Source organism: Saccopteryx bilineata, chromosome 11, assembly GCF_036850765.1.
Source record: "Saccopteryx bilineata isolate mSacBil1 chromosome 11, mSacBil1_pri_phased_curated, whole genome shotgun sequence".
In the NCBI taxonomy this organism is placed as follows: Eukaryota; Metazoa; Chordata; class Mammalia; order Chiroptera; family Emballonuridae; genus Saccopteryx; species Saccopteryx bilineata.
The window spans coordinates 7310248-7382336 of record NC_089500.1 but is presented as its reverse complement, the minus strand read 5'-3'; the positions used below and the strand labels follow the sequence as shown (position 1 = coordinate 7382336).

At 39.1% G+C, this 72089-nt stretch overlaps 1 protein-coding gene across 2 annotated transcripts; it reads right to left on the bottom strand.

The window, feature by feature from the left end:
- Positions 1-45994: 45994 nt before the first annotated feature.
- DSEL (dermatan sulfate epimerase like) lies at positions 45995-52217 on the bottom strand. Of its 2 annotated transcripts, none has more exons than XM_066246818.1 (2): positions 52073-52217; positions 45995-51056 (listed from the first exon to the last, which is right to left on the bottom strand). In XM_066246818.1, exon 2 carries the CDS (start codon positions 50145-50147, stop codon positions 46521-46523), a length of 3627 nt encoding a protein of 1208 aa, XP_066102915.1. In that variant the 5' UTR covers positions 50148-51056; positions 52073-52217; the 3' UTR covers positions 45995-46520. The 2 variants fall into 2 exon arrangements, with proteins under 2 accessions (XP_066102915.1, XP_066102916.1); XM_066246819.1 differs by having other exon boundaries at positions 45995-51052; positions 52073-52191.
- Positions 52218-72089: the final 19872 nt, after the last annotated feature.

The window sequence follows — 72089 nt, the reverse complement described above, 5'->3', positions numbered from 1 at the left end:
AGGACAGATTGCTGTTTATTTCCATATCAAAATGAGTCAATATTTTTATGGCAATTATCTTCAAACTAAAAAGAGTTGATACAGGCCTGACTCTGCATGGCTAGTCTCTTGTAGAATTGCATCCTAACCAGGAGTCAAATCGTTCAAATGGTTAAACATTGTCAATGGGCTTGTTTTCTTAGTTTCTCTTTCGGATAGTTCGATCTTGGTGCATGAATATGCCACCAGCAAGTATGGTAATGATTGCCAGAGGAGATGGAGAGTCAAGGAGGTAAAAGAGGGCAACAGGGGGTAATGGTGGCAGAAAGAGACTTGCCTTTGGGTGGTAAGTGCCCAGTGCAGTAGGCAGATGATGTGTCATAGAGTTGTGCCCTTGGAACATGTATGGTTTTATTAACCAATGTCACCCAATAAATTCATTAAAAAATAATAATAACTGGTGAAACTGATTTCTAACAATATCAATTTTACTCATCGTAATAACTGTGCAACATCAAGCATTTGAAAGGAAAAAGTGGTGCATGAATGAGTAGAAAAACTGATCATTTCTTTTACATCTGCAACCATCTCAGAGGATGAGTGGGAAAATTTGTTTCTCTAAAAATTGTTTGTACACTAAGACTCATAGACAGTGTTCCGTAAACCTGGCCTGATTTTAGAGGCTTAGGTTGTAGAAACCAGCATCACCTATCAGAGGTGGCGTCTGTAGTCAATGGGTTGCCTTGACTTCCAATTACCTCCCAATCTTTTACTAATCAGAGCCAACGGCTGGGTCCTAGAGCCTATTTGATTGGCATATGACTCTTCAAAGGAGTTAATTATTTGTCCTAAAATAGATTTTTTTGGGGGGAAATAATCATCTGGGTGAATTTTGACTTACTAAATAAAAACTTGACTTCAATATATAGCATGAAACTTTTAAATTTTGTTTTTGTGAGAAAATAAATGAAGTCGCAAGAGTGAGAACTTCACTGGAGGAAGAAGTTTTAATTACTTCTTATCTAATTCAATTACCTAAATACTTAAATATCACATGCTATTTTAAAGTGTGCTACACTTTTTTCCTGGTATATAATTTTGTGATCATTATTTTTTATGTGTGAAAAAAAGCAATGATAATAAAATACAATTTAGTTATTCTTGTGGGAGGATTTCATTGTTACTGGTTTCACAATAATTTTTCTCTAGATAGTGTTAAATTGTTCAAATAAAAAATGATTGCTAATAAGGTATAATATTCTTCTACATGTTATATAACAGGAAAGAACTTTAAAGGAACAGAACAATCACCTTTTCAATGGTATCAATTATGCATTCATGGTCATCAACACATGTTTAAGGCCAAACTGTGACATTTACTGTAGGGCTTTGTGGACATATGAGCAGTTTAGATACAGGACTTAAAAAGAGTCATCATGATTGCCTATAAAATAGAGCTAAAGAAACGTAAAAGAAATTGTGTCTCATTTTCTCCTATGGAAATTGCCTTTAAAAATCATCGACATGTTTTGCAATTTGAAATTTGCAATATGTTCCATAGTCAAAAACCTCTGGTTATTCTGGGGTCAAGTAGCATGCCAGGAGCTATTTTTTCAGAAGATGTATGACTGTCTATTGCAGATGGCATATTCTAGATTTAAAAACTTTTGTGGTCAATTCTGTGATGGATCCGTTAGGTTCTACCACTACGGCATCTACTCCCATTATTGGTGTCTTTAAAAACATGCAGACAGCCTGATCAGGCAGTGACTCAGTGGATAGAGTGTAGGACTGAGATGTGGAGGACCCAGGTTTGAGACCCTGAGGTCGCCAGCTTGAGCTTGGGCTCATCTGGTTTGAGCAAGGTTCACCAACTTGTGCCCAAGGGTGCTGGCTTGAGCAAGGGGTCACTCACTCTACTGTAACTTCCCGGTCAAGGCACATGTGAGAAATCAATCAATGAACAACTAAGGAACCGCAACAAAGAATTGATGTTTCTCACCTCTCTCCCTTTCTGTCTGTCTGTCCCTCTCTCTGATTCTCTGTCTCTGCCACCAAAAAAAAAAAAAAAAATGTAGTCAGTCATGTGATCCAAGGTTGTATGGCCCTACTGTAGAGTATATCTTGGTCTTTGCACCACTGAAAGCTGTCAACTTGTCATATCACCCACCATGAAGTTTAGGCAAAAAAAAAGGCCTTTCAAATATTGTATTTTTAGCCTTTATTGCGGGAGATTCAAGACACTGATTTGTCCTTTACTCTGCTTGGTTAAAATGGTCAAGTTAGCTATAGATTTCACCACCTACTTTCTTAATAGCAGAACTCGTGGATTCATAATGCTTTTATAGGCTTCTAAACAAATTCCCTTCTGTACTTAAAATAGTAAAATAATAACAATGTATTTAAACACTTTAAGTTTAAAAACCTATACTAGTCTCTGAATAAAGTTATAAGTACACATTTCTGCCTGGAATTAGATTAAGTTTCACCCCTTTAACCTGCGCAAAGTGAGTGTATAACTGGCAAATATTACGTGCACTAGTTCTTGCTGACGTAATAGAAAAACAAAGAGAAGTTTGAAGATAACCAAAGCCCTTTATATAGGAAGCTGAGTACAAACTCTAAAACATGAGGGATATTAAAATACTTGTATCATAAAACTAGTTTTAAAATGAGATATATAATATGCAATCAATAAGTTTTTGCATTAAACTGTGATGATAAATGGTGCAAAGTCAACTAGGTGATATTATTTCAAATTGTGTCTTTTGTGGATTAAGGTGAATTTGATTTCCTGATTTAGATCTGAAAATGATTGCCAAAACAAAATGTTTAGGTAATCTCATGTAAATTCAATAATGTATCAAATTTATTGATGGTTAATAGAAATTTGAACATTTCAAATAAAAAAGCACAATGAGAACCATTTTATTTATCAGAATGACTTGTTCCATATTGCACTTAAGAAAAATGATTAAAGCTCTTTGATTCAGTTGGCAAAAAAGATTCCAAAAGCTTTTCACATTTATTCAACTGCTTTCTAAAACCCCATAGCTACTTCCTGTAATTGCCTACTGGGACAACTAAGGAGCCACAATGAAGAATTGATGCTTCTCATCTCTCCCTTCCTGGCTGTCTGTCCCTATCTGTCCCTCTCTCTGTCTTTCCCTCTGTGTCTCTGTCACAAAAAAAGAAAGTATTATGGAGTTAAATGCAAAAATGATACAGTTATATGTGATATTATTTTCATAGTGATCGAGTAAGTGTTTAAGTAAGGATACTAAAACAATGCAAATTGAGCTGGATATATTGGGCAATGAATGGAGAGGTGTTAAGACCAGGATGAAGGAACTATGTATTGCAGGTCAGACCAGGTCAAAATGTTACACAAGGGATAACCAGGGGACTTGACCTTGGGCATGGACTTTCTGCTATTTGAACACAGCTGGCTCAAACAGATCCTGCCAAGTAAGCCATTGGAGGCTTTTATGCAATATATATATATAAAATATTGCAATATATATATAATTACTAAATCAATAATTACTAAAATTTTTTTTAAAAATGAATCATTTTGAAAAGTAAAAGATAACCACAAGTAGAATTTATAACAAAATATATACCCTTCAAGAGACTAAAGAAAAAAGATAACAAAAACAGGTAATATACATCAGAGGAAAGAAAACAAAGGAAATATAAATAAATCATCGGTGACAGAACTGAGCTCATATTTTTATAACAACAGTTGTAAATAAAATAAAACTTTTCATTTAAACAAACAAATAAATAAGAAACTCCAACTGTGATGAGGTCAAATGAAAAATCATAGATTATGCAACTTCCAAGTGACATGTCTTACTCGGAGTGACAGTCAATAGCAAAGGTATTGCAGGCAGGTTTTATCAGGCAAATGCTAATAAAATTCAAGGCAACAATCATGCAGTGGTCCAGGATTAGTCATTTCCTATAGGTACCAAGAAGTCTCAGAATATAATCAAATTTATCCTGAAACTCTTTGTGATCAATAACACTGAGTGAAATATGTCGATCCAAAACTGTTTAAGATTTAAAGAAGGTATTGCCATTAATTCCAAAGTTATGGATTTCTTTTGTGTAGGCTAACATGTCAAATAGTATAGATGCTGTAATACTAATCTTACATAGTATGGATTCTTTCTGTAATATATAACAACATATGTGTCTTAACAAAATGCATTTGTGAACTCTTATAATGAGACTAAAAGGAAATACTTGTATTACATGACCTCTAGTTTCCTTAGAGTTCTTTTCTTTTTCCTGCTGTATTCCAAAACCGATGCATCAGTGGGTAAGTTACTCCCTGGATACACATGAGTATTTTTTTTTGAACCTGCATTATGTCTTTCAGGCCACTAGGGTAATATCTGAAAAATTATCACTTCAGTGGCTCCTTGGAGAATATCTTTCGAGTCTTACTTTCTATGTTATATTCTGGGCAAATGCCAGAGAATTACAAGACACTTTTCTTGTAGTAGTTTGTCATTTTAGGCATCCAGTCTTGGCTGAGAATCCAAAAATAGAATAAGAAAAAGGTCAAATCTCTTAACATTGAAAAATGTATACAATTCCAAGTAAAAGTTAATTCCCAGAGCTCTCCTAAAAGATCAAACACAACAGTTATATCTTGATATACAGATTGTTGGTGAAATAAATTTATCCTTTTTAAGTGAGTTTAAATTTTAATTAACCAGCGAGGTTTTGTTGACCTAAAGTGTCCATTAAATAAAATGCATTAGAAGAATTATTAAAATTTTTAACAAGAATCATTTGATAAAAATGTACATTTTTATTATCTGCAAAATTGCCCTCACCACCTAATTCCCAGGTAGAATTTCTAATTTCTTAGTTTTGCATTATTGGGATGAAAGTATGCTACCACAGTGTATCCAAGTGTGACCATTACTGTGTTCCACTGTGATGATAGTGTACTCTCCTATAAGAAAATCCAGTAAAATGTCAAAGTTTATAGAGTTTTATTATGTATAATTATGGCATTGAAAATATATTCCATCGTAAGGTTAGCTTTCTCTTTTGATTTTTCCCTCTGTTTGCATCTAATTCTAAGACACTGAAAAACACATTTTAAGACTCAGTGAATGAAGAAATAACTGATATGCCAGACTTCATTAAATTAAGAACTTCTTCTGTCTAAAAGACAATGTCAAGAGAATGAGAAGGCAAGCCACACACAGGTAGAAAATGTTTGAAAAAATACCCACATCTGAGAAAACATTGTTATCCAAAATATACAAAGAACTATTAAATGCAAGAATAAGAAAATAAATAACTTAATTTATAATTAGGCTAAAGACCTTAATAGACATCTCACCAAAGATATACAGAAGGCACATAAACACATGAAAAAGTGTTCCACATCATATGTCATCAAAGAAATGCAAATGAAAAGAATGGCCAAAATCGAACACACTGACAACACTAAATGCTGACAAGGATGTGGAGCAACAGGAACCCTCAGTTCATTGCTGGTAGAAGTGCAAAATGCTAAAGTTACTTGGCAATTCTGAGGTTGTTGTTTTCCATAAAGCTAAACATGGCATTACCATATAATTTGAGTGTTAATTACATGATATTTATCAAAAGTAACTGAAAGTCTGTATCTACAGAGAAATCTGCACATAGATATTTATAGCCGCCTTATTTCTGGCTGTCAATACTTGGAAGCAATCAAGATGTCCTTCAGTAGGTGAATGGATAAATAAATCGTGGTGATGCAGACAACAGAATAGTATTCAACACTAAAAAAAATAAGCTATCAAATCACAAAAAATCCATAGTAATAGGTAAAGGGAAATTGTAAAAGCCTACATATTGTATGATTCTGACTACATGATGTTTTGGAAAAGGCAAAACTGTGGAGACAGTAAGAAGATCAGTGGTTGCTAGAATTGGGATGGGGAAGAGTGAAGAGTGGGTAGAGCACTGAGGGTTTTTAGGGCAGTGAAACTACTCTGTATTAAATCAGGGTGACGACCCATGTCATTATTCATTTGTCCAAACTCAAGGGATATACAACACCAAGATTGAGCCCTAAGGTGAACCTTGGACTGTGGGATGATAATGGTGTGTCAGTGTAGGCTCATCAACTGCAATAAATGTAACCCTGTGGTGGAGGTGTTGATAATGGGGGGTGCTTTCCATGTGTGGGCATGGGGGGTATATGGGAAATTTTTGTGCCTTCCTCATAGTTTTGTTTTTAATCTAAAAATACTCTAATAAACAGGTCTTTATAAAAATACGTTTTAATATGAGTTTAACAAATTATATTATAATGCATAAGTATTATCTAAAGTGGGCTATATTTCTTTTTTTTATTATTAAATGAGAGACAGGGAGGCAGAGACAGACTCCCACATGTGCCCCAACTGGGGTCCATGTGGCAAGCCCACTAGGGGGCGATGCTCTGATGATCTAGAGCTATATTTCTAAAGTATATCTTTTACATACATGTAGAGATTTTTTAAATCATAACAAAGAGCTGTGCAGAGTTAGAGGTGAGAATGAGAGAAAATCTAATGTACTTTGTAAACAAATAATTACTATTCCATAGAGAAATATATCAATGTCAAGAATAGGAAAGAAAATGTAGTTGAAATCAATTAAGAGTGGCTTATTCCATTTGAGACTTCTCATGACATCAAGTCTGAAAGCAGCTTCACTCTCGAATTTCTCAGCTAGCCTCCAGGTTTATTTTCATGGTGTGTTTCCTGGCTCCTGACCCAGATAGAACGTGACTCTCAGGTAAGCAGCACACCTGTAGCAGGGAGAACTAAAACCCTGGTACAAAGTGGAAAAAATGGTGGAGGAGGTCAAAGCCCAAAATTCTACCAGTTCAGAAAACAGAAAGGCCTAGAGAGCAAGATAGAAATCAATAGTTATTATGATATTTTATAATATTTAACAGATATTGGTATTTACATTGAACCCATTAATCTAAGGATTTTGAGGAACTGGTATAGTTGAATATATGGAAAGTTCTATAGTCCAGAAATTTCATGCCTATGTATATGCCTTAAAAAACCACAGAATACACAGGATGATATGTGCAATAGTACTAATCATAATATAAAAAAACAATAAAACTACAAATAATACTTGTACAGGGTTTATATATGCAGAACCTATTATTAATTGCACCATGAAATTCATTGTTTTCAAAATTATTCTATGAAATAGGAAATCAATGTGTTTCCCATTATTAATAAAGATACATGCATAAGTAGAAAGTTGAAAAAATAACTAATTAAAAGGAAATTTTTAACACAGGTCAAGATAATGGTTATATCATTAATGGCCATTGTGTGTATTTATTAGAGTAGTAGTGTAATGGGATTTCTAACATACTGAAATATTCTATTCTGTTTTTTATTCTAGACAGTAACCATATGTATTCACTATCTTATGGTTTTAAGTATATGTAACAAAAAGTTCCATTTTTGAACTTTATAGGTGGGGAGAATATGGATGTTGGTATCTCTATATATACTTATGCACTTACACATAGCAATACCAACATATAGCAATGTATATCACTGGTTTTCCTTTTTTTTTTTTTTTCTGAAGCTGGAAACAGGGAGAGACAGTCAGACAGACTCCCGCATGTGCCCAACCGGGATCCACCCGGCACGCCCACCATGGGGCGACGCTCTGCCCACAAGGGGGCGATGCTCTGCCCATCCTGGGCGTCGCCATGTTGCGACCAGAGCCACTCTAGTGCCTGAGGCAGAGGCCACAGAGCCATCCCCAGCGCCCGGGCCATCTTTGCTCCAATGGAGCCTTGGCTGCGGGAGGGGAAGAGAGAGACAGAGAGGAAAGCGCGGCGGAGGGGTGGAGAAGCAAATGGGCGCTTCTTCTGTGTGCCCTGGCTAGGAATCAAACCCGGGTCCTCCGCACGCTAGGCCGACGCTCTACCGCTGAGCCAACCGGCCAGGGCACACTGGTTTTCTTTCTATACTTTGTTTCAATTTTATCCAGTGCCATCAAGGGACTTTGAAGGATCCAAACTCTCATTTGAGCTGCGAATAACTTGAACAAATAAGTTTACTTCTTTCTATATGCCAGATTCTAGGGATAAATGGAGATATCTTTGGCTGAAAGGCAGGCATAACTCATACAGGTTAGTCTCAAGTGCTGAGAAGCATGTACAATTTGTTTTAACAGCACAAAGGAGAGAGCAGACAGCACAGCTTTCAAAAAATCAGAAATCAGGAGTGCTTCATACAGAAGATTGTGGTTGCTTCTGGATTTGGAGCAGATCTCCAGGCGGTAAAAGAGGAGAAAGAACACTTATCCCATTAACGAAGTTCAAAATAGAAAAGCAAACAAATGAACAACCTGACAAGCCCAGGTAGGATGTACAGGTAGAATCTTGACTTAGTTTCCATAAAAGAATTCATTTTTTTAAGTCAGAATTGCACTACTCCTGGTGAAATTAGTTGACATGGAAGAACTCAGCATGTATCAGGACGATAGACTGACACTTGATTTGATTAGCAGCTTTTAATTCATAGTTCCTTCATGATTATGTTGGACTGTGTTGATAAATCTATTTTCAATTACCTGACTCTCTGGTATATTGTGTCTAGTGTTTGTTCAGAGATTTTTTTACTTCCTTTTATAATTTAAAAAACCATCTGTCTAATCTTGACCATTAGCAAGCTATTGAAGCTATTTGCCTGCCTACTTGTTAGGGTTGTAACCTCTTGAGGAGTCCTTATAAAGCCATTAGTTATATTACACACACAAAAAAAGTATTAATTTTTTATAATTTCAGCAGATAGTTCTTCCCCTGTCATTTTGCTGATAATAATTCCTGAACAACAGGAAATCGCCCAGTTATCTAGACATCAGGGAGAAAGTATACAAAAGAACACACCTACTATATTAATCAGCATCAGTAGCACTGGTTACTGGAACCAACAACCCACAGACCAGTGGTTTTACTACCTCATGTCACAGACAACTGCAGGTCAGTGTCTCTCCTACAGGGGCAGAGATTCAAGGGCCTGTCTTCCTGTGGCCCTCCAAACAGCAGAGGAAAGCTGATATTGAGTAGGAGGAGGTGTACGAAGCAGTGGTCCCCACATGTGCCCTTTGTGGTTTGTTTCCTGTTGTGTGACACCAGATGGAAGGAAATTTGGAGCATCAAAGGATGCACTGCTGAAGAGTGGATGAAGATGGGAAGAATAGACCACAGGCTTCTGTGAAGCACTTGTAAATAAATATAATTGGCATAAAAAAAGTATATTCTGTGAGTGAGTCAAAACTATCCTGCTCCATGACCGTCATTGTCCTAGAGGACCATTTCCATGCTTTGAGAGACTCACCTTGAAGGAAAAAAAGAAATCAACACATATCAAAAAGAAAATATAAATATACTGCGGTACCTAAGTATGTATTTGACTGAGAACTAGAATGCTTCCTACACTAAATTATTGGACATTCAGAAATGGGGAGGCTCAATAGGAGAAATATTTGTGGAGGAGCGAGAGAAAGATTGAGTCAAGACTACATTTGGAAAAGAAGTAGGTGCTCTGTATTTGTACTTGATAATATTAAGCTTAATTTAGCATCCTTTATATTTTTACTTTCTAAGTAAATTAGAATGGTCATGCTTCATAATTTCTCAACATAAGTGTACAGAAAGGATGTCTTTTTTCCTAAAAAGACCAGTATTGGCAAAATTATGTTTTAAAAAAAACAGGTATAATAACAATTGTTGTACTGACATGCAAAGAAAGAAAAAGCAAATGCATATATTGAAAAACATAACTTACACATGGACTTTACTAAAATGAATTGTCAAAGTACATATTTTCAAATACATGGACATATATATACACTATTTAATATGTCCTTTGTATCAGTCATCCTTAAAGTAAATTGCACGGTAAATATTAGTAGTCTCATTTTATAGATTAGGAAACTATGGCCTGGAATGGTTAAGTAACGTGTTCCAAGTCATACTACAAACAAACAAACTAAGCACTCAGTTTTTAAGTAGTGAGTTTTTTCATGCTCACGGACCTCCAGGAGTGAGTTTGTTTTTTGTTTTGCTTTTCTTTTTAAAATGAAATTAGTTCCAGTTACAGTTTTACTAACTTAAAATCATGTTTGTTTGATAACCAATTTATGGAAACCAAAAGAACATACATTTGCTTTCTTTTAATGTTACCTTACACCTGTACGATCATACTCTGGATGGTCCGGAGGCACAAGGACATACATAGATGTTTGTACTACTCAAAGGGTTAAAATTAAGGATGTTGCACTCCTAAGACCCAGCTCTTACCTCTACACAGTGCTGCTCAAATATCACCCACCCCGACATGTGCTGCATGACTCATTTGCGCTAACCACAGCCTTCCTCTTTGTACTTAGAGCCATTACAGTACTATTATAACTCCCACTTTACCCACGTAACCTCCCATTAGAATGAATTTTTGTGCATTCTCTAAAATCTGCGCCCAGCATATGCATCTCCATAAATATTTCAGTGATGATTATTAAAAAGAACAAGCCCCATGTTGTAGTGGATAGGATCTTGACTTCATACCAGATCAACCTGGGCTCCCTTCCTTGCCTACAACTCATTGGCTTTATGACATGGTATAAGTATAAGTTTTTTAGACTTTCTGAGGTTCTCTCCTAACTTTTGAAAACAGAATTACAACATGTACCTCCCTTGACTCTGTGCAAAACACAACACACATCAATGTGTCATGCACATGACTTGAATGCTCTGACCCACAGAGCCAGGAAAAGGCCTGAGATTTGCAGAGCCATTTAGGCTACATGAAAATATGTATGAGAACTTTTGTCTGGCTAGACTCAAATAATATTTTATTGATATGCAATTCAATGCAATTTAATAAAGAGATTCACAAAGCAACTTAGCTGCAATGTGGATGTGTGTGGACATCTGAGAGATAGGGTATAGAATTTCTCTAACCACTGTGGGAAAAAAGAACTGGGTAAAAATAAAGCAGGTTATACTAGAAACAATGCTGGAAATGATAGTGTATTTTGTATACTGTCTGATTAGATAGCTCTACTTTACAGTTTCCTGTTCCCAGAGGCTTGTTATGTAGGTCAGTGTTCTATCAGTGTTGAAAGGCATATCATCCTGGACATAAGTTGTTCTCTGGTTCAACATTCTGGCCTCAATATTTGAACAGATAACTGTCTTCAACTTCCGAGAGATGATAAAATGGTTTCCTGGACATGCCTTTAATCCTGGAAAGCTTAATAATTAAATATAAAGAAGGTAGAAATGAATAAACCAATGGAATTTACTATTTAATGATAAGACTAGGGATGCAATTTTAATAATTGGAACAATGTGCATGCATTTGGCATTGAGAAGCTTGTAATGTTTAATAAAGTCATTCTAGATATTCTGAAAGATGACTCTTGAGATTTCAATTTTAAGATGTCTGGTTAAATAACTGATCCAAAGTTATTACGGCAAGCAGAAGGGTCTAGAGAGTATCATGTCAGGGTTCTGAAGAAGACTCACATGGTTAGAAGAACTCCTCCCTCACTGTGCTGCGATTGCTTCTCACTGGATGTACAAGATCTGTTCAAAGTGGGGGAAAGTTGTGTCTTCTGTGTCAGTATTTAAATATTTAAAAATAGAACTGAATAAACATATTATATGTAAAGATACAATTGAAAGGATCTGAAGAAGTATAATTACTAAGTTATCAGAGAAATTAGTAGAATAATGGGATTTTTGAGTTAAAGTGAAAGCTGAGCTAAAGCATTTTTTTATGATTGTCACTTTAATAAAACTGTGGTAATTTAGCGCTCAAATAACTATGTTCTTTCTGTACATAAAAGTTTCTCTCAAAGAAAAATCACACTGCTGAGAAGCCCATTGGCCAATTATTCATTGCTTTTCATTTCCTTCCTATCATACTATCCAGCTTTAATTTTTCATATTAAAATTGTTCCATCTTATTCTGTAACTGGATACATCAGCAGTCGGTATCAACAAAAATGCATGAACTGTAGAAAACAATATAAAATTAGTTTCCAAGAGAATAGAGGTTGTGTCTAACATGATTATATTTGTGTCCCCAATATCTAATTTAATTAATTCATATGCAGTGACATTAAACATTGTTCTCTCCACTGGCCCATAATGGGAAGTGGCAGTTCTGAAGTTAGCTGAATTTGTCTTTGGTTTGGCATGCTAGAGAAGGGGACTTAGAGCTTTAGGGTGCACTGGGGACAGAGGAGGCAGGAAGAAGCTATTCTACAGGGAGACAGCAGGCTGGAGGTGAACAAAAGAATCCCATATTAAACTTTCATGTCGCCTGCACCATGCTAACATTCCCCTAAAATACACCCCGAATGTTAGGAAAAGATTAGATCACGTCATGATCTTTTATTAATGGTGCATTAGAGACTTGAGAGAAGACTCTGTCCAAGCTTTTAGGACAAATGAAGCAGAGAGAAACTATCAGACTACAGGTGTGTAGATAAGATTACAATTGGTATCAAGAGATAGCAGAACAGGTGACAAATCACAACCTAGAAACAGATAAGAACCCCAGCAGAACCCTGTGAAAATCCTGGGAAACTGATCAGAAATTCTGGGAGGTCACCGAGATCAGATATCTAATACGGCATTAGCAGTCAAATGATGTACTTGTGCTTGAAAAAAATAAGTGACCCCAGAAAGCTGGCTCTCATATGAGCATCTCATTATAGGAACATTTTCATGCCCATGTCATCTAGCTTTACAAATGGAATATTTAACTATTGAACATATAGCCAGAGTTAAGAATTGGAGTCCTGGGCGCAAGTCTTGGATTTTTCCCAATTATGTAATGGGAAACAAATCTGAGCCATTATGTTTTTCTCTATGAACGTGTATTATCATAGCTTACCACATGTCAGCTGCTGTTCTAACAGGTTTACGTGTTCAACAAAACTGGCCTTTACAAGAACCTCGTGGTTCCATTATTATGACCCTTTTCCATCTTGAGGAAACTGAAGCACAATGGTGTTTAGAAACTGGGCTGCCTGACCTGTGGTGGCGCAGTGGATAAAGTGTCAACCTGGAAACACTGAGGTCGCCGGTTCGAAACCCTGGGCTAGCCTGGTCAAGGCGCATATGGGAGTTGATGCTTCCTGCTCCTCCCCCCTTCTCTCTCTCTCTCTCTCTCCTCTCTATAATGAATAAATAAAATCTAAAAAAAAAAAAAAAAAAAAAGAAACTGGGCTGACATCGTGCATGCCCTGTAGAGGCAGGATATGAGCTCAGAAAGTTTGGCTCCAGCCAGATAGAAATGGCTCCCTGCTTTGCTAGTTGTGAAGACTCATTTGTTCTTGACCTCTGCAGCCTTTTGCTGAGCTCCTGAGACATTCATGGCAATATATTTTGCAGAAGTCCCAACTCTAATCTCAAAGAACGTGTCATTACAGGAGAGAAAAATCTTCTAGCATAGACCTTATGCACAGATGCCAGACTTTATTGCAAACATAGTTTGTAATTTATAGATTCTAGTGTGAAGGAAAACGAGTATTGCTTACATATTTGTGAATATTTAGTTTTAATTGTTCCTATCATTATTTTACATAGATTAGAACAATGTTCTAATCTATTCTATTTTCTTATTCTAAAAATATGCAAAGCAGCCTTCATCAAAAAATAGCTTTGATGCCCAAAGCTATTTGCTCAAGTGGTGGGCAAATGATTTGGAAACTTAACTTGCTACAGTTCAGTCTACTGGTATATACATATATGCCAGGCTTGTTTCCTGTGTTTCAAGATCATTACAATGCCATGTATTATTACCAAGCTTTCTACAACTTTGAATTTACAATCCAATGTAAAGGCTGATTTGTCTTTATTCACAACTGGTTTCGACATTTGGAGTGAACTGATAGATGAGTATTCCTACCGAAATGACCACTCTGTAAGACAGCAGAGGGGGAGGCTTCCCCAATCCTATGTGGTGGCTTCCATGGGCAGTGACTCCCGCTGTGCCCTGGTCACTCCCTGACTCAGACTCCTCCCTGGGGGCTTGAAGTGATCTCACTGGAATCTGAGAAGGGACAGGCAGTTACCCACCCTCAGGTGCCCCCAGAGTCAGTGCTGTGAGCTGTTCCTCCATGCCCACAGGACTCTAAGGGCAGGTTCCCCTACAGGGTCCAGCACCACTTGAGATTGGAGGGAACACTCCCTGTATCTGGTCAGAAGTGTTAGGAAGCCACTTGGGCCCAGTCGTCCATCCTAGGCATTCTTGTTGACAAAGCTGTCTCTTCAACCTCTTGCTCCCTATTCCTCTGTGTTCTCTCTGTTTCTCTCAGTTGACTCTAAACTTAAGCAGAGAAGTAGAAGTTTAATGCATTTCCCTCCTTGAATAAAATTGCCTCCGTCTGGATTGAACCTTAGCGTTTCCAATGTGCTTTATAAACACAGGTACATATATGTACATACGTCATCTATATAGGCACATGGATAAAATATATACATAACTGTGATGTGAAGTCATTAAACAAGCCGCAAATTGTGCTACCTATCAGAACAAAATGATGGAAGAGTCCCTGCTCTCCAATCTAATAGTCCATTGGCAATGGCAATAACGATATCACTGCCTTACAGTCAAGGTGAAATGCACGACGACAGGGACCATAATTCCCCTCTAAGTTGTTCCTGTACTGACTCCACAACCTAGAAATACATTAGGCTCCATGGCAAAGGACAACTAAGAACTTGGCTAGAATTAATGTTGCTGATTAGCAGACTTTGAGATGAGGGGATTTTTCTGGGTGGGTCCAGTGAATCACAAGTATTCTTAAAAGCAGAAGAGACTGGCCCAAGGAGAACCAGAGAGATGCAGTTTGAGAAGGATATAGCCCAACTCTAAGGATAAAAATATGCAGATGTCAGGGATGATAGGATGAGATAAACCTGAAGGAAAGGTGGTAGGACGCTCTGGGGAGGGGGGCAAGAGAGATGTTGAGGGGAATATGGGGGAGAGGGGATGCATTCGGGGTGACCCTAGAATCTATGTAAACATACTTAGATAGATAAATAAATAAATAAATAAATAAATAAATAAATAAATGCAGGCATGAGCCCAAGAATATGAGTGGCCTCTTAGAAGCTTGAAAATGCAAAGAAATAAAATCTCCCCCTAGAAACTCTCCCAATGTCTTGATTTTAGCCTAGAAGTACCCATTTCAAACTCCTGACTTCTGTAATTAAAAAAGAATAGATTGGTTTTGTTGGAAGCCACCAAGTTCCTGGTAATTTGTTACAGCGGCAGTAATGACCATATGTATATGTATGGTCACAATTCTGTGACAGCACAGAAAAGAGACTACCTAGTTCTGCTTGGATGATTCATGAATATTGGCCAGAAATTTTCTCTCATTTTACATATGCCTTTATTCATATTTTCACAAGTATGAGCCTCATTGCTCTTGATATATTAAACGATTTATATTCAAGTGGCAACAATTTATAGCTGGGTAATTTGTATAACTCATGTATCCTCTGGTTTTTTGCATGAGATGATTTTAAGTATCAACTACATGAAACTAAAAGCAATTTGGTCACATCTTTTTAAAAATGTTTAAATAAACATTGTGATTTACAAACTCTGCCAAGAACTGTCAAAAGAAGCAAGAAACATGAATGCTTTTTAATACCAGATGTGAAGTGGTTTCTTCTAGCGTGAAGTCAAAATACATTAGTGACTCAGCCCTGTGACATCTGGCAGACTGGAGATTATCTCTTCATGCTGCAGAGACGAACGGAGGAAATTAATGATGTTTGTGTGAGAGTCAGCCTACCTGTCTGCACAGAAAATACTGGAATAATGTTTCCTAGCAGATAGTCACATTTTAAAATTTTGTAATATAATATAGTAGGAAATAATAATTTTTCCTTTGAATCTCTCATTCAGCATTGCCTACGGATAAGGGAGCCAAACATGGCTTGCCTTGGACCAAATGTTTGAATTTGTAAAAATCATCTTAATACTTCAATAAATACACACACACACACACACACACACACACACACACGTCAATGAATCTTGATTTTGCATATTTGTGAAAAATTATCACCAAATACAATTTTGATACAATAGTTTGAATTTTATTTTCCCACCAAAGCATACCAGAAAAAACAAAAAAGTCCACTTCTTTTATTAAAGTATAATGTATGTGTAATTAGATTTACAAGGTTAGTGGTTGGAACTCACTCCCGATGATGGATTAAAGATAAATTTTGAAAACACAAAAGCTTTTTCTTTAGTTTTGATAAATGCGCATTCTCTAAGGTTGCTGAAATTACCATGAATTCTTTTCTTTCAGCTTTGTCAGCATACCTCTCTGAGACTCAGCTTTCCACTCTGGGTGCTAGGAAATCAAAACATTGAGGTTTGAAAAGGCGACATTAACTGCTATGAGTGGCATTGTCATTTACCTAAAATAAATCAGATAAGTCAACCAGCACAATGGAAGTTTCTGTGTCACATTAAAAACATTATTTACATACACAAAATTGACTCAAAATGTGCATGTAGGAGTTTAGTATGGGGATTGGTACTTCACTCATAACCTTTAATTCAAGTTGGAGAACAACAGAAAGATACCATTATAATAATATTTTCTATGCTAATTACCCTATGCACAACTTCAATCAATAATGTGAACTTTTCAAAACTCAGCCTATAATTTTAGAAAAGAGAAAACATTTTTCTTTAGACAACTGTGTAGATTTGAATTAGATGTATATGGACATTGTCACTGGCAGGATGTGATTCCCAAAAATTCTAACACAGAGAGACATTCTGCAAAATATAAGGTTACCATGGGTAGCAATGTAATGCTGGCCTCGTAAAATTAGTTTGGGAGTGTTCCCTCCTCTTCTATTTCTTGGAAGATTTTGAAAAGGATTAGAGTTCATTCTTCTTTAAATGCTTGTCAGGACTCACCAGAGAAGCCATCTGGTGCTGGCTTTTCTTTGGGAGGTTGTTGATGACTGATTGATTCTGTCTTCTTACTCATTATTGGTCTGTTCAGATTTTATATTTCTACAGGATTCAGCCTTAGGAGTTTGCCTGTTACTAGAACCAGATCTGTTTCTCCTAGATCATCCAACCGGTGGTTGTAGAGTTGTTCATAGTAGTCACAGACGGTGCTTTGCATTCCTGTGGTATCAAGAGGAATTTCTCATTGTTCATTTCTGCTTTTATTTATTTGAATACTTTTTTTTTCTTGGTCAGTCCAGCTAAAGGTTTGTCAAGTTTGTTTATCTTTTCAAAGAATGAACTCTTCGCCAATCCCTTCTGTTGTTTTTCTATTTTCTATGCCATGACTTCTGTTCTAATCTTTGTTTTTGCTTCCTTCTGCAGATTTGGGCTTAATTTATTCCTCTTTATATAGTTTCTTCAGACATAATGTTGTTTATGTGACACCCTTTATTATTTTCTTAATGTCATTTGTAGCTGTAAGCTTTGCTTTTAGAACTGCTTATGGTGCGTCCCATGAATTTTTATATGTCTGTGTGATCCATTTTCATTTTTCTCAAGATAGTTTTATAGCCCTTTTGATTTCTTCATTCATCAATTGTTATTTTTGAAAGTGTGGTCTTTGATTTCCACCCACTTGTGAAATTTTCAGCTTCCCTCCTGCTCTGGGTTTCTGGGGATCTGTTTGGCTGAGCAGAGGGGCAGACCGCTGGCTGTGAGGGTGATGCTCTGGTCCAAATCTGGAGTAGATCACGGCTTGCTCTGCTCCGTCTACCTATTCCCCAGTTGGTGAGCCTCACAGATCCTTCCAATGAATTCCATGAGCAAGACAAAACTGGGAAAGCATCCCACAATGCTGGGGAAACTGAAAACCAACTTTGGGTTCCCTTTATCCCCAGAGAACCCATAGGCTTGAGTTGGGGCAGGGACTCTTGCTGTGACAATGCATACGCCTTAGAGACCATATTGCAGTCAGAGCATACCTGCTCCTCTTATCTTCCTTAAAATGCTGTCCCCAAAGTCTCTTAAGATGAGGTGTGGAGGGGATGCTTCAACCTCACCCCTGCATCCTGGGATTGTCATAATAATGCCCTGTTACTGGCTCATCCTGCGAGAGAGACAGACCTCAAGAAATAAGGTATTTTGAGGACTGGCTTATGATGGCCGGTAGCTCAGGTGCAGTACACACCCCTGGGTGGCGGGCTTCCTAGGTCAAGTGGCTTCCTGTTTTTCAGGCTGAAATTGCCCAACATAAGGAAAGGCAGAAGACAGCTCTTTTGGCTACACTAGAGCAGGAACCAGAGCCAGGACACCTGGTTCTGGTGTCAGAGCTGCCAGCAGAGGCCACCATATTCTCCCATTAACATTTAGTACAGAACCAATTTCATTCAATTAAGGGGGAAAAAAACCATGAATACTTTTGCCGCTAGTTCCAAATTTTCAATCTGGTTTTAACAGCTTCATGGTAATAGCCAAAAAGTAAGTAAAAAGTACTATAATGCCTGATAAAATAACTTTTCAGTGACTGTAGCTGATTTCATAATCACCAATAGCATGCAGCCTCAGTTAATATTTGGACAAAATATTATTGGATCAGTGATAATCTGTGCTCAGGATGGGATGCATATAGCATGAAGTTGAACTTATTTGATGTTGGAATGACTTTTAGATTACTATGATTAATTAAAAATATAAAAAAGAAATAGGAAACAAAAGTGGTGAAGTCAATGCTGAGATCTGGATTCATTCAATGTTGGAATGACTTATAGATTACTATGATTGATTAAAAATATAAAAAGGAAATAGGGAACAAAAGTAGTTAAGTCAATGCTGAGATCTGGATTCATTCTCTTCTGTCTTGCGTCCATCCAGAGTCCCTCACTGAAACTGAGACAGGACTTTCAAGGATTCAAGGATGCTTGTTTGACAGGAGTCTGTTTGAATAGCTAGATAGGTACGCATCTCCTGCTGAATAGTGCCTGGGCTGTGAATAGTTATCATTAACATATCTATATATACCTCTATAGATAGATAGATAGATAGATAGATAGATAGATAGATAGATAGATATGCATGCATATATATAAAGCCTTCCAAAGTGTTGGAAGGTACTTTTTTTTCTTTTCTCTGAAGGTTTTCTCTGGAAGAGTCCCATAAGGAGTGTGGCCTGGGTTATGAGTTTCAGTTCAAGTTGACTCAAGTATCACAGTCACGTGGAAATCTGGTGACTAATACCCTGAGGGCACTGCCAACAAGCTACCACAGTTGTTTCAAAAAACTTGAGACACAATGATAAACATTTTACATTCAGTTTGTTGTGAGGATCAAGTATATATTCTGATAGACAAAGCAACACTTTTGTACAAGTTTTACTAGAAATTGTGGATCTCGAACCTTCCACTTCACGATGAATACCTATTGTTTGGTAGTACTAAGCTAGTACATTCAGGAGATATTTTAAAAGACAGTTTTGTTGCCTAAAATAAAATAATATAAAGTATACTGAAGACCATTTAGGATGTTTGTGTGCTTTTGTTTAATGGTAAGTACTGGTGTCAATTTCAGGATGGTTTCTCATTCGCAATGTGCCCATAGGGGTGATCAAGTACAACAGTGTTAAAAGATAAACTGAAAGATTTAAGAATTTTGAGTCATTCTGAATTGGGCAGCCTTCAATCTAGCTGATAGAAGGAAGCCTGGGATGCTGAACAAAACAGAAGGCTTTTCGAGGTGGAAGGGACCAGCAACAAGGAAGTTAGACTCAGCAAAAAAAGTGCAGTGGTTATTGCAAGGTCCCTTTCCTTTAGGGGATGGCAAGGGATTGTCAGGCAGGTGACCTCACTAGTGATGATCAGGTGATTCCTGACTGACTGTTTAAAGATTCCATTTCCGGAAGAGCCAAAACTTGTCATTAAGTGAAGGCTCAGTTTGGTAATATGAGGCTTAGCATAAGTGACTCTATATAAAGCCTCTTATCTTGTGAGTGCTTTTTTTTTTAACATTGCCTAGATATTATTTTCTGCATAGCCAGACTAGGTGGTCATAAGGATTTATTTCAGCTGTAAAATGATTTCTTTTCCCTTGAACCCACCCTGTCCATTATTTACTCCTCTCTAGTAAACAGGAAACTCCTAACAAGATAAAGCTGCCTGAAGATATACTAACTGAAAAGAGTATACTGCACTAAAGAAAATAAATGGGAAAGTGAACATGCCTGCTTCTATCACCCAGATAAAGAAAGTGCACATTATTTTTTTCCCTTGGAAATTCGCCACCTGCCTCTAAGCAGGCTGGCTAGCCTTACTCAGTGTCTACAACTTAGCCGCTAAGTCTGCTCAGAAGACAGTCGTGGCTACCAAGGATGAGACAATCCATGCAGGGAAAAGCAGAGAAGAGGGCACTATGGGGAAGCAGGATGAACTTCTGTGTATAAATAAAGTTTCTGGCAGCCCCAGAAGGGAGAATGGCATGCAGCCAACTCCAGACACTCCAGGTAAGGCTCAAAGAACGGATGACTTATTTCATCGGCTGTCAACAGAAGGGGAGCAGAGTTTGAAGTTCGGATTACATTGAGTTAGCCTTCTAAAGCACAAGGATAAATAAACACTCCTGTAAACTTAATTTTAAGGAGATAGGAGGAAAAGTATATTTGAAGAATCAATGGACAAAATGTTCCTCAACTGGGTGAAAGATGTACATTTATAGATTGAAGAAGCCCTCACTCAAGCTGGTGACCTCAGGGTTTCAAATCTGGGTCCTCTGTGTCCCAGGCTGATGCTCTGTCGACTGTGTGACTGCCTGGTCAGGCTAAAAATACTTCTTAAAGACTCTATATTTCATCCTCTGAGAATACTCTTAGGTTCCTAACAATTGAGAATATTTTATTGAGTTTTCAATTTGTTTATTCTAGTGTTTTAAAACAATGATTCTAATAATGGATATAACATGAGCAAAAGAAAACAAAAGATCCCACCTTGTATTTCAATATTCAGAGAGAACCACTATTGACATTTGACCCACAATAATGCAGAATTCAGAATGGTGTGTGTATGTGTGTGTAAAATAACTGTACAAATAGAATTCATGTGTATATGGATCTAAACATTGGCTTAAACCATTTGAAATTACTGATATTGGATCACCGTTGACCCATTAAAACAACCATTTGACATAGTTCAGTCTAATAGGTAGAGATATATTTTATCCAATATAAAACTGAGGTTGTTTTATAACTGTTCTGTAATCAACTAATAGGAAAAAATTGTTACAGGGTTTTTCTAGTAAGCTACTACACATCTTCAGTGACATTTTTGGAACCCGTTGGACATCTTTATGTCTTGATATCATAAATCATGCTAAAATGAACACATTTAAATGTACATGTTTTTACATTTTTTTCTCCTTTATTGTCCTAGTGAGTAAGACATTTAAAATAAAAATTCTGGGTCAAAGGCAAACTTTGGTGGTAGAGGAAAGGATTTTTAAAATATCTGTCAAATAGCCAACTTGCTTTTAATAAAGAATACACCCTTACATTACCAAAGCTATAGCCATTTATTTACTTTTTGCTATATTCACCAATAACTGTTTTTGTTGGTTTATAAATTGAGATTATAACATTGATTTTTTTCTCTTAATTTGTATGTATAGAATTAATGATGAGATTGATAGTGTTCATTCTTTTTGGTCAATTGTATTTTTTTGACTTTTAGATGTTCCTTATGCAAAAGGTGCTTTTTACCCCCTACCATGTAGACCGAAAAATAAAGAAAAGAAACACAGTGTTAACATGATCGAAGGTTCACATAGGTTGGTACCCACTGGCTTGAGATGTCATGCTGGGCACCATGGTGACTGCTGATGTCATTACTCAGGGAGCCAAGGCCATTTGTGAAAGTGATGTGACCCGTAACCAGTTTGCCCCTCTTTTTCAGTATTTCAAAGTAGGGAAGACTTCAAGGTTGGTTCACCTGACACCAAAAACAGTATGTGTACAGAAAAGGGAGACAAATACCTGAAATAGAATTGCCTTAGGAAGGCATTTCAGGCTGCTAATTGAGGCTCCACAGAGGTGGCTACTAGTTCCTGTTCGGGGAGTGGGGATGGGTGATCTGTGCATAAGATTATCTAATATAGACAACTTTTCTAGATGTCTTAACAGTGGTTTAGTAGGTTGTGCTGTTGAGAATAAATTAAGTAACAAAAAGGTGACCTAAAATGAACTGGCCCTTTGTGTAGGGGGTCCCCAAGGTGAACTGTACAGAAACAGTATAAGTATGCGATTCTCACCCCTGTAGACAAGTGTCATTTGTTGAGTAGGGCAGAACCAGTCATCTAGAGTGACACTCTATACCAGTGAGAAGCAATGAATGTTTTGGCCACATGAGATTATCGCTCTATCTTCATTTTATGTTTGGAGGTAGTCCTAAAATCTTTTAAGTTCCATGAAATTTTAGACTTTGTATTTTTTTCCTGTATTTATTTTCCCTGCATTTATTTGTAGAGGTAGGACAGACTTTAAAGAGAAGTAATTTGAAGTTTAAGACCTGAAATATAAATAGAAGGAAAGTAATAGCATTTGTACTTTGAATTGGTAAAACAGATTATCTGTTTCATGCATGTTTTGTTGCTTTTAACTTTCCTCTCTTTTAGAGTGGTAATAGTCTTTTTTTTCTTTCTTTCTTACTGACATATAAAAATTTTCCACATTAAGAATATTAAACCTTTACTTGTTTATAGCAAAATCAGATTTTCTAACCTGATGCTTTTTTAGTGCTGGTATTGTTATTCCTTTTTTCCCCACAGAAAATATTTTAAAATATGCATGCAGTTTTTACAATCATTTCTCATCTAGTTGCTTGCTTGGGTATAATGATGACTTTGTCCTGACTTCTTTACCATCAATATTACATGAACAATTATAATAAGCCATATAAGTAAAGCTGTAAATCACAACAACAGCTAATTAGAGGAGATCAATAAAATAGAATAAAGGAAATATGTAAGATTAGGAGCCAAATTTATGCTAAAGCAAATCAACAGGAATTAGTAAGTAGGAAGAGAAAAATATTCATCTCCCTCCTTTTTTGTCAATATACACCAGCCAAGCCCACCAGAAACAAAAGAAATAAGACACACTATTCGGGATGGAAAAATGAGTGTGTTTGTGTGTGTGAATGTGTATGTGAGTGTGTGTAATTGTGTGTTGGGGAGATAGGTAAAAAGAGTAGCAGTAGAATGAATTTTGAGCAAATTTTAGTTAATAAATGTAAAAAATTTAAAAAGGACAAATTCTTTCAAAACATGACTTGCCAAAATAAGCTTCAAAATACATACACGAGCTAAATAAAATAAGCCTATAATTATCAGATTGTATACATAGTCAAATGTTCACACAAAGAAAACAGAAGTCAATTGGTTTTAAAAATGAGTTATAACAAACATTCTAGTATTAGATCACTTCAATTTTTATGCAGAGTCTTCTAGAAAATACAAAAGTAGAACATCATCAACTTATTTTATGTGAAAGGTATGTTGACTTCAAAATTAGACCAGTACAGTATGAGAAAATGACAAATGTTGATGTAAACATCTTAAATTAAGTATAACAAACTCAATCCAGCAAGATATACAAATATAATGAATAATTCTCAGGCTGGGTTTATCATAGCAAACCAAATTTGGTTTAATCTCAAAAGAAAAAATATATTTTCATGTAATACAGATAATAATATGTTCACACTAACATATAAAGGCAAATAAATATACACTTTTACAATAAATGCAGCAAACACATTGAATAAATCTTAGACATGACAAAAAGTCACTTATCAAAGTTGGACCAGAAAGGAACAACTTATCTAGATAAGGTGAGTCTACGAAATACACACAATGTCCATTGGCTCAGTGGTAGAATCCGGAAGCATTTCATTCACACTAAGAACAGTACAAGAACAGTCACTATTACCAAATACATTCAGTATTTTACAGAAGCTCCTAACAAATAGAGTAAGAACATTAACAAGTCACAAAATTAAAAGGAAGGAAATACCATAATTCTCATAAATTATAGATTACAAAACCATCTATGCATATATTTCAAAGGAATTTACAGATAAATTATTAAATTAGTAAGAGGAATTAATCAGGTCCTTGTACAATACAAATACACAAAAATCAACTGCATTTTCTATATACTAGTGACACGTAGAACATATAATTAAAAGTAAATGTCATCTTCTGTAATAAGAATATAAAGTGCTCAGACAAATCTATCAAACGATTAATAAGTATTATATAAAAGGAGAGAGATAACATGCCCATGAATAAGGACTAATTAATGTCAAGAGGTCAATTCTTCCAAAATTGATGTAATGCATTTACAATTAACATGTATTGTTCCTCATTTGTTGGCTTTGAGGAAATGTGCAAACTAAGTCTAAAACGCATATGGAAGAAGAAAGACTTAAGAACATCTAAGACAAAATAAGGAAAAATAAAAAGACTTACCTTGCCAGACTTTAAGGCTAACAAAAAGACTGGAGTAAATGAGACAGTGTGGTATTGTCAGCAGCATAATCAAATTTGCTGGCGCATAATCAAATTTACTGGTGGAATACAGTCAAGAGCTCAGAAGTCAATTCCCACAAAATAGAAGACTTGACACATTGTAGAGATAGCATCAATAGTGGGGAATAAAAGGGATTCGGTCTCTTGAGTCAAGGATAACAGGTTATTCATACAAAAAAAAAATTCAGAATCAACACAATTATTAATATAAAGTAGATGAAATACTGAAATATGAAAGACAAAAATCTATGGCAGAGAGACTCTATGAAGGACCCCCATTGTTACTCCTCCTGGTATTCATGACATCAAGTCCTCCCTTGGGCATGAGGACCTGTGACTTGCTTCCAGCCACAGCTGACTGGGTGTCACTTCCATAATTAAACTACATTGCTAACAATTTCTCTACTACTTCCCTCCCCTCCTGGCTTTCAGAAGGCAACGGCCTTATGGGAAGCTCACATGGCAATGACTGATGGTAGTCTCCAGCCAATAGTCAGAAAAGGATCAGGGCTTTTAGTCCAAGAACCCACAGGGAACTGAGTCATGCCAATTACCATGGAGCTCAGAAGCAGATGCTACTCCAGGTGAGTGTCAGAAGAGATCTCAGTGCCAGCCAGCAACTTGACTGCAGCCTTGCCAAAGACCTGGAGCATGGGACCCATTAAAGTGTGGATTCCTGACCCACAGGAACTCTGAGATAATCAATGTGTATTTTAAGCTGTTAAGTTTGTCGGAAACTTATTATACAGCAATGGACAGTCAATAAAATTATTAAAATGCTTCAAAGAAAGCAGAGGAGAATATTTTAAGTGCCAAGACATTGGGAAAGATTCTTTAATAAGACACACACAAAAATATCAATAATGAAGGAAAACACTGACATATGTGCTCACATTCAAATTAAGGGCACCTGTGTAGCAAAATACATCACAAAGTTGTAGCACAAAGATCATGAAACTAGAAGTCAGAAAGTTATTCACAGCACATACAACCAAAAAAGGACTATGGTAAAGCTCAATGAATTAATAAGAAAAAATGAACTTGATTTTAAAAATGAATAAAAGACATAAACCTGGATTTCATTTCACAAAACACAAATGGAAACCAGTGAGGACTACTGTGTATGTGCGTGCACTCATATCTGGGTGCATATAGGCTCTCTGTCATTAATAATCAGAGAGCTGCAAAAGAAACAAATGTGACACTCAGACTGGAAAATAACAAAATGTCTGAAACTGTCAAGTACAAGAGTAATCTGGAGCCACAGAAACTTTTCTATGATGGCTGAGTGTCAGTTTGTGCAGACAACCTGAGAAAATCATAATTTGGCATTGTCTAAAATAGCCAAGGATATTTTCCAGTCCCAGATATGTATACTAGGAAGGAGCTTGGGGTGGGAGTGGGTGGAAAGGTTCTGGGCATAAACAAAATATCATGACAACATTCTTGTACATGTGCATTATAGCACATATTTGAGAATATTATTATATAATGTTTGCATTTGAAAAAATTAGAGCTATTCTCCAAATCCATCAGCAGGATAAAAAATAAAATATGTTATGTTTAGAGGATGGCAGATACATATCACAGAATACAACTATGTTGAAAGCAAGTGATTACCTACAAACATCAACACACGTTAGGCAAAATTTAGGCAAAAAAAAGCAAGTTGCATAAGAATATATGCAATATGTTACTGTTTACATGAAGTTAAAAAACATGCAACAGATGGGAACCAAGATGGCAGTGGAGTAGGCAGACGCACAGACTCCCAGCTCACACCACCAAACTGGATTACAAATTAATTTAGGAACAATCAGCATGAGAAACCAACTTTAGATTAAAAGAACAGGTCTCAAAAACTAAGGAGCAAAGAAGAAGCCACATTAAGCCTGGTAGGGAGCTCTGAGCCATGGTGGGTGGTCCTCCTGCTTCCAGGAGTGAAGGTGGGGTGAGACTGAGAGCCCAGAAGGGCTCTCATTACAAGGAGAAGAGTAGAAAATATCACTCACAGCCACTTGCATGGGGACCTGGGAATGAGGTGGAATGAGGTGCTGACTTGTCTTCCAAAAGGAAAGGGGGGAGAAAGACAGATGGTAATGGATAGAGGAATGCATGGGATGACCTGAGAAGCTGACTTATGCAGTGCAGAGGTGGCCATATCTGGAGAGGGCTTGAACCCTAAACAAAGCACAAGCCTAAAGCTGTTCCGGGTGACCCACCTTCAGAAAGCTCTCCAGCTCTAATCAGAGCAACAAGACACAGATGAAAACAGGAAGTCGGGATGAGGGGCAGTAACTCAGGTCTCCATGGAGATCTGATATGCACTTCCCCCTACTGAAATAGAGAAAGCACCCCTCTCCCAGAGAGAAGCTGGCAGATTGGGCCTCAAAAGTCTCAGGTTACACCTACCGCATTCCTGGATACAGTTTCAAATAAGCCCCCTGCTGAGATCAGTAAACAAGACTACCACTGAGTTAAAAAAAAAACTGAGAAGAAAACAAACTAATCAAGACTTCAAAGAGGCTCTACTAGGTAAGGAGAGCACAGCTGGAAGAAGCTATAAGTCATAGAGAATAATGGGTAGGCAAAGAAGCATAAGTTATATGTTTCAACAAGATAAATCCTCTGATAAAGTCTTGAACAAATCAGAAGTAATCAAAGTACTGGATGCAGAGTATAAAATAATGATTTTTAGGATGCTTAAAGATCTCAAAGCTACAGTGGATGGGCTTAATGAACACTTCAATAAAAAAATTGAAAGCATCAAAAAGGACATGGAAATCATAAATAAGAACCAGACAGAAATGACAAACAAAATATCAGAAATGAAGACTAGACTGGAAAGAATTAAAAGCAGGCTGGATGAAGCAGAGGATCAAATCAACAACTTAGAGGACAAGATAAGTGAAAGCACAGAAGCAGAGCAGCAAAAAGAAAAAGACTGAAAAAATCTGAGGCCACTCTAGGAGAGCTCTGTGACAACCTAAAGAGAAAGAACAATGGTTAGAGACCTTGCTCAATGAAGTCACAGCTGAAAACTTCCCTAAATTGATGCAGGAAAAAGTCACACAAGTTCAAGAAGCACAGATAATTCCATTAAAGAGAAACCCAAAAAATCTACACCAAGATATATCATAATTAAAATACCAAACCTAAGAGGAAATATTAAGAATTGCTAGAGAAAAAAAGGTTATCACCTACAAAGGAGCCCCCATAAGGATGACATCTGAATTCTCAACAGAAACACTTGAGGCCAGAAGGGAATGGCAAGACATATTCAAAGTAATGCAGAACAAGAGCCTACAACCAAGACTTATTTATCCATCAAGGCTATCAATTAAAATTGAAGGAGAAATAAAAAGCTTCCCAGACAAAAAAACAAAACAAAACAAAAAACTCAAGGAATTCATTACAACAAAACCAATGCTGCCAGAAATGTTAAGGGGCCTGTTGTAAACAGAACAAGGGGGAAAAGAATATAGTAAAAGAGGAATATAACTTTAAAGAATAAAATGACAATAAACAACTACATATCAATAATAACCTTAAGTGTAAATGGATTAAATGCTCCAATCAAAAGACATAGGGTAACTGAATGGATAAGAAAACAAGACCCATACATATGCTGTCTACAGGAGACACACCTCAAAACAAAAGATACACATAGACTGAAAGTAAAAGGATGGAAAAAATATTTCATGCAAATGGAAATGAAAAGAAAAGCTTGGGTAGCAGTACTTATATCTGACAAAATAGATTTTGAAACAAAGACTATATAGTAGGGGATAAAGAAAGTCACTATATAATGATAAAGGCAGCAATCCATCAGGAAGAGATAACCATTATAAATATATATGCACCTAATATAGGAGCACCTAAATATATAAAGCAGACTTTAATGGACATAAAGGGAGAGATCAACAGCAGTACTATAATAGTAGGGGATTTTAATACCCCACTAACATCAATGGTTAGATCCTCAAGAAAGAAAATTAACAAAGAAACAACAGAATTAAGGGATACACTAGAACAACTGGATTTAAATACTATCTTCAGAACCTAAAGCAGCAGAATATACATTCTTTTCAAGTGCTCATGGTACATTCTCTAGGATACACCACATATTAGGGCACAAAACGAGTCTCAACAAATTTAAGAAGATTGAAACCATATCAAGCATCTTCTCTGACCACAATGGCATGAAACTAGAAATCAACTACCATAGGAAAACTGAAAAACACTTGGAAACTAAAGAACACATTATTAAACAATGAATGGGTCAACAATGAGATAAAGGAAGAAATAAAAAATTTTCTTGAAACAAATTAAAATGAACATACAATAACTCAAAATCTGTGGGACACAGCAAAAGCAGTCCTGAGAGGGAAGTTCCTAGCATTATAGGCATACCTTAAGAAGCTAGAAAAAGCTCAAATAAACAATTAATCCTGCAACTAAAAGAACTAGAAAAAGAACAGCAAGTAAAGCATAGAGGAAGTGAAAGGAAGGAAATAATAAAGATTAGAGCAGGAATAAATGACATAGAGACTGAAAAAACAGTACAGAAGATCAATAAAACCAAGAGCTGATTCTTTGAAAAAGTAAACAAGATTAATGAACCTTTAGACAGATTCACTAAGAAAAAAAGAGAAAGGGCTCAAATAAATAAAATTAGAAATGAGGGTGGAGAAGTAATAATGGACACAGCAGAAATACAAAGGATTGTAAGAAAATACTATGAAGAACTGTATGCCAAAAAATTAGACAACTTAGGTAAAATGGACGAATTCCTTGAAAAATATCTTTCAAAAATCAATCTGGAAGAATCAGAAAACCTAAATATACTGATTACAACAAATGAGATTGAAAAGTTATCAATATATTCCAACCAAACAAAAGCCCTGGGCCAGGTGGATTCACAGGCAAATTCTAACACACGTTCAAAGAAGAACTAACTCCTATCCTTCTCAAGCTATTTCAAAAAATTCAAGAGGAGTGAAAATTTCCAAGCTCCTTTTATGAGGTGAGCATAATTCTGATTCCAAGACCAGGCAAAGACAACACAAAGAAAGAAAACTATAGGTCAATATCCCTGATGAATTTAGATGCTAAAATCCTCAACAAAATATTAGCAAATCAGATCCAACAATACATGAAAAAAAATCATACACCATGATCAAGTGGGATTTATTTTTGGGAAGCAAGGCTGGTACAATTCTTGCAAATCAATCAATGTGATTCATCACATAAACAAAAGAAAGGAGAAAAACCACATGATAATCTCAATAGATGCAGAAAAAGCATTTGATAAAATCCAGCACCCATTCATAATCTAAACTCTCAGCAAAGTGGGAATACAGGGAACATACCTCAACATGATAAAGGCCATCTATGACAGGCCCACAGCCAACATTGTACTCAATGGGCAAAAGTTAAAAGCAATCCCCTTAAGATCAGAAACAAGACAGGGGTGCCCAATTTTATTCAACATAGTCCTGAAAGTCCTAGCCACCTAGCCACAGCAATCAGAAAAGAAGAAGAAATAAAAGACATCAAAATTGGAAAAGAAGAAGTAAAACTATCATTATTTGCTGATGATATGACACTGTACCTAGAAAAACTTACAGTTGCAGTAAAAAAAACTACTGGACCTGATAAATGAATTCAGCAAGGTGGCAGGATAGAAAATTAATACTCAGAAATCGGAGGCATTTTTATACACCAGCAATGATCTGTCTGAAAGAGAAATTAAGAAAACAATCCCCTTCACTATTGCAACAAAATAAATAAAATATCTAGGAGTAAATTTAACCAAGGAGGTTAAAGACTTGTACTCGGAAAATTATACAACATTGATAAAAGAAATCAAGGAAAATACAAACAAGTGGAAGCATATACCGTGTTCATGGCTAAGAAGAATAAACATCATTAATATGGCCATATTACCCAAAGCAATTTATAAATTCAATGCAATTCCTATTAAAATACCAAGGACAGAGACCTGAAGATGGCAGCAGAGTAGGGGGGCACACAGACACCCAGCTCTCACTACCAAACTGGAATACAAATCAATTTAGGAAAAATCAGCATGAAAAACCAACTCTGGACTACAAGAACAGCTCTCAAAAACCAAGGAGCAAAGAAGAAGCCACAACAAACCTGGTAGAGAGCGCCTGAATCTCCCCTGCTTACAGGAATGGGGGGGGTTGGCTGAAAGCCCAGAGGGGATCTCACCCCAGGGAAAAGAGCAAAAAATACTGCTCACAGCCATTTGCCTGGTGACCAGGGAGCGAGGTGTGTTGAAAAGACCAGCTTATCTCCCAAGTGGAAAGGAAAGAGAGAGGGTCAGACCGAGAGGGGCTAATGAATACAGGAGACAACCTAAAAAAAGCTGACTCATCCATGCTGGAGGCAGCCATAGCTGGGGGAGGGACTGATCCTTCCCCACAAAACAGTACTGAATTGCTTCCAGATCAGAGATCTCCAGACATCTCTCCAACTTCAATCAGCACAACAAGACACAGCTGAAAACAAGAAGTGGGGAGGAGGGGCAGTAACTCAGGTCTCCATGGAGATCTGAGATACACCTCCCCCTACTAAAGCTGAGAAAACACCCTGCCCCTAGAGAGATTAGTTGGTGGAAGAGGCCTTCAGAGTCTCAGGTTACGCCCATCGCATTCCTGGATACAGTTTCAAGGAAGCCCCCTGCTGAGATCAGTAAAGAAGACTATCACCTGTTAAGAAAACAAACAAATCAAGACTTCAAAGCTGCCCAAATCCAAAAGTGGATTACAAATAATAGCTGATACCAACCCAGGAAGACCTAGAAATAACACAACTGGAGGCAGACAACACCAAGCCTAGACTCAACCAACTCTACAAATAAAACACCCAAAAAAGAGGATGAGAGGACAAAGGAGTACAATCCAAATGAAACCACAAGAGATACCTTTGAGAGATGAACTGAGTGATATGGAAATAATCAAACTTCCAGATGCAGAGTTCAAAATAATGATTGTAAGGATACTTAGGGATCTTAGAACAACAATGGATGGTCAGTATGAAAACCTAAATAAAGAAATAGCAAGTATAAAAAAGAATCAGTTGGAGATGACAAATACAATATCAGAAATAAAGACCACAATGGAAGGAATTAAAAACGAGATAGATAGAGCAGAGGATCGAATCCGCGAGTTAGGGGACAACTGGAATGAAGGCATGAAAGCAGAGAAGAAAAGAGAAAAGAGACTCAAAAAGTCAGAGGAAACTCTTAGAGAGCTCTGTGACAACATGAAGAGAAATAAAATCCACATCATAGGGGTTCCTGAAGAAGAAGAAAAAGAACAAGGGATAGAGACTTTGTTCAATCATATCATAGCTAAAAACTTCCCTAAATTAATGCAAGAGAAACTCTCACAAATCCAAGAAGCACAGAGGACTCCATTAAAGAGAAACCCAAAGAAACCTACACCAAGACACATCATAATTAAAATACCAAAGCTAAGCGATAAAGAGAAAATATTAAAAGCTGCAAGAGAAAAAAAAGTTATCACCTATAAAGGAGCCCCCATAAGGATGACATCTGACTTCTTAACAGAAACACTTGAGGCCAGAAGGGAATGGCAAGAAATATTCAAAGTAATGCAGAACAAGAATCTACAACCAAGAATACTTTATCCAGCAAGTCTATCATTTAAAATCGAAAGAGAAATAAAAAGCTTTCCAGACAAAATCAACTCAAGGAATTCATTACAACCAAACCAATGCTGCAGGAGATGTTAAGGGGCCTGTTGTAAACAGATCAAAGTGGGAAAAGAATATAGCAAAAAAAAAAAAAAAAGGAATACACCTTTAAAGAAGAGAATGGCAATAAACAACTACATATCAATAATAACCTTAAATGTAAATGAATTACATGATCCAATCAAAAGACACAGGGTACCTGCGTGGATAAGAAAACAGGACCCATACATATGTTGTTTACAAGAGACACACCTTAGAACAAAAGACACACATAGATTGAAGGTAAAAGGATGGAAAAAAACGTTTCATGCAAACGGAAATGAAAAAAAAGTGGGGTAGCAATACTTATATCAGACAAATTGGACTTTAAAACAAATGATATAGTAAGAGATAAAGAAGGCCACTACATAATGATAAGGGAGTAATCCAACAGGAAGATATAACTATTATAAATATCTATGCACCTAATATAGGAGCATCTAAATATATAAAGCAGACTTTGATGGATTTAAAGGGCAAAATCAACAGCAATACTATAATAGTAGGGGATTTCAATACCCCACTAACATCACTAGATAGATCCTCAAGAAAGAAAATTAACAAAGAAACAGCAGACTTATTGGAAACACTAGATCAACTCGATTTAATAGATATCTTCAGAACCTTTCACCCTAAAGCAGCAGAATATACATTCTTTTCAAGTGTTCATGGTACATTCTCTAGGATAGACCACATGTTAGGGCACAAAAGTGCTCTCAACAAATTTAAGAAGACTGAAATCGTATCAAGCACTTTCTCTAATCACAACGGCATGAAACTAGAAATGAATCACAACAGAAAAGCTCAAAAATTCTCAAACACATGGAAACTAAATAGCAGGTTGTTAAATAATGAATGGATTAAGAATGAGATCAAAGAAGAAATAAAAAAATTCCTAGAAACAAATGACAATGAGCATACAACAACTCAAAATTTATGGGACACAGCGAAAGCAGTTCTGAGAGGGAAGTTCATAGCACTACAGGCACACTTTAAGAAGCTAGAAAAAGCTCAAATAAACAACTTAACCCTGCATCTAAAAGAATTAGAAAAAGAACAGCAAGTAAAGCCCAAATGTAGTAGAAGGAAGGAAATAATAAAGATCAGAGCAGAAATAAATGACATAGAGGCTAAAGAAACAATACAGAAGATCAATGAAACTAGGAGCTGGTTCTTTGAAAAGGTAAACAAGATTGATGAACCTTTAACTAGATTCACCAAGAAAAAGAGAGTGAGGACTCAAATAAATAAAATTAGAAATGAGAGAGGAGAAATAGCAACTGACACAACAGAAATACAAAATATTGTAAGAAAATACTATGAAGAACTGTATGCCAAAAAACTAGACAACCTAGATGAAATGGACAAATTCCTTGAAACATACAATCTTCCAAAAATCAATCTGGAAGAATCAGAAAACCTAAACAGACCGATTACAACAAAGGAGATCGAAACAGTTATCAAAAAACTCCCAACAAAGAAAAGTCCAGGACCCAATGTCTTCACAACGGAATTCTACCAAATATTCAAAGAACTAACTCCTACCTTCTCAAACTATTTCAAAAAATTCAAGAGGAAGGAAGACTTCCAAGCTCCTTTTATGAGGCGAGCATAATTTTGATTCCAAAACTAGGCAAAGACAACACACACAAAAAAATTATAGGCCAATATCTCTGATGAATATAGATGCTAAAATCTTCAACAAAATATTAGCAAGCCGGATCCAACAATATATGGAAAAAATCATACACCATAATAAAGTGGGATTTATTCTGGGGAGGCAAGGATGGTACAATATTCGTAAATCAAACAATGTGATTCATCACATAAACAAAAAGAAGAAGAAAAACCATATGATAATTTCAATAGATGCAGAAAAAGCATTTGATAAAATCCAGCACCCATTCATGATCAAAACTCTCAGCAAAGTGGGAATACAGGGAACATACCTCAACATGATAAAAGCCATCTATGACAAACCCACAGCCAACATCATACTCAATGGGCAAGAATTAAAAGCAGTCCCCTTAAGATCAGGAACAAGGCAGGGGTGCCCCCTTTCACAACTCTTATTTAACATAGTCCTGGAAGTCCTAGCCACAGCAATCAGACAAGAAGAAGAAATAAAAGGCATTCAAATTGGAAAAGAAGAAGTAAAATTATCATTATTTGTAGATGATATGATATTGTATATAGAAAACCCTAAAGTCTCAGTCAAAAAGCTACTGGACCTGATAAATGAATTCAGCAAATTGGCGGGATATAAAATCAATGCTCAGAAATCAGAGGCATTTTTATACACCAACAATAAACAGAAAGAGAAATTAAAAAAACAATCCCCTTCACTATTACAACCAAAAAAATAAAGTACCTAGGAATAAACTTAACCAAGGAGACTAAAGACTTGTACTCGGAAAATTACAAAGCATTGATAAAAGAAATCAAGGAAGATACAAACAAGTGGAAACATATACCGTGCTCATGGTTAGGAAGAATAAACATCATTAAAATGTCTATATTACCCAAAGCAATCTATAAATTCAATGCAATACCAATTAAAATACCAATGACATACTTCAAAGATATAGAACACATATTACAAGAATTTATATGGAACCAAAAGAGAACACGAATCGAATAGCCTCAGCAATCTTAAAAAAGAAGAATAAAGTGGGAGGTATCACACTTCCTGATATCAAGTTATACTACAAGGCCATTGTACTCAAAACAGCCTGGTACTGGCATAAGAACAGGCATATAGATCAATGGAACAGAACAGAGAACCCAGAAATAAACCCACAGTTCTATGGACAACTGATATTTGACAAAGGAGGCAAGGAAATACAATGGAGTAAAGACAGCCTCTTTAACAAATGGTGTTGGGAAAATTGGACAGCTACCTGCAAAAAAAATGAAACTAGATCACCAGCTTATACCACTCACAAAAATAAACTCAAAATGGATAAAAGACTTAAATGTAGGCCGTGAAACCATAAGCATCTTAGAAGAAAACAGGCAGTAAGCTCTCCAACATCTCTCGGAGCAATATATTTGCTGATTTATCTCCATGGGGAAGTGAAATAAAAGACAGGATAAACAAATGGAACTATATCAAACTAAAAAGTTTTGCACAGCTAAAGACAACAAGAACAGAATAAAAAGACAAACTACACAATGGGAGAACATATTTGACAATACGTCTGGTAAGGGGTTAATAACCAAAATTTATAAAGAACTCATATACCTCTACACCAGGAAGACAAACAATCCAATCCAAAAATGGGCAAAAGAGATGAATAGACACTTCTCCAAAGAGGACATACAGATGGCCAACAGGCATATGAAAAAATGCTCAACATCACTAATCATTAGAGAAATGCAAATTAAAACCACAATGAGATATCTCCTCACACCAGTCAGAATGGCGCTCATCAACAAAACAACACAGAATAAGTGCTGGTGAGGATGTGGAGAAAAGGGAACCCTCCTGTACTGTTGGTGGGAATGTAGACTGGTGCAGCCACTGTGGAAAACAGTATGGAGATTCCTCAAAAAACTGAAAATTGAACTGCCTTTTGACTCAGCTATCTCACTTTTAGGAATATACCCCAAGGACACTATAGAACGGCTCGAAAAGGAGAAATGCACCCCCATGTTTGTGGCAGCATTGTTCACAATAGCAAAGATCTGGAAACAGCCCAAGTGTTCGTCAGAGGACGAGTGGATTAAAAAGCTTTGGTACATATATACTATGGAGTACTACTCAGCCATAAGAAATGATGACATCGGATCCTTTACAATAACATGGATGGACCTTGATAACATTATACGGAGTGAAATAAGTAAATCAGAAAAAAAAACTAAGAACTATATGAATCCATACATAGAAGGGACATAAAAATGAGACTCAGAGACATGAACAAGAATGTGATGGCAACAGAGGTGGGGGTGGGGGGATGGGGCATGGGGTGAAGAAGGAGAGAGGGGTTGGGGGAGGGGAGGGGCACAAAGAAAACCAGATAGAAGGTGACAGAAGACAATTTAACTTTGGAGGAGGGGTATACAGCACAATCAAATGTCAAAATAATCTAGAGATGTTTTCTCTCAACATATGTACCCTGATTTATCAATGTCACTGCATTAAATTTAATAAATTTTAAAAAAAGGAGAAAAATCATATGATAATTTCAATAGATGCAGAAAAAGCATTTGATAAAATCCAGCACCCATTCATGATTAAAACTCTCAGCAAAGTGGGAATACAGGGAACATACCTCAACATGATAAAAGCCATCTATGACAAACCCACAGCCAACATCATACTCAATGGGCAAGAATTAAAAGCAATCTCCTTAAGATCAGGAACAAGGCAGGGGTGCCCCCTTTCACAACTCTTATTTAACATAGTCCTGGAAGTCCTAGCCACAGCAATCAGACAAGAAGAAGAAATAAAAGGCATTCAAGTTAGAAAAGAAGAAGTAAAACTATCATTATTTGCAGATAATATGATATTGTATACAGAAAACCCTAAAGTCTCAGTCAAAAAGCTACTGGATCTGATAAATGAATTCAGCAAAGTGGCAGGATATAAAATCAATACTTAAAAATCAAAGGCATTTTTATACGCCAACAATGAACAGTCAGAAAGAGAAATTAAAAAAACAATCCCCTTCACTATTACAACCAAAAAAATAAAGTACCTAGGAGTAAACTTAACCAAAGAGATTAAAGACTTGTACTCGGAAAATTACAAAGCATTGATAAAAGAAATCAAGGAAGATACAAACAAGTGGAAGCATATACCGTGCTCATGGTTAGGAAGAACAAACATCATTAAAATGTCTATATTATCCAAAGCAATCTATAAGTTCAATGCAATACCAATTAAAATACCAATGACATACTTCAAAGATATAGAACACATATTACAAAAATTTATATGGAACCAAAAAAGAACACGAATAACCTCAGCAATCTTAAAAAAGAAGAATAAAGTGGGAGGTATCACACTTCCTGATATCAAGTTATACTACAAGGCCATTGTACTCAAAACAGCCTGGTACTGGCATAAGAACAAGCATATAGATCAATGGAACAGAACAGAGAACCCAGAAATAAACCCACAGCTCTATGGATAACTGATATTTGACAAAGGAGGCAAGGAAATACAATGGAGTAAAGACAGCCTCTAACAAATGGTGTTGGGAAAATTGGACAGCAACCTGCAAAAAAATGAAACTAGATCACCAGCTTATACCACTCACAAAAATAAACTCAAAATGGATAAAAGACTTAAATGTAGGCCACGAAACCATCAGCATCTTAGAAGAAAACATAGGCAGTAAGCTCTCCAACATCTCTCGGAGCAATATATTTGCTGATTTATCTCCACGGCGAAGTGAAATAAAAGACAGGATAAACAAATGGGACTATATCAAACTTAAAAGCTTTTGCACAGCTAAAGACAACAAGAACAGAATAAAAAGACAAACTACATGATGGAAGAACATATTTGACAACAGGCCTGATAAGGGGTTAATAACCAAAATTTATAAAGAACTTGTAAATCTCAACATCGGGACGACAAACAATCCAATCAAAAAATGAGAAAAAAGAAATGAATAGACACTTTTCCAAAGAGGACATACAGATGGCCAATAGGCATATGAAAAAATGCTCAACATCACTAATCATTAGAGAAATGCAAATTAAAACCACAATGAGATATCACCTCACACCAGCCAGAATGGGGCTCATCAACAAAACAACACAGAATAAGTGCTGGCGAGGATGTGGAGAAAAGGGAACCCTCCTGCACTGCTGGTGGGAATGCAGACTGGTGCAGCCACTGTGGAAAACAGTATGGAGATTCCTCAAAAAACTAAAAATCGAACTGCCTTTCGATCCAGCTATCCCACTTTTAGGAACATCATAGAACTGTTCCAAAAGGAGAAATGCACCCCATGTTTGTGGCAGCATTGTTCACAGTAGCGAAGATCTGGAAACAGCCCAAGTATCCATCAGAGGATGAGTGGATTAAAAAGCTTTGGTACCTAAATACTATGGAATACTACTCAGCCATAAGAAATGATGACATCGGATCATTTACAATAACCTGGATAAACCTTGATAACATTATAAGGAGTGAAATAAGTAAATCAGAAAAAACTAAGAACTATATGAATCCATATATAGATGGGACATAAAAATGAGACTCAGAGGCATGAACAAGAATGTGATGGTAATGAGGGTGGGGGGGGTGGGGGAGGAGGATGGGGCGAGGAAGAAGAGAGGGGGTGGGAGAGGGGAGAGGCACAAAGAAAACCAGATAGAAGATGACAGAAGACAATTTGACTTTTGGTGAGGGATATACAGCACAATCAAATGTCAAAACAATCTGGAGATGTTTTCTCTCAACATATGTACCCTGATTTATCAATGTCACTACATTAAATTTTATAATAATAATAAGAAATACCAAGGACATACTTTAAAGATATAAAAAAAATATTCCAATAATTCATATGGAACCAAAAAAGAACACGAATAACCTCAGCAATCTTGAAAAAGAAGAATAAAGTTGGTGGTATCACATTTCTGGACATCAAGTTATACTACAAGGCCATTGTACTCAAAACAGCTTGGTACTGGCTTAAGAACAGGCATATAGATCAATGGAACAGAACAGAGCACCCAGAAATAAACCCGTACCTTTATGAACAATTGATATTTGACAAGGGTGATGATAGCATACAATAGAGTAAAGACAGTCTCTTTAACAAATGGTGTTGGGAAAATTGGTCATCTACTTGCAAAAAAGTGAAATTAGACCATCAACTCACACCATTCACAAAAATAAACTCAAAATGAATAAAAGACTTAAATGTAAGTCATGAAACCATAAACATCCTAGAGGAAAACATAGGGAATAAGTTCTCTGACATCACTCACAGCAATATATCTGCTGATTTATCTCCACGTGTAAGGAAAATTAAGGACAGGATAAACAAATGGGACTATATCAAACTAAAATGATTTTGCACAGCTAAAGACAATATGAACAAAATAAAAATGCAAACCACACAATGGGAGAACATATTTGACAATACGCCTGATAAGGAGTTAATAACCAAAATTTATAAAGAACTTGTAAAACTCAACACCAGGAAGATAAACAGTCCAATCAAAAAATGGGCAAAAGAAATGAATAAACACTTCTCCAAAGAGGCCGAACAGTTGGCCAATAGGGATATAAAAAAAATGCTCAACATCACTAATCATTAGAGAAATGCAAATTAAAACCACAATGAGATATCACCTCATAGCAGTAAGAATGGCGCTCATCAACAAAATAACACAGTGTAAGTGCTGGTGAGGATGTGGAGAAAAGGGAACCCTCCTGCACTGCTGGTGGGAATGCAGACTGGTGCAGTCACTGTGGAAAACTGTATGGAGATTCCTCAAAAAATTAAAAATCTAACTGCCTTTTGACCCAGCTATCCCACTTTTAGGAATATACCCAACAATACCATAGCACAGTTTAAAAAGGAGAAATGCACCCCCATGTTTATGGCAGCATTGTTTACAATAGCCAAGACCTGGAAACAGGCCAAGTGTCCATCAATGGATGATTGAATTAAAAAGCTATGGTACATATACACAATGAAATACTATGGGACCATGAAAAAGAAGGAAATATTATTTTTTGCACCAACATGAATGGAACTGGAAACTATTATGTTAAGTGAAATAAGCCAGCAGAGAAAGAAAAATATCATATGACCTCACTCATCTGAGGAATCCAACGAACAATATGAACTGAGGAGCAGAACATAGACAGAGGCGGGATCAAAGGATCCAGAAGGAAAGCGGACAGAGGGAAAGGGGATGATAGGGTAATAGGATGAGACGAGAGCAGAAAAGCAAATCCTGGAGGAAAGGGGAGAGGGTGCTATGGGGAGGGCGACAGGGGGGATGTACTGGGGAACACGGGTAACATTAGAATTTATGTAAACATGACAAATTAATAAATAAAAAAAATGCAGCAATCTACAACAAGTTGATAGGGAAAGATATGAGTAGTGGAGCCATAAAGACAAGCAAGGGAACAAAAAACACAAAATCCAGGATAAACATTGGTCTCTGGGATAGCTGGTGGGAACAGAAGACTGTGATAATGGAAGGTCAGATGGAGGGCTTACCTACTAGGATTAATCATGCATTTTTCAGAGTAGATGGTAGGTATACTCATGTTCATTTTATTAATATTTTTCAGGTCATTTATACCTGGCACCATATTATAGAATGCATAAGTATATGAAGTCTGACACTAAGTCCTACCTCTGGTCCTGGAAACTTATCAATATCATAGAGGAGAGTTTCTCATTTCCCAGATAGGGTCAACACATCTTTTCAGTGTGAACATAGTAATGGAACTTATTTAGCATATCCATAAGACCTACCACTTGATAAATGGGAGAAGTAGAGCTAGCATATGCCTGGATCACACAATGATGTTTCTAATTTACATGCAGGGTGTGAACAGTAATACCCCAGAAAAACCAATCAGAAAAGGAATCTCTCTTTTTCAAGAGTATGAAATTCAACATTAGTGTTAATATACCTAAAAAAAAAAAGTCATTTCATCTCAAAGAGAGTCAGAGCAATACAGAAATAGTTTAAATAGAGCAACTGCAATGTACAATGAAGATTTGCTCAGATTATAATTTTTATTTTTTTTCTAACTTTTAACTACACTAAAATTTCAGAGACTCTTACGCAGTTTCTACAATAATGAACACAATTATTATAGGAATGCTTTTCCTTGTGAATTTCACATTTGTTGTTCAGACCTTCCTTCCTTCTTTCCTTCCTTCCTTCTTTCCTTTCTTCCTTCATTCATTCCTTTTATTCCTCCCTCCCTTACTCCTTCCCTCCCTCCCTCTCTTCCTTCCTTCCTATATTGAAATGGTAAGAAATAGAGCATGTTTGGGTTTTTTTCCTGAGATGAGTTCTATTTGATGATTTGATTGACAGGCACAGATTTGACAAGAGTATTCATTTCTACTTGGTATAGGCTCCTTCATGCTAGGAACATTGTGAAATGCAGAATAAGAATGTGTTTTTACAGTCCCCAGTAGACTATCTGTTCCATGGAGGAAGGGCTCAATTATGTTCTGGTCACTTGTTGTGTTCCCAGTATTGATACTTGTGTCTGGTGTTGTGGATCTGGAAATACTTAGAGGGAAGGACAAGAAGATGCTATTGGCCAGCTGGAACCAGGATGAAATGCACTGAGTTATCCTACTGCCGTTACCAGCAATGACCAGTATGCACACCCCTCTGTCCACATGCTGTTCAGGACATCTCTTGCTAGAGCAGCAGTTCTCAACCTGTGGGTCATGACCCCGGTGGGGGTTGAACGACCAAAACACAGGGGTCACCTAAATCCATCGGAAATACTTAGGCGACCCCTGTGTTTTGGTCGTTCGACCTCCGCCGGGGTCACAACCCACAGGTTAAGAACCACTGTGCTAGAGGATCAGACCAAATGTCTTTGTTGGAAATGTGCTGAGGTAGTTGAGCGAGAGGCAGTAGGGGGAAGGCATGTATTTGCATTTCTCTTTCAGAAATTGATGGGACACACTATGACAACTATTGAGTCAAAACCTAATTAAGAAAAAAAAAAACAGGTCATGATTGCTATCCAAATTCACCTAAAATGTTCTCTGAGTCAATAGACTGCTCTTGCCACATAGTGATGGCTTCAGAAATAAATAAGCTTTCCGGAGCCTTTCATAGAGTGGTTCTCTACCTGGCACATCTCTCCTCTCTTCTTGATAAATGTCAACTAATTTTGAAGTCTCTAGAGTTTGCCAATTCCTCACTGGCGGGGTCAAAATCAACCAGTTTTTGTGTTCTTTCCTCATGACAATCAATACCTCGACATACCCAAATAAGTATGATAAGTGAAGCAATGAATGAATTGTAAATCTACTCAAAATTCTTTCAGGAAAGCAGATTCCCTACAGAGATAATACAGGTTTCAAATGTATCTGTAAAATAAGTATCATAGACCATTCTTGTGAGGATTGTAATGAGCCATCCAAACAACTGATAGCTCCATTTGTAGCACATATAGAGACTAATTTGTGACAGACGCTACCTCTCTTTAAAAAAAAAAGTCTCCCCTGTGCCAACCTCGGGCACCACTGACTTAGACTATCTCAGGCAACCTGCAAGAGCCTTCCTCTTTTCAGCACTATCATACTTGAAAATCTTCCCAGAGGCAGGAGGGACAGGTGGAAAGCACAAGTACATAGGACAGGGATGCTCCTGCCATGTTATAAGTCAGGACAATGTTTGTAGAGGAGTGCAAGTAAGACAGAATGTGAAATCAAACCAGGGGAGCAGAGGCCAGGGTGCCCATCACTGAACAGTCCAAGGTCAGTGGCCGGCACAGTGGGACTGCGGGTCAGTGCCCAACTTGTCCCGCATGTCCCATCTTCTGCCTTCTCAACCTCACACACCATCCTAACCATTACCCGGAGAAGAAGCTATTAGAAAGTCTCCCAACCATGGCCAAGTTGCTCTTAGCTTTTTATTTATGTAGTAAGAGTCATATTATACATATAATTCCAATAAACTATTTTATGATGAAACAGGGCAACTTAAAAATTACTGTTAATGTTTACTCACAGCTAACAGATACTTTTATGAATCAAGAATGTCTGGGGTCTACGATGATGGACCCCAAACTCTGCTGATAAATGACACCGATCACAAGTGGCAGAGAGGAGGGGTTGCATTTCCTCAGAAGAAACCAAAAATTAAAACATATTTTTGTGTGTGGAGGGTTCTCCTTTTAATATATTTGCTGGGGGCGGTGTGGCAGATCCTGTTCCATGCCTGGGAATTTGACATAAGCATCCCATTTTGTAAAGCACTTACTATCTAAAAAGTCAAATGTCTAAAATAGGGGTTTTAGGCCTAATATATATGTAGTCTAGTGTCATCTGCCTAAAACTTGTGCCTCTGCAGGTTTCTGCAAATTAAAGTGTATTCATAGATTCATCTTCTTTCTCCTGAACAGACTCTCTGCTTCCTGTCCTTCCTGGAATTTTTATCACGGTAAATTCAACCCTGGATACAGCCTATTCCAGCCACAGTGAGTAATTCACATTATTTTATTTTAGAAGAATCCCTTATTGCCACAATATTTACCTAGGTTATGTTCATCAGCAAAAGCAACACATTCTTTCAAAGTCTCAAGATTTAAATGTTTTTATTTTAATAAAAGCTTTTGGATAAAAGGCCGCTGGGCCTAATTTTGGGAAAGTTCATGAAGAAAGGAGTCGATCTGACTGAGATTTTACTTTGTGTTTTGTTTGGCAGTGTCACTTATAATTGTTGCTTCAATGATTTTCAAGATGATAAGAACAAACGTAAGTGTTGAGTTAAATTTGTCCTAGGATAACACCCTAAGAGTGCCAGACCTAGGAGCTGGGGGCAGGGGGTGTCAGTCACCTTAGGGGCTGAGAGGATAAGGCAGAGTTTCCAAGCACGGACCCACGCAAACTCCCCTAACGCGTGTCCCGCGGCTGTTATCCCTCACCCACCGAGAACATTCCTCCTGGGGGCTCTGCACCTAGGTCTCCTTCAGCAGACTCTCCCTTGGGGTGGGAGTGGGTAAGTAGACACAGCAAGATTCGCCTCGACCTTGCCATGTGGGAGTACAAGGGAGGATACATCATGAGGGTCCTTTGATTCAGCATGTTGCTTTGTTAGCTCTCGATCCCGTGTTCCCATATTGTTCCCCACGCTCATTCACAGAAGTGCTCTTCCTCTTTAGTTTGCCTCGTCTTCCCCAACTCCTCCTTGTACTCAGCCTGGCTCACTTCAGAGCCCGTGGTCACGTTTCTGCAGTTTTTAAAGGAAGGCAGTGGTATAGCAACTCCTGCTCTCTTGTCACTGACACACACTTTCTAAATGCTTACCTTGTTCAGACCGACCCCAAGCCCTAGTCTCTTTCCAGAGCCAAGAAACTGAAAGCGAACCCTGGGAGTCTAACCAAGAATGGGAACAGCGCTGTTCCCCGCCTGGCAGTTTCGCAGGCTTGCTGAGAACCCTCCAATAGGAAGAGCCATCTTCCCTGAAAATACCAAGCGTAGATTCGGGCCTTTAGTTGCCCTCTCTGCCTATGTGAATAGGATGTTCATTCATTTTGATATTGCAGAGAAAACTCCACGAGAGCGGAGGGGGGGGGGAGGAAGTAGATATTAGGTGGGGAAAGGAAAAGGAAGGGAAAGGGAAAGGGAAAGGGAAAGGGAAAGGGAAGGGGAGGGAAAGAAAGAGGAAAGGGAAAGGGAAAGGGAAAGGAAAAGGGAAGGGAAAGGGGAAGGGGAGGGAAGGGAAGAGAAGGGGAAAAGGAAAGGGAAAGGGAAGGGAAGGGAAAGGGAAGAGGAAAGGGAAAGGGAAGGGGAAAGGGAAAGGGAAAGGGAAGGGAAGGGGAAAGGGAAAGGGAAGGGAAAGGGAAAGGGAAAGAAAAGGGGATGGGAGGGGAAAGAAAAAATGACAGCCGGTGGGGTTCAGCTGGAATGTCACCTATCCCGAGCTTTATCACGTTGGAGACACATTTGAACACAATAACAAACTACCAGAGAAAAGAAGGGCTTTTATCTAGGTCAGAATGACAGGCTAGACTTCCAAGTGTCAGAGAGCTTGGGAGGAGGCGGCGAGGAGGAAGGACGGGAGGGGTCTGAAACATCAGGAGGAAAGCTGCAATCTGCACAGACATTCTCATCAAGTACTGAGGACACTGCCTAATGGTTTTCGTCCGGGCGGCTGTAATCACTCTACAGCCTTCCATGGGCCACAGCATGTTGATTTCAGCACCTTTCAAAAAAAAGCAAAGCCCCTTTCTGTGACGAACGACACTAATAATGAGATGCAGATGGTAAAGGAAACAGATGCCTGGAACATCGGCTCCCATCCGCCCAACACTGGCAGTCTAGTCTGTAAGCTCATTCAGAGGGACACAGGGCAAGCCAGGCAGTTTTCCAATTCCATCTTCAAGGCGGGAAAAACCAAAAACACAGCTGGCAGTGGCTTGGCTTCCTTTGAGTGAGGCAGTGACGATTCCACAAAGGAGAAGTTTGAGTCTAAGTCGGTGTGTCGTGCTTTAATTAATGCAAAACTAATCATCAGGGGGTGGGGGAACCCTCACAAATAGGGGGGAGGTAAGCAATTAGGGACTATGGATTGTTTTGCATGACTTCGTGAGGATGAAAAGGATGGGGTGGGAGTGTGTGACACCGCAGCTGTGGTTTAAGGAGGCAAAAGAGAGACAGAGGAGAGTTTTAAACAGACGAGCAAGTCGACATTACTCCACCAGAACGTTGGCACCCAGATTGTTCAAAGACTGATTTCATTACTGCAAAGTAGAAAATGTTAAGGAGCCTTTCTAGGCCACTGTTTCTGACCTGCAAACAAACAAACAAACCCCATATTTCTTTTGTATTTCCATCTGTATTTTCCAAAAGGAACCCCATAGTTCAGATAGGAGCTTCCATCATTTCCCCAGTGAGATCACTAAACATTACACACAATAAAGGGTTTATTTATTTATTCTTTTGTGCAGGATAAACGTGTGAGAAGAACTTAAAAAAAAAGATAAGGAATGTCTGTAGACCATCTTGAAAGCAAGAGACGCTTGGGGAAAGCAATTGAAGGTGTTGAGCAGTCTCTGGGGTCCCAGGACAGATCACCACAGTGGCAGATGTTGAGAGTTAAGAAAGAATACCTTTAAAACCTTCCTATCTCCCCTGACCACAACAGAACATCATCTTCTACAACTGCGTGTTGGAAGCATCTTGGCAGAAAATAATTCAGAAACAAAGGCAAGAAAGCGGTGACATAAAAAATAAATTGTGCTAGGCCAGATATGGTGCTTTTTCTTTCTTTTTTTAAAAATAATCTCTCTGTGCAAGTAATTGACTAAACACACACAGACGCGCAATTAACGCACACTCTCTCTCTCACACACAGAGTACAAGAATAAACAAACTCTTCTAATTCACATCCACAAAATGGGTTGGAAAGTACTAGTGCAAAATTCCTGTGGACCCGCAGTGCTCAGTCCATAAACTGTGGATATCCTAGACGGTCCATCAGTGTCCAGCAGATGTTTTCAATCAGTTTAATGTTATCCCTGGGCAAGTTTTGTTTCCAAGCATCAGTACTACTGGGAGAAACTTCTCCTTCGTAAGGGAGATAGAAAAGGTTCGTGGAGGTGGCAAACAAGATTTGGTTTAAACTAGCAGGAGACAAAGGAATGCCAAGGAAAGCGAAGATCCTTTCGGTGGTTTCCTGGGGGAAGTGCACGAGATCTTCAAACTTGATCAGCTGGTAGTTGGCAGGCAGCAGGTCAGTGTTGATTCGTAGGGCCGCTGCCGTGTTGGCCAGCCACAGGTGAGACAGCAGGGACACCGCATTAGACTTGGGTTTTGATAATTCTTTCCTTAACGATTCATACTCGAGGGCGTAGCTACATCTGCCTTTCCCTCCCTCTGCTTTGAACAGCTTGGCTAAGCGCTCTGGAACATTCTTCAGAGAGTAAAGACTTGGTTTGCTACTGTACAGCATGGAATAAATCCATGCCCGAGGGTCCCTCACCACGTACAAGGCCCTCAGCGAAGAGCCCAGAACCTCCTGGAAGAAATGAAGCTTTAAGGTCCAGCTCCCGCTGCTCAAACTGAGCACGGGCCTCGCGCTCGGGTAGTAAGCCAGGTGCCTCCGCAAAGCCCTAATGTATTCAGCATCCCTGTCAAAGACGCCCTTCATCCTACTTCTTTGTTCGGGCAAAGACTCCCTCCTTTTCGGTTTTCTCTTTCTGTCCTTATTCGCCGTGAAATACTGGGCCAGTCTGCCCCTGCTGGACTCGTGCAGATGGATGTTCTGCAGATGCAGCTTTGTGTCGTGGGCCAAAGATTGCAGCCAGCCCCGGAGAAGCCGGAAACGCACGCTAGGGACGTCTGCCGCCTGCCACTCACAGGCGTCCACAAAGGAGTCAATTTCTAACTCGGTATCAGGGATTTCAAGGTAGGCTGTTGGAACCCTGATGTAGAGAAAATCACTACTGTTGAAAAAGAGCTGTTTGAGAATTTCAGCTCCAGAGCCAGGGAGTGAGGTGATGACAACTTCAGGGAGGTCAACGCGGTGCCCCTGGGAAGACACAGACCTGGCGCTTGCCTCGGCTCTTGTCCTCGCCCATTTTGCACAGATGGGCTGAGTGCAAGAGCTCCACACATCCAGGAGCTCGATGAACCACAAGGCAACCACAAGTATCAGGATCCATCGCATCAGCTTTCTGAAAGAAAGGTAAAACCGCCACTGAAAAGTTAAAATCAACAAGCTAATGCACAGAATCAACCCAATTGCAATATTAAATTTAAATCCAAAGGGGAAAATGACTTGGTCACGTCTTAGGGGCTTTGCTATTGCTTGCGAGCCCAAACCAAATTGGGTGACTTGGCTCTGATCGGCCACATTGGCAAAGCCACCAAATCCCAGGTAACTGAATCTCGTGTTTAGGTCGTAGTACTCAGTGGCAATGGAAACAATGTGTTCGGTGTTATTGACGTTGAGAGAAATCTGAAGTCCAGAGTTGGAACTGTCGGTAAATCGGCAGCTGGAAACATTGACGTATGGCCCATAAAAGACATAGGCGATTCTGGTTACTGTGGAGTCCATCTGAAACGTGACGTTGACAAACTGGGTCCACCGTTTCTTAAACTCCGCGGCTTGCTCTGCTTCCTGTATACTAGCCACGGGGCTGCTGCCGTGGTGGTCAAACCAAAACATCTTGTAGTGTGCGTCCCACACATCCATCATGGCACCATTGTACCTGTTCATGAATCTATATGGGATGTACTTAAAGTCAATATCCAGATTATGAAAGAAGGCACTGACAGACTTTATTGGGGAATCGTCTTGCTTCTCGATGTGGTCAACCACTAGCAAAGTTTGAGAATTTAAGAGAAGTAAAGCGCGATACACGCTTTTCAGCTTCATAGCTGACGAGTAAGCAGACACCGCCTCCCCGCTCACAAATATCATTTCCCCCTGTTGGGAGGCAGTGATGATTTCCCCTGCTGCATCTCCAACCTCCTCACTAGTCCACTTGAGCCACTGTGCACATTCCCCCAGCTGACCTTCCCAGGGCTTATTACATTGGCTTGTGGGCGATGGGGCAAACACCAATACGTTATTCAGGTGGCTCAACTTGGGTCCATAGAGAGCTTCGGAAACAAATACTTGCCCATTGGGAGCAAAAGTAAATGAGTTCTGATCTGGATGCTCATGTCCTGGGTTAAAGCTTCTCCACCCATCAATCCAGGAGTATGGCTGAAAGTGAACGATGTCATACACAGCTCTACCCCCTAGTTTCCCAGACTTAAAAGACACAAAGGTATTGGTCTGTGTGTTTGGCAACCCAGCCCCATAAGTGACAACGCCCCAGTTAGGGAATATATGCATTTTTGCAGTCCCATATTCAGCAGGAGGCTGGGGGGTGAGCTGAGGGTCATACCAGATGTACTCAGTGTGAAGAGTACTCCACCTCTGGGCAGTGGAGGGGACCATAGGCCCATCTTTAGGTCGGTGCCTTCTAATCTGCTGAGCTAACCAATTTCCAGCTCCATTCTTTAAGATGAACTTATCCAAAAAAACCAACTGGCTTTCTGGACCATAAAACCAATTGTAATTGGAATCTGCTATCCCCACCGTTCTTTGGAAGCCTGGCAAGAGAGTGGCATAATAGAACCAAAAGTGCATTTTTAACCAGTTATTGTCCAAGTTGTTGATGTTAAAATGGCGCTGGGCTAGAAAAACATACTGGGTGACAGATTTAGCTGTGTAGCTTCCGTAGGCCACGCCTTCATCCAGAGAACCATCAACAATATGATTCAATAGGAACATCGTCTTTTCCATGACATCCACTACAACTTGCTTCCATAAATTGACTTTAGATTCTCTATCTACCCCGCTCACCAAGGCCCCAGTGAGCAACGCTATCATATTTGTAGTTTGGTGGTTATGAAGCAGTTGTTTGCCCCACGAGCGGACCTTGGAATACTCATACATTTCCTCAGTAATCGCCCATATTTTTTCCAGGTATTTTTGTTTTCGGTGATCATCTAATAAGTTATATAAAAAGTCAAAGGCAGTGGCAAATCCTGTTAAGGAATGGCCAACCGGAACCTCATCCCCTGGTGCATTCTCAACCAGCCAGTCTTTGTAGCCAACCATCCTGTCCATATATTCCAAGACAAATTCAAACGCAACTCTGTCTTCTGGGCATAGCAAACAGTATAGTGCTAAAGGGGGCAGATTGTTACCATAAATCTCGTTCCACTTGGCAGCAAAGTCTGCATGCTTGGGTGGAGGTAGGTAGTACGTCGGGTTGGACAGCATAACTGTCACTGCACTTCTGATAGCTCTAAAAAGATGCAGGTGGCTGGTGCGAGACTTCTGTCTCATTGCTTGGATTTCTCCCGCATCAAAATATAAACTTGGATGAAGCATACTCTTCTTCGGCTTTTGGTTGGGTCTAAAATCTTGTACTTTCTGTGTCTTAAACTGATCTATATCATCTGCGAAAACTGCCCAGTCAGAGGAATTGCTTACAGATTCCTCAAAAGTAGAGAACACAAACATCGCTAATGCTAGAAATAAGAAATGTCCCGTAAACACTAACGCCATGATCCATCAGGGAGTTCCTTTCCTTAGGCAATCATGTCAAATGGAGCGTTCAATGTGGTCCCCATCTGCTTAGTATAAAACATACATTAAAGGCCTTGATAAAACAAAGACTGTAAATCGCTTATGCTGGGCAATGCAGCTGACATTCAGCTCATTCTGAGCAAGGACCACTGCCAAAGTAAGACTTGACACTGTATGTCTGTGTCCCTAACACACTTTCACTTCCAATAAAGCTTCAAGGAATGTTAAAACCCCTAGGTTTTCCACATCACACAGCAAACAGTGGTACAGAGAGTCAAACATACTACAAGTTCAGGATTTACTTCCTTTGCATAAATCTAATTAACACAGAGTCAAAACACACATAAAAAAAAGAAAAGAAAGAAAAAGGGCTCCAAAATCCAAATTGAGTCGTTCCTAGCAAGGGAAACCATCACCAGGGATGCGATCCCATATACATGCAACGCCCTCGTGTGGGTCTGTCCAAAGGCGGTGACAAGGGACTGGAATCCTTGCAGTGCACTCGGCTGTTACTCCTTTCAACTTCTTACACTTTCGGCTGCTTTGAAAATTTTTTTCTTCTTAGTTTTTTGGGAGAAAAACATCCTTAACAAGCGTCCAAAGTCCTACCTGTTTTAAAATAAAAAAACAAAACAACTCCAAATTCCTGTCCTCATTTCAGAACTGTCTTTTCCAGGCTTGCTTACTCATCGGCTTATTAGGACCCAGAGGAAGCATTTTCCTGTCTTCTTTCATCAGCTTCCTCAGTATAGCAGCGAGAAAAATCTAATCCCCTCAGTCACCCAGGAACTTCTCTTCCAATCATGAAGTCACCACCAGCTGGGAAAGAAGACTCCCCTTCCTCCAACAACGATGACTCTTTTCTGTGCCATTTCATGACATTCCTTTCTGGGGGGAAAAAAATCAAAGAAAATTCTCTGAGCCTACAGGTATGCTGGGAGTGGATATAAAGTGAAAACTCACATCTTGTACTAGATGGAAATTTCGGAAGCACAATAAAAACTGTTATTAAGTACAATCTAAGTTAGCTTTTTAAAAATCATTATTCTACTTTTAAATGCATACATTAGGATGACAATTGAATAGTGACAGATGACAAGCAGCTACAAGAGCTAACTGTGCCAGCAGTATTTATTTTAACCGTAGTTTGCTTTAGTCATTTAAATGTTTTAAAGGGAGTGCGAGTAAGGACGGGTAGAGGGATCCTGTGTACCATGACTGCCAAGCACAGATCTGACTTTGGGTGGTGGGCACACAATCCACTACACAGATGATATGTCATAACATAGTACACATGGGATTTATATCATATTATTAACCAATATCACCCCAATACATTTAGTGAAAATGTAAAAAGAACGAAAGAAAGAAAATTTTTTTATTCAAATGCAGTTTACCCAGAGACAAGTCCTACTGCGATTCTTGTTGTTTTGGTCACAAAGGATTCAGGGGAAAAAAGCAAAAGTTACGAGGAGCTGTTTTGATTCCGTTTGAAGGACTAGCCTTCCTGGGATCAGGAGGTGTCTCTGTAAGGGACCCGTCACTTTCTTCCAAGGAGAAGAAAGCACGACAATGCGTGGGAGCCAGGGACAGCTCCGTGCCCCCTCTCACCTGTAGCCTCGTGCTCCATCCCCACAAGGTACCACCAGGGGGAGCTGAGACCCAGACTGAGGGAGCAGCTTCCCTCCGCGCGTCTTCGGAGGGGAAGAACCTACCCAAGTTTCAGTCCTGGACAAGTCCCTCTCCCGGGGAAATATTAACGGCAGAAGTTGCCTTCCCCGCCTCGCCTGTTGCATTTTTTTCTGCGCCTCTTCCGAACGTGCCGCCCCACCCCAAGCTCCCCGCGCACGAACTCCGGCGGAGGTGTGGGGACAGGAGACCTCGACGCGGCCAAGTGCACTCACCTTCTGCGGCTCGGGCAGCGCCTCCCTGCAGCGCGGGGCCCCGCCGCGGGGCCGTGGGGAGTTGGAGAAAACTGCTGTGCTCAGAAGGCCGGGCTGCGCGCTCCCCTGCAGGCTCCCCGCTCCCCTGCGCCCCGGCCCGCGCTCCCCGCGCTCCAACAGGCGGTGGCCCCGCGCTCGACCCCCACCCGCGCCGCGCGGACACGCCTGCCTTCGGGGAACGCCGGACCTTCCCGGGCCACCGGGACCGCGGGAGGCAGGTCGGCGCGCGGGGGGAACCCTCCAGGACGCCGTGTCCAGCAGAGTGCCGGCGTCCCCAAGCTGCGATGTCGCCGCCGCCGCCTCTACTGCTGCCGCCGCTCCTCCGTGCCAGCTTCGGCCGCACCGCGGGGGCAGGGCGAGAGAAGACGACGCGGGCTGGGGGCGGGGCGAGATCTGGAGGGGCGGGGCCTCGGGCCACCGGCGGCGGGGCCAGAGGGGCTGGGAGAGGAGGGCTCACGGCCGGGGGCGGGGCTACAGGGTCTGGGAGAGGAAGACTCCGGGGCAGGGCAGGGGCGGGGGCGGGGTGGGGCGGGGGTGGGGCCGGGCCGAGAGCTCCGGTGTCAATCCGGAGGGAGGGGGCTCGGGGCTCGTAGCCCGCGTGTCCCCGGCTCAGTGGCGAGCGCTGCTGGACTAGCGGACCCCCGGGAAGGGATATTTGGGAGTATGAGTGTCGGAAGTCCCCGCTCGCCGGCTGAGTCCCTTGGGTTATGGGGCGAATACCGATGTCACAGGGCTGGGGTTGGGAAGAAGACAGAGGAGGCTCCCAGCTTGATGACAAATGGGAGGAGAGGGGGTTGGGCGGGATGGCGCCCGGGGTGTCCGCAGTCACCCGTTAGGAAGAGCGACGGATGGGAGGCAGTCTGGCCGAGGTCGGTGGTATTCAGGAAAGCAAAACCAGTGTGCCAGAGTAAAATGACAGTGACTTCGAGAGCACAGGTGCTAATGATCAGGGGAAAGCAAACGAACAAACTCATTATCTTTATGGATTGAAGTAATTTCTCCGGCAGTGTAACCATGGGAAGGTGTGGGACAGACAGATGGGAGGAACTCTTTTTGAATTCAGGAAATGGAAAGTGGAATTCAGTAAAGACCCAGAGCAGGAGAAGACAGTGTGGCTCAGCGACTATAACGCCTGTTGCAGTTCTGGGGTTTGGAGATCCTGAGGCAGCTGTGAATCTTGTGGTTGAACTATCACAAATAACTTAGGGATTACTAGGAATACAGAGAGATACAAAGCATTGTAAATGAACAAGCCCACCTCCTTCTGGGGATTGATGATAACTTCAGTTTCGGACTTCATCTCATTTCGGTAAAATGGACAGATGTATCAAAAGAAAAAAAAACAAGTCTTGCTTAGAGGACTTCCTGTTAAAACCAAACAATAGACCATTGCTAGAAGAATACATTTTAAATAATTTACCTTGGAGATGAATCGTGGCCTCCACTTCCTCCTCATCTTTCTATTTTCTACCCTTGGGAACCTTCCATCACTCCAAATGGCCAAAGTTGCTCTTGCTTTGGCTCTTCGTTAGCTATGCTTATCCAATTCCTTGCTCCACAGCCTTTCTGCCTTTACCCGTCTCACTTTCTAGTTGAAATTTGTCTACTGAAATTCTTTGAATCTTCCTCTTAGCTCAGAAGCTTAAGCTCCACTAAGTACCTCCTCGGTTTCCCTGACCAGCTTGACTTCCTCTGGCTCTTTATGTCTGTATTCAGCCCTTAGAACATTTTTGTTTTAGTCTTAATATTTTACCTGACTGACTCCTGTGCTCTATGCAAAGCTACTTCAAGTTACAAGCAGTCACCCTGTCAGTCCCCTTTGTGGGCTCTGTATCTGTGTTTGAAGTGAGTTGAACCTTTAACAGTTGTGCTCACAGAGAGTGTGATCTCCTCTACAGAAGTTCATTCTGAAACACGAGTCTTCCTCTGAACTCCAGAAGCAGAGCTTCCTGAGAACGACTGGCTGGTTCCCCTATGTGGCCCACAATTTATTTAGGAAGATGACTCATGGCTTCTAGCCTCATTTATGGGAGAGAATAGAGTTGGAGCAAAAAGAAAAAAGAAAAGGAGCCCAACTGTAGAGATTCTTATACTTCTCTGCAAAGAGATGTTTTGGAAACTGTCCAGGAATTAGCGTTAGTAAACAGAGTGAGTGAATAATGCAGACCAGTTTTCACAATGAGGTGTGGAGATGGGGTTCTTTTATCTTGTGGATCCAAGGTGAATTGTGGAGATTATCATGAGCACCAACATCTGACAGCCTAATAGTTTCACTTCCATCCCATCTTTTTTATTTTCTTTTCCAGATTTATTATCATCGATATGATCATCTTCACCTGACAGAAGAACTGATTCAGGTACAGACGCCGTTGCATCTGTGCTGAAGCTGGGGGATGGAGCTAGTTTCTCGGCATCTTTTATTTTTTTAGGGGAGCTTTCAAGCTAATTGACAGTAAGCAGCATCGTCCCCCAGGCATGAGTGCGTTGAAACAGGAGCTGCAGCTGACCGACGCTAATCACTGGCAGAAAGGGCGAGTGGTAAACGGCACTATGGAATATGAAGAGCGTCTTGTTTCCTGTGAACTGAAAAGGAAGAGCTCTGAGTATTTATTGTTCCTTCCACACATGAAGATGGTACAAAGTTAGTTATAAATAATAAATCCAACTGTAGAAAGGATGAGCTCTACGTTATGTTATTGTGCATTAAAAACCTTTATGAGTGTGGCAAGAGAAACATATACCAACAGCTGCTAAATTCAGAATCGTGGAACAGTATCTTATTTTAATATAAGCAAAGAACAGTACAGTCTATCGCGCAGGGGATTTCCCGCTATATAAAAATATCTTAAATCTACATGAGATTTTACTCATGATTTCAAAGCATTTATGAAAACCTGTTTTCTTTATTTGAATATCTTTCAACCAAACCTCCAGCCATGCCACTTACAACAGAGGTGATGCTTTCTAGAGTAGATTTCCCGAAGCAGGGTTTTCCTTTCCTTTCCCTCCCTCCCTCCCTTATTTCCTTCTTTCCTTCCTTCCTTCCTTCCTTCCTTCCTTCCTTCCTTCCTTCCTTCCTTCTTTCCTTCCTTCCTTCTTTTTCTTCTTTTCTTTCTTCTATAACAGCTAGCTCAGAGACTGGAACTTTGTGTTGAGTGTCTGTTGAATGTGGAAGGTGAATTCTTTTATGGCAGAGGAGGGGGAAACATCATAAACCTCTAGAAGGCAGACCCAGAAGATCCAGCCATGCTGAGATCTTGTTACCCAACAATCTGTGATGGATTTGTGTCTTGGGTGACTTAATTCAAGTGATACCTAGGACAAGAAAGCCAACCAACATTATAAGGAGAACTAGATATTAAGATAGGTAACTTCAAGTTCTGAACCCCAGAGCATAAGGTAATCAATCGCCTTACAGACAGCTACAGAGCAAGCAATGAAAACAAACGACACCCTAGTGGTCTTGTATTACTTGGAGGAAAGCTACCCAAGATCTAATTGCAGTGCATTTGACAACTGACCACACACAGATCTAATGCACGGGCTTGCCCAGAGCTCAGGCATCGGAAACTGGGGGTGATTTCTTTTTCCTCCCTAAGCATGGCCCTTCCTTGATACGCTCTTGGCTGTGAGCTCAGATGCAGATTTTTAAACCGATTACAAGGTGAGATGTACCATATTTTTTTGCTCCATAAGTGGCACCTAGGGTTTAAAGGAGGAAAATAAGAAAAAAAAATACTCTGAACCAAATGGTATATTAAAATATGTGATAAAATATATCACAATAATATTTCAACAATGTAAACTCAACAGCAGTATTAACAACCATTAGCACTGTTATTAACAAATGAGAGGAGACTTTCATGTTCAAGTACTCTTCTAGTTGTCAGGGAACTCGCAGCAGCTAAAAAAAATGAACATTTGCTCTATAAGAGAGACGGGCATTTCTCCCTACACTTTTAGAGGTAAAAGTGCGTCTTTTGAAAGCAAAAATATGATATTTTACAGTGATCCATAAGCACTGCTAGAACTACTGTTTGCCCCAGCATTTGGGGAGTGAGTAGCTGTGATTGGAAAGAAACAGACACCAAACTTAAGCTGCAAATTTTATTGCACAATAGACCAGCAGTAAATAGGCCACACCAATAATAAAGACAAAACCACAGATTTAAAGCAGGCAGGAGAAGGCGGAAATACTCTTGTTGCAATTGCTTTGACTACACAACTTCTCCAAGTGACAGGGATTTTGCCCACAGAGTCACTAATGAAGACATGGCTGGAGTCTTCCCGGAGTTTGTTTATCCAGCTGCACAAGAGCCTGTTTGACAGTAACTGGAGTTTTAAAAATTCTGAAATACCAAAGCCAAATTCTGAGCAGAGAAGTTTCCCCAGAAGTGCACTAAAGCCTTGGATTCATAAATGGGCAGCTTTATTGCTACCACATCTGCTTATCTACAGTTTTGCTCTTACTGGGAAAGACAATTTTAATCAAAGTGACACTTACAAGAGATGTAGAAGAAGAGGCTGTTCCTCTGTCCCTTCCCCTTCTTACACCTTACACCTGGTTCTCAGCACTGAGGCCATTTGCCGCTCAGGAAACATTATGAAAGGTCTGGAGACATTTTTGATTGTCACAACTTGCAGAACTGGATGCAGAACTGGCTGGCGTGAAGCGGATAGAGGCCAAGGGATGTTGCTAAACATCCTCCGACCCCCACCTCGCCCCTCACCTCCAAACAAAGAATTACCCAGCCCAGGAGGTCAATACTGCTGAGTTTGAGAAATCCCACCCTAGCCCACTGATTCCAAAAACGAAGGATGTGCAAATCGCTGGTAATTTTAAAAATCAAGTCCTGAATTACCCTCGGGCTTCCAGCGCCACTTCCCAGCTAGTTCCCGAGCAGCTCTTACTCATCCGTTCACCCATGGCGTGCTGTTGTTCACCAGACTGTGGGTCCCTCTCTCTTCGCCAGGCTAAAGACACTCCCCACACCAGCTATTCTGCCTCCTTTGGGAGCCTGAGCGAGGCCACCAGGCAACACTGGCATAAGTCAGTCATTACAAAGCAGTACGGGGAAGGAGTGACTTTCTGATGATCAGAAAACCCCTTCTGATATAAAAGAAAGCTTACTCCTTCACCCATACGTGTGCCCCGCACCCCCAAATACTTTTATTATCTGAATTTCTTCCCATAGTGCAGTGCTTTTCAAATTGAAAATTTTGGACCACCATTATCAGGAGGTCCAGGATTTTGTTAAAAATACCAGTTTCTCAAATGGATTCCAGCTCTCGGTGCGTGTGACCTGTAACTGGCACCTTGAACAGGTCCCGCAGGTGTGCCCCACATCGGACAGTCACTGTTATAGGGCAAGGATTCTCGTTCTTTTCTTCTTCCCTACGCAGCACCTGGGGTATGTCTCTGAGGGACTATTTGGAGATGTGATGGAAACGTCCTGGGGCTAAAGAGTTGGTGTTTCAGAATTATCCAGAGACATGCAGAGAGCTACTTTGCAGCTAATTTCATTATTTTCCATGCTAATTGTTTACTCACACATGAGAGAGTGAGAAAAACAGGATTTATAAGACACAGAGGAGAGAAAAGTTGAGACTGGGTGCAGTGGAACTTGTCTTACACATTTTGGGGGTAAATGGGGTAAGTAGACCATAGCAGAGGTGTGTGTCTTGAATCCCTAAGGGGCCAATGCCCGATTCTGTATGAATTCCCCAGAAAACAGCGATAGCTGAGCTGCGGGGCAGAGGTGATAGGCTGTCTTCATTCGGTGTCAGTCAAGAACCTGCCCAGGGGCTGTCACCTTACTGAGATCCAGCCCCTGGCCTGTTCTTCAATAGCAGTCCTCACTGGAGAGCCCTTGGGAAGTGGGCTTCCGCCCTCTGCCCAGTCCAGCCCTGGGCACTTCCTTCCCTGCTTCCTGCTTCTCTTGCCCTGAGGAACAGCTGTAATGGATCCTTCGTGGGGATATGACAAAATGTGGCAAACCCTCAGCACAGGTTAATAGTGCCTTGATTCTACCATCAGGCAAAAATAAAGCATCCTTTTTGGACTCTAAAGTCTCAGGAGAGAAACGATGATGGCGTAGCATGGCCAAGGTTCCATTGTGATTCACGCAGGGATAGAAGGCAGTTTGGGGTCCAGTAGTTCAAACGATGCTACAGGGCCAGCCATGGGGGAGTTGGGGGTACTAGTCATCATAAGAGAACAGAGCTGGCTGGTACCTAGTGTATCTACTGTGCAGTACACGCCAGAGGACTGCGCTCCCGAGAGGCATACGATAAGCCGTGCATCGAGTGGTGGGTAGTTGAGCTGGTGGAGGTTGAGTTTGGGGTAGGACAGTGGAAGGGAAGGAGGGAGGTTGTACGTCATTCCAAAATGCTGAGTGTTGTAGGATGCATGCTGATGCCTTTGGTAGAATTTATTCAATTTACCTGATTATAAGGATCACCTAGATGTGCTCATTAAAAGCAATGTTAGACTTAAGACGCTACCTGAGAATTGACCAAGGTAGGATGGGCAGGGGAACACAAGGAATTTATATTTTTAAATGTCATTTTGATCAACCAAAATTGGCCAACTGCCCTTAGAGAGATAACCTTTCTAACATGTTGCTGGCAGCTTTTACAATAAAACATACATTAGTTTCAGATCCAGAAAGAGAGTTTGATGTCAGTGGGGCGGGGGTGAAGTTACAGAGCTGTGCTGTCCTGTATTATAGCCACATATGGCAAGTGAAAATAGAATAAAATTAAAATTCAGTTTTCTAATTCCACTATCCAGATTTCTAGTGTTCAGTAGCCTCTAGTGATCAGTGGCCGTAATATTTAACAGCGCAAATATAAAGCTCCCCTAATGTGGCAGAAAGTTCTGCTGGGTAACATTGTAGAAGAAGCTTGTCAAAGAGGGAGAAACATGCTACAACAGTCATTACAGCAGCCCTCAGTCATGAGCGTATGCAGAGTGGGTAGGTGATTATCATTCATAATGATGTTGAAGTACTAATGCTGATGATGATAACTGACACTTACTGAGCGTATATTAGATGTAAATACACCAGACAACCTACCTGCATACTAACCATGGTACCACACTCTCTCACTAGCTACTGCATATGGGAGGAGTCAGCCATCTGACCTTCGTCATGTGGAATCTAGGGTCCCATGTGGTCAGATAGTCTGAGTGTGTGTGTGTGGCCAGAAGTCTGGATTCTTTTTGTGTGTGAAATAACTTGATTTTTTAAAATAACTTAATTAAAAAAAAAACACTGTAAAGTCAAAATAATATATGTTTGTGAGATGGACTCAGTTCATAAATGATGAGATTTTTCACTTTTGATTTAGAAGCTAGATGTACTGAGAATTAATTTCCTGATTTTACTTTCATCCAACTCTGGCCCCAGGAATTCCACTTCCATTTTAATGTCGGAGACAGAAGTACCATTTTTTCTTGTCTTAAGTTGTCTACTCCTATAACCCCTCTCAGTCTGGGGTAGTCAAAGACTGGTTATGTCTTCCAACAATGATATTTATATCTGTAGAAATGTGTTAAACTTTATTTTTTTCCTTTATTCAATAAAGACTCAGGGCTCACTAATACACTGTGCCAGGTGGTTTGGGAAACCCCCATGGGGAAAAAAATGCCTGGCCAAACAGAGCTTGTCTAATGTTATGGACAGAAAAAGCATAATAAAAAGACAGAATAGGTATGAATTATTAATTCATTTGTTTTCTGTATTTTAATCATTCCTTGATGAAATATAATTGTCTTTGAAGGAGCTTCTAGCTCTTTCTATAATTTTCAAAAGCACATTTACACTAATGAGGATGAGAGATTGGTTATGACTCAGGAACTGGGAAAGTGGAAAAGTGGATGCAAAGTTAAATGTTGTCAGAAGTCTCTAGGCTAATGGTTCCCAAAGTATATGCCAGGGCGCACTGGTGCGCCCTATGGTATTCCAGAGAAATATGTGCCTGGTGGGGACCAAAATACCTACAGGGTATTTGGAGTTTAGATTTTGGGGGGACAGAAGGGTAGGGAATTGGCTGTAAGCTGACAGTCTGCCCCCCCACTTGCCTGATTAGGTTGCAAAAGGCTGTTAAGGTGTGGTGCTGGATTGTTTACACTACCCCCCAAGTTCCCCGGAAAGACTGGAGGCAAGTTTCTTCTATCCTTTGTTTGGTGTAAAGTTAAGATGATATGTATGGTGGGGATTTTCTGCATTCAACACAATTAAGAGTAAAAAGAGAAGAATTCTTCAATGTATTGATGAGGCAATGAGAGTTTGCCTTTCAAATATATGCCCAAACCTTGAAGAAATTGCTAGGACACACCAGGCTCATGTTTCTCATAAAAACAAGAAGAAAAAAACACATTTGTGCTAGGACCTCCCTAATTTACTAAATCTTACTAAGATGTATCTATATATATATATAAAAAGATAACTTTTTTGTCGTTTTTTTAACCCCTCTTTTTTATGAATTCCAAAAAGCATAACTCAAAAAATGTAACATAAAAATGTTTTTTAATGTCAGAATAAATTTAATTTTGTCATATTTATTTTGTTTCATTACCATAAAAGCATACTTAGACTTTATACTTTTTTCTTTAATATTTGACTTAATTATTATAACATATTTCTCAGAAATTTGTATATAGTGCACCTACAATTATTTGTAGAATTTTAAATGCACCTTGAATTCAAAAAAGTTTGAGAACCACTGCTCTAGGACGTTGGCATTTCTCCCGAGCTCCACCCCTTCTGTTGAAAGCCAGGAGCCAGCCAGGCTTGGAGCAGAAAGAACTCCTGGAACCTCTTTCTGTCCTGTGTCCAGACTTTCCAGCCCGGCTGGCCAGGGACTTCCTATAGACAATGAGGGACTTCAGGAACCACAACTGTGGTCCTTCAGCTATTTGTCTGGGGACTGTTTGGGACACAACAGAGCTGCTGTCCCCGTGGTGGACACAGAGCACACCACTGAAGATTTCGAGCGAACGAACAGTCCCTGTTATTGGCACATGCCCCACCCTGGGCCAGAGCTTTCTATGAGAGGAGTCAGCTGGATCCAAAATGCAGGATAAAAATCTCTCTTTGGTAATTCTTTTAAAAATAATAAATAGAAAATAAATGGACAGAGCCATGTTTTCCAAAAGTCCTTGCTCATGAGGATCACCAGGGAGACTTAGTTCCCTCTCCCGGAGCCGCGGATGCAAGGGCTGGGAGGACGTCAGGGACTTGGGGTTCTTGGCAGGTATGTCAAGTGATGGTTATCACCGGAAAGTTTAGGAAACACCCAAGCAGAAGGAGAAAGGGTGATTGTCTCCCATAATGGCACCCAGTGTGTGTCAGCTGTCCCAGGCTTGCGGTTACGTGCCGAGACTGTCAAGGGAGATGGTCCTGAGTTCGAATCCAAGCTCTGAGGCTGTATTGTAAGTTGCTGTGAGACATGGGGCCAGTTACATCTCCTTTCTAAATGTAGATGTCTTGTGGGTAAAAATGAGGTTGCAGTATAACTAATTGCACAGGGAACTCGGGGAGTTCAAATAGCAAGAGGCAGGGAAAATCCTCAGTGTGTAACTTCAGGGATTCTTGGCGGAGGCTCTTTTTAGTTAAAAAGACAACTTTATGTCCTTTGTCCCCTTTAATTCTTTGAAAATCCCACGAGTGATATGTAATAGACTCAGTGTTGTGTACTAACATGCCAAGGAGGAGAAATTCAGGACAGAAAACGTCATATCTGAGGACAGGATGACAGAGACAGTGCACTGCTGTCCAGCCACCGTCACCAAGGAGGCTAACAGATTTGTTTCATGCTGCGAGAGACAGATCAGCAGCAGCTGGGACCGGAGCCAGGTTTTGTAGGTGGTCTTCCCAATGCCTTGTTGAGAGTGTAGTTTATCTGTAAGCAAACCAGATGATACATATTTTCGATTTGCTTCTTTTGATATTAAAAGAATTAAGACCTAAGTAACTCTTCCATGTGCATCTAAAAAGAACAATTTTATAAGAGATTATCTAGTGCATATGTACACCAAAATTCTTTCAGAAACCTCTTAAAAACATCGCTTTCTGTCCGCTGAGAGCCTTTTGAATCAGAATCTTGATACGGCATGAGTATTTGCATTTTTACCAAGTTTTTCAATTAAATTTTGAGAACTAGCTGATAGAACCTTTATTTCTTTGAGATCAGATACTGTGTATTCTTTTTTTTTTTTTTTTGTAGTCTGAGCAGTTCCTGTCAAAATTTTAGGCACACTTTTTATTCAGTTAACTTTTACTGAATTAAAATGTGGTGGACACAAATTATGGTAAAATGTTTTGATTGTATTAAAATATGTGAAGTATATGTATGGATGAACATTTCCAAAGATATCATTTATAAAATTTGAACTGAATTAGAAGTTTAATTCTTTTGCCAGATATATGTGTCTGGAGAATATATATATATACACACACACACACACACATACACACATATGTATATATACATATATATGCACACATATATATGATATATACATATATATGTGTATTTCATATATAAATATATATATGATACACACACACACATACACACACATACACACACATATATTAAAGAGGGAGAGATGGGAGAAAATTAGCCTTCAGACGGATGGCATCTGGATAACAGACAGGAGAAAAGCCCGTATTTCATGCCAATTACGAAGAATGTTAACTTGGATATTAGTTATCTATTGCTGCACAAGGACTTATCCCAAAACTTGGCAACAGAAACAAATGTACCTTTGTTTTCTCTAGCATTTGGTGAGAATTAACAGCTGGGAACAACTAAACAGGCGGAGTCTTGCCAGGGTCTCTTCGGAGGCTATAGCCGAGATGTCTGTGTGTTCACATTACCTTGGTGGAGGTATGGTGAGGCCAGACTCGATCAAGAAAGGGAACAGAAGAGGTTTACCTCTTTGTGACCTCCAGCTCCCTGGGGAGATGCAGAACACCAGGCAGAGCCACTCAGGGGAGTAACAGGGAGGGTCACAGGGCAGAGCAAGAAAGATTTGTGGGTAAGTACCCTTATTATGGGAAGGAACAGGTAAGGTGGGAAAAAAGGATTAGGATTGGCTGGATTGTCATTTCAGTGAGTCTGGGCAGGGGAGCTGCCCCTGGCTGTCTGGTGCCGGACCCTGGGATGACCAACGTGACTATGTGGTGGCCCAGAGTGTGGGGCCTGGTCGGAGATGGTTTAGATGTGGGCTGAGGGGCTGGTCAAGGAGGGGAACTGACCGACCTCCAGCCAGGACCTTGGAACAACAGGTTGTTCGGAGTCAGGAGATAGCTTGGATCAGCCAGGACCAAAATATAATAAATGAGTGAATGAGGATATTTTTCCTTAGATTTTTGTTAAGATGATGCTGGCTGGAGGAAAGAATACATGTTTAATGTATTTTTTATGTATTTTGGTCAGTATTATAATTCTTTTTTTTGGTATAAAAAGTCATGGTTGCAGAACACAAAGGTCATTTCTTTTTATAATTTTCACATGTGATCAAAAGGTAAAGTCTAGAAAAACAGTATGGAGTGCCTTTATGTTGTAACAGACATTATAACATGTGTAGGATGGCTTTTATTCCCACGTGAAAGAATCCTTAATAAAAAATGCTGCAAATATTAGAAAACAGACTCAGAACATCAAAAAATTAAGTCAACTCTGTTGTCTCTAAAAAAGAGATAAACATTTAGGCTTATTAACTGCATTTGTTCTCTAATTAATGCTACTTTGACAAGATAACCTGGAAATGTTTTCTTTGAATATATGTACCCTGATTTATTGATGTCACCCCATTAAAATAAAAATTTATTTGTAAAATAAAAAAGAAATAAAGTTCAAACTCATGTAGATTAGCTTTGATTGATTCCCTTAAAGTCAATTTTAATACCATCCTTAATGTCATTTAAAGTCGGCATGTATAGTACTTGCATAGTGATTGAGTATTGCTCTCTGTCATTAGTTAGCCCACCATCTAAAGAGATACAAACCAACTTAACAAATATGAAGACCACCACTCACCACCGTGTTAACTGGCGCAAAGGAAGTTGCCTTGCAACGCAGTAAATTAGCCCTAGTCTCTCATGTTAAGAAAGGCATCCAGATTGTGACTTACTCCCATATTGTGCAAGTCTCTCCATAGTGAGATCAAGGGAATGGAGCAGAAGGTCATCTGTGAATTCTAAACTTTGAAATTATTTTTTCACATGCCTCTTGTCTGTAGTCTTCTTTTGGCAACTTACAAATATTCTCTTATTTTTTTGTGGTGGAATAAACAAAAGTGACCCCTGTGAGAACTTTCCACTCACAGACAACTGTGCTGTTCATCACAGAATTCCTGTGTTTCCTTACAAGCAATGCACTTCTTGAACTGAAAGTAGGTTCTCATCCTTTTACCTTCGAGCTGTTCTTCTGTTATAAAGTAATTTAAACTTAGGAAGTAAAAAGTTCTTCAAGATATAATTTAACAAGAAAATCTTAGGGAATTAAAAAATGGATCCAAATAATCACTCCCCCCCCATTCATTTATTTAACATAATTTCTATTATAATTTTCAAAGGCCATTATCTTTGCATTTCAGATTTGTGTTATGAATAGTATTATTCAATGTGCATTTAGTTTGGAGTCATTTTTGCTTCTTAAGTACATATTATTTTCTAAAGCACAAAACCCAATAGACTTCAGTAGCCTCAAATATTTCATTCCAGTTTTTTTTAACATTGCTGTTTAAAATTTTAAAACCCTTTGTGTTCTATAATCAAAAGACTGCAGCAAAGGTAAAAAACACAATTTCCTCATTTTCCACACATGTATGGTTTTTCTATATAAAAGACATGTTACTCTGTAATTTAACCAAGTCACCTGACCTTTATGCTGTTGATTTTATTACATCACTTTGCCCTTAAGAAGATCTAAGAGTTTTGGATATCAGTAAAATTAAATAGATTATAAAAAGTCAATTGAATTAGGAGCAAATCAAATAATGATTCAGAGACTATTGAGGATAACTTCACCCATCCGTATGTGTTATTTAATTAATCAGAACTCTTTACTTATAAGATGATCATCTTATTCTGCAACCTTCTAAAATATTTGGAAGCTAAAGGAAACACCTTTATGTAGATAGATTTAGCTTTTAAAGGGTACTTCTGTATAGTTTCACTATCTGGATGGCATTATATGACTATTGTTTTCAAAACTTTGCACAGAAAATAACTTTAAAAAACAGTCTAAAATTAAATTTATAAAATATGAATTATGTAAATGTTATGTTTTTCCTAATTGAAAATAAAATTAACATTCTATACATATTTTGCATTTAATCCATTGTTAAATAATATAAGGATATTTAAAAAATAGTTTTATATCACTGTTTTTTAGAATCTTTTTTTTTTTACAAAAAATTTGACCTGTTAAAGTGACCTCAAATGTGAAGACCTTGTGGGTAGGGTAGATGACAAAGTGCAGAAGTACAGGAGCTATTACATGAGCTTCGTAGGAAACTGGAACTTTGTTCCAGGTACCATGAAGGTCTGAACTTAAGATACATGGGCAGTTCTGACATTTGTTTACTGGTTTTCTTCCATTGTTATTCTGTGGCTCCTTAAACTAGCAACTAACTCAGTCCCTCTGTAATGGCTCATATGATCTTGAACTCCCCAACCACTGAATTTTATGGAGTCTTTCTGTACGGGAACCCATGTAGTCAGTGCTCTCATGAAAGTCCTGCTCTGAACATACTGGCCAGCCAGCTGTCACCAAGTGGACAGAGTTCTATGGTCAAAATATGACTTGTTTGAGAGCCACCTTGAAAAGGGCCTGGATGTGTGGCTTCCTGAATGACTTGGGTCACACACAAGCCAGAGTGCTTCTGCTGATTGCTGATCCTAAAATTTTAGAAGAGGAAGGGACATTGGTGATGATATTATCTAACTCCTGATTTTGTACCGGGGAAGGCATTACTGTTTCACGTGCTGATCCTAGCCTCAGTGTGGAATTCAAACATTCTAAACGAATATTGTGACAAAGAAATGATAAAACAAACAAACAACAACAAAAGAAAAAGCAGAGAAGTTCAGGAATAATAACAACAGGAGACCTTTAACTAAGCTCTTGTTAGGATGTAAGAAGAACCAGTACATAGATGGTGTAAACAGCATCTCACAGGTAGGCTCTGGCATCAGTGCAGCCACAAAGGGAGGAAGGACTCAGACCCTCAAGCATCCTGGAGTCAGCTCCAGGGCAGCGTGCTCCTGAACAGAGCACTGGATGGCTCATAATGCCATCTCTAGCCTCGCCCTGTTAATGTCATTAGGGGTAATAGAGCTAAGTCTATTATAGGAAATTGTTCCTTTGGAGCTAATTGAGTTATAAAGGAGGTCATGCTAATTATTACAATTTATGAGATTACAGAATCATTGTGAAGCTAGTAATATTTTTTTATAACAGATCTGTTTCTGAGCTAGTCGAATCAATTTTCTGAGGGAGGTTAAAGAAGGCATGGGAAAGGAAACACATCATCATTAGTTGTTGCAGAGCTGTATTTCTTTAGTTTTTGTTTGTGTGTTTATGTTTTTTTATATAATACCGCAACCTCTGTTTGAAAGGAGAAAATAGTGAGCATGTTGGCAATTTTGCATCAACAATGCCAATTTATACTTCTTTTTTATTCCGCCTAAATTGACTAGATATTTTTGTATTCTGGGGAAACTTTCTCTGTAACAATATATATTCAAGTCAGATCAGTCCTAACAAAGCGCTAGTGCATGCAGATGTTTAACGTGGTGGCCAAAAGAGGTATAACTGAGATGATTAACAAATATTTTATTGCATGGTAAAGATATTCCAGATAACATGGCAGATTTAGATATATTTTCAGTAGAATTAGAGATTCCTCCAAATGAGCAAGTCCTGGTTACTATCCTGGAAAGAGCCATAGTATATCAAGAAGGAGAAATAATAAACAAATACTTAAAATATGTAGAAATAGTGTTGTATTTTCAAGCTGGACCCAAAGTGCTGAGTTAACTATTATGTTTTGGGATTTAATATAGGCATTACACAGGAGGGAGAAGGATGCAAAGTTAGCTAATACAAACACCAAAATGAGGAGGAGCTTTTCAGCATTTATAAGCATAGTAATAGAGTCTACCAAATGATCAATTCATAGATAAGATTCATACTCACTGCTAGAGGAATTTAGAAAACACAGCCCCAAACTGAAAATCATTTCTAAGTAAATAATTTGGGTCAGCCAAACAAATATAGAGATAAAGGGAAAATAATAAAAAGTTATTATTTTGAGGCAGAAAGACATTGACTAACCATGACTTATTTACTCATTTACCCGTTCATTTCTTATCTACTTAATGTAGATAAAGTACTATAGAGACTTCACATATTTTTATAGGTGAGACAAATAATTAAATGTTCTAAGGTATGAGAATACCTACTCCATAAAATTGTATTATTTTTCAGGCACTTTTCTGGCCAAAATGAACAGGCACAGGCACTATTTTACCAGTGGGCCAGTCAAATATTTTTACCCTCTGATACAGAATCTAAAAGGTTAAATAGTATACATGTCACAAAAAATGTAAATCTAACAAAAGGCCACATGCAAAGATGACATTTGGTTTTCTCGATGACACTGAAGAGAAGGCATTGATATTGGTCTGTGTAAGGAGCTAGGAGCTTTAGACAGGTTGGGAGTGTCCGTACACATGTTTATAATGATGTCAAATTGTGTACTGAAACATATCCCAGGGAATAGCAGATAAAGGTATGAGATTAAATACAAATGTCTAATTGCTCTCTCCTGATACTTCATTAAAGCTTTTAGAAACAGAACTATTTTAAAACACGAGATCACAGGACTAGAGAAAAGATAAGGAAAACATGGTTTTGGAATCTGGACAAAAGAGAGATGACTTCTCAAGCTTGAGGAAACTGTCACTTTGGCAGCGCTGATATTGTTTAAAGGTAAAAATACAGCTGAAGTTTCACAGGGAAAAATAGTACTTCGATATTGAAAAGACGCAAACAACATGCTGTATCATTGTGCCAGGGGAAGAAATGACCGTCTGTGTCCTTGTATGAGATTAGTTACCTCCCTCAGCCACAGTTTCCTCAACCATGGGACTAGAGGGAGCCATCAGAAAATAGGCAAGCTAGAACCCAAATAGAGGTGCTTACCAATCATCTTGGCAAAGAGTGCGTACGCTGTAAATCAGGGGTTGGGAACGTTTTTGGCTGAGAGAGCCATGAACGCCACACATTTTAAAATGTAATTCCATGAGAGCCATACAATATGTTTAACACTAAATACAAGTAAATGTGTGCATTTTATGTAAGACCAACACTTTTAAAGTAAAATAAGTCTCTAAATTCTTTTTAATAACATTGTTATGCTGTTGCCAACCAATGATGAATCAAGTTCGTCTTACCATTAATGTGACTTCTGGAGCTGCATGGTTTTGCTGATGGCTTTTAGTCTGGTTGATATGTGGTGAGGTTAAGCTTCATGCAGGCGTTGAGACTTCCATCTGTTAAATGTGATCGTGGGTTGGTCTTAACATTCTTTAGATGTGAGAAAGACTGCTCACATACATACGTAGAGCCAAACACTGTCAGTACAGCAATACTCACATGCTGCAATGTGTGGTAATGTGACAGGAAGCGCGTTCCAAGTTTTGACAATCAGCTGATCTGCGAGTTGATTATTTAACTCTCGGGCAACAATAAAGTTGACCACCCAAATGACCAGTGACATCACCTTACCAAGCTAATTGTCACAATCTGAGCACAAAGCGCCTCCTGATGTAGGATGCAGTGAAAACTTAGGATGGGTCTCTTTTCATGTTCACAAAGAAGCACTACAAATCCTCTGTTTTTCCCCACCATGCACGGAGCACCATCAGTACACACGGAAATAAGTTTATCCATTAGTAGATTTTTTTCTTTAGCAAACTCAGTGATAGACTTGAATAAATCCTCCCCTCTTGTTGTCTCTTTCATAGGCAAAACAGCAAGACTCCTCACGTTGTGTGTGTCACCGACAGCATACCTTGCAATCACGTTGAACTGGGATAAATGACTTACGTCTGTTGACTCATCCATAGCGAGAGAAAAGAATGGTGCTGCATTTATGTCCTTCACTTGTGTTGCCTCAATTTGATTTGCCATCATGATGGTACAATCGTGATCAGTTCTTGCCGACAGAGACATGTCTTTTATTCATTTGATTATCTTGCCTTTATCCGAAAAGTCATCAAAAAATTCATTGGCAACAACAAGCATGAATGTTTTGGCATAGTCCCCATCTGTGAATGGCTTTCTGTTTCTCACAATTGCTAAAGCACCAGCAAAGCTAGCCAAATTCCAGTCACCTTGTTGGGTCCAAACACAGAGTTGCTGCTGACTAGCTTGCACTCTGCACAGTAGTCCTTGACATGCTTTCTTCCTGCTGCCCCCACTGGATATTTGAATGCAAATGTAGTATGCATGTGTCGAAGTGCCACTTTATATTTGGCCGTTTCATCAATGCAATTTTATCGTTGCATATTAGACACACTACAGAACCTGCTCTCTTTACAAAGGCGAATTTCTCTGTCCATTCCTGCTGAAAAATACAATACTCCTCATCTTTTTTTCTTTTAGCCATCTTCTTCATCAAAAGGGTTTCTGCAATTAGCTAGCTGACTACTTGATTAAAAGGAGGGAAGTTTACTTTCTGACCTCACAACGACCCGTGTACGTTACACATTATCCAATAAAAATTTGATGTTGTCCCGGAGGACAGCTGTGATTGGCTCCAACCACCCGCAGCCATGAACATGAGTGGTAGGAAATGAATGGATTGTAATACATGAGAATATTTTATATTTTAACTTTTTTTTTTTTAAGATTTGTCTGTGAGCCAGATGCAGCCATTAAAAGAGCCACATCTGGCCTGTGAGCAATAGGTTCCCGACCCCTGCTGTAAATGTTAGTTCTTTTATCTGACCCCTTAGGATTGATCGATTAATAGCTGATACCTCTCTTACAGTATATCAATTGACATGCATGATGGAATAACATAAGGAGTACATGAGTCTAAAAGAACAGGAAATGTATTGTTTCCTCCAACCATATGAAAAAGGGAAGAGACTACGGATACTCAAGTCCGGTTTTCCTGTCCATGAACTGTCAGTTTTGGTAAGGCACCTACTTCACAGGCCCTTAGTTTCATATTCTGTGAAGGGAAAAGTGTGGGTCATCTGACACCAAAGTCCCTGTCAGTTTTATAAAATTATATATGATAACAACAAAGATAAGTTTCTTTGTAGTTACTTAGACCAACTTCTTAGCACGTGAAGGTATAATGTAAGTCTTATATTTGTTTTGTATTCTTTAAAATCTGATTTGGCTTTATGAGATTTAAAAAATCTAATTTACACAATGTAGCTCAGAAGTAGGTAATCCGTCTGTTATTCTGAACTAGCCTGAATTTTTTAAAAATGTCCTCATTTTTCCTACTTTTTATATAGAGGACTATCACCTTATGGTCACTTTGTAATGATTTTGGGGTAGGGTTTCTTGCACAGAGAAATCATTAGAAATATGATGGAAGTTACTGTTCTTTCCTCATGCATTCAAGTGTTTTAAGAGTAACTCCCCAATATTGACCCTGCTTCCACAATGGAGTACAGCCTTGCTTTCTTCTTCATCAAGAACTATAAGTTCTCGCTTGACCACTTTTAAAACATTTTCAGGCCCTGGCCAGATAGCTCAGTTGGTTAGAACATCTTCCCAATATGTCAAGGTTGTGGGCTTGATCCCCATACAAGAATCACACATACAAGAATCAACCAACAAATGCATAAATAAGTGGAACAACAAGATGATGTCTTTCTCTCCCTTCCTCTCTTCCTCCTTCTCTCTCCATCTCTCTCCTTTCTTCTCTCTTTCTGAAATAATAATAATAATAATAATAATAATAATAATAATAAAAAATCACTGCCTGCATCTGCCTTCATCTTTATATCCTTTCCTTTGGTCCAAGACCGTCTTCCTTTCAGGATAAGCCATTATCTGTGCCCTTTCTCACTCACATTTCCCATGGGACTTCATTAATTACCTGCTCTCTCTAATATCATAGTAGTGAGTTTGTTAAGAGCCAGGTTCAAAGTCAGCCTCCACCATTACAAGCTACGCGCACTCGGGCACATTACTTAAAGGCCTGTGCTTCTGTTTCCTTAGCTGTGGAATATGATAGAAATACAACTTCCTTAATACAGTGTTTGGTCAGTATTAAATGAGACACTTGTAAAGTACTTGGAAAGAGGCCTCAATGATTATTGGCTGTTATTTTATCTTTGACCTCTCCCTCCTTATAGATCTGTAAACTGGACATGTAAGCATGAAGTCTCTTCTGCCATTAAAGTTGTGACATTGCTTTGTGTTTTCTATTGAGATCCTTCTTGAATTTCTCCTTTCATCCTAAGCTTATGAAATGTTGACATCACTGGCTTTGTGATAGATTTATTACAAAGACCTACTGATTTTACTGCCCGTTTCTAAAACAATTCCCCTCCTCTCTCAGTCAGTGCCCAAATGCATGCTTTTATTAGCTCTCAACTGTTTGAAGCCAAGAGCCTCATACCTGCTTTGGAATAAAAGTACAATTCCATCCTAAAGGAATATATAATTTAGTAAAGGAAATAAAGAGTTATAAGAAAATGAAAATAAGGCCAAACACATCTACAATGTTATTTTTTTAAAAAAAGAAATAGAAGTCTTGATGACTTTCTATTACTAGATAATTTGGAAAAATAAACATGATGTCAGATTCAAATGCTGTGAAATATCCCATCTTACTTGTTTACTTACTGAGTCAGGTGGCAAACACGGTCCGAGAGTACTCTTCTTTGGGGGACACAGCATCCAAACAATTTAATGCTATTTG

Bases quoted from the DNA above. Each gene is read 5' to 3' on its own strand.
- DSEL (XM_066246818.1), bottom strand. From the start codon at position 50,147: ATGGCGTTAGTGTTTACGGGACATTTCTTATTTCTAGCATTAGCGATG.